Below are 71,657 nucleotides of genomic sequence, written 5' to 3'. Positions count from 1 at the left end.
CCTGATGCCTCCCGTTTTCATTATGTTTGCAGCATTTGCCCTCAGTTGCTCCCTGTTACATGTCACTCATGTCATATGTACAAATTATCCACCATTGTTCCAGAGAAGGTGTGTGGATTTGCAAGATAGGTTCTTCTTCCTGGGCGAAACTGATGTCACAGAGTGTGCAGCAAAATGAAGCAACTTTGTCATTTCTGATGCCGTCTGCGTGTTGCCATAGCAACAATCTTGTATTGCACTCCAGCTCTTTCAGATTCTCTGTGAAACCTGGAAGCCCACACGAGCTTAGGTGATACGCAGGCGACCTAAAAATCCTGCTCTTTAACCAGGACTTGTCTTTAACCCGTCTCGGAGTAGAACATATTAGCAAACAGTTAAGAAAGCTATGACTCTGCATTTTACACAACCAGAGTCCATAAATTATTGCGCACGGAACGGTATCGTTTATGCCAATTCCCCTTTAAATCGTGTTTTTCCAGTGTTGTTTCATCATATGCGTAATGATAACATACTACAGAAAAAGGCTTGTCTCTACAGCAGCGAAAATATCAAGAGACGGCTCTATCATTAGGTGGCTGCCTCTGGTAGCAGATGAAGGCAGGTAGGGGAAAGGACCAAGGTGTTAGATGACAGATCTGTGTGTGCCACTTGCCTCCTAAGTGATTCTTAGATTCCACTATCCATCTATACATGGAATATGGAGTGGGGCTGGGAGATGCCATCTTGTTTACCTCAGGCAACAACCTTTCTTGAGTCAGCCCTGCAAATGTAGCAACCAAGCCACTGGTGCCTTCAGAACAAGACTTTGCATGCAAAATGTATAGAAACTTATTCACGTATGCTACGACAGAGGCAAGAATGTTATTTGTCCCAAAAAGGAAAGAAACAGAAGTCCCAGCAAAGGAAGAATGGATACAAAAACTTATGGAATATGCAGAAATGGTGAAACTTAATGGAAGAATAAGAAATCAAGATAACTATATATATATATGAATGGAAGAATAAGAATTCAAGATAACATTATATATATATATATATATATATATATATATATATATATATGGAAATGGTTTATTGAATAATTATTGATAAATTATAAACAGATAAAAACATTGGCAGGATTATTGCGTTTAAAGAAGATGAATAAATGAGCAAATTAAGTTAATTTGGATATGCAGAAGATATTAAAAAAACAAATTTCAGGAACCGCAGAAAGAGGGGGAAGGAAGTTGAGTTTTGAAATGTCGAAATGATTGTGAAATTAGTGAAATGTATAAACTTAGTGAAACTTGAAAGGTATAAATAAATAAACAAAATATTTTTGAACATAAAAAAGACTTTGCATGCAAAGCCTCTGAGATATGGCACCACCTTCAAAATAAAGCATTGATTAAAGTGGATGAATATATGGCATGCCTAAGGGTGGTTTAGCAATAATGCCTTAGGAAGAACGTGAAACCTTGTCCCATAGCTGTTTCCAGGTGGCTGGCCTCCTTCTAACTCTTATGATTCTGAACATTGTTTGTAGGTCTATCCAGGCTAATGAAATAGGAAGGGAGTGAGGCTGGCCCAAAGGAACATATTATGTCTCTTCAAACTGAGTCAGCTTCAGCCTGCCCTTATTATTTCCACCAGCTTCCTTCTCTGACCTCAGTTGCCCTACAGAGATACAGGCGATGCCCTTTTATTGGGCATGAGTCCTTGCCCTTGTCAGGTTAGAGGAAGATCATTGCCATGTGTGTGCTCTAGGGTAAGGGTAGAAGAAAATCGGTGCCTGACACGCTAGCAGACAGTAAAATTTAAGGGTCACGGAAAGTCGCAAATCTGTCAGGGCTGATTAATTCATAGAAGGAAATCGAGTTCTACCAAAATAATATCCCCCCCCCCCTCAATTCATGGAGCTGGGAAATATAGAATGAAGCAGGTACATACAGTATTGGAATGGGTACCCACAGCAACAATGCAAGCATTCTGGCCCACCACAATGTATCGTATTTGCAATATGTCACATCTCACCAGCAGGGCCAGATTTAGGTTTGATGAGACCCTAAGCTACAGAAGGTAATGGGGCCCTTTATATGTCCAGCTGTCCTTTGTCAACAACAAATTGTCGCTGTTTTTTTGTGTTGAATATATTCTATATGGCAATTTATGGACCTAATAGGTATCTCAAGCCATTTGTGCATGTTGCCATGCAACCAGTCCATGCAGAATGTAGGCACCCTATATATAGAAAGGAGCAAACCAGTGATATTTTAGGAGAGATATCAAAGTCAATGTAGAATTTACATTCATTGTGGAAGCCATTTTAACATGAAGCCAACTGAAGCCTTGTTTGTGAAGAAATTATTGAGAAAGGAAAGAAAGAGAGGCAAAGGGAGGAGGGAACGTAAAGGAATTTAATTTCAAAGAACCACGGAAGGGACCATGAGGGTCACCTAGTCCAACCCTCTGCAATGAAGGAATCTTTTTGCTCAATGTGGGGCTCAACTCAGTGACTGAGCTATCCTGTCTACAGTGGTGCCCCGCAAGACGAATGCCTCGCAAGACGAAAAACTCGCTAGACGAAAGGATTTTGCGTTTTTTGAGTCGTTCGCAAGACGAATTTCCCTATGGGCTTGCTTCGCAAGACGAAACGTCTTGCGAGTTCTTGCAAGTTTGTTTCCTTTTTATTAAAGCCGCTAAGCCGTTAATAGCCGCTAAGCCGTTAATAGCCACTAAGCCGCTAATAGCCGTGCTTCGCAAGACGAAAAAACCGCAAGACGAAGAGACTCGCGGAACGGATTAATTTCGTCTTGCGAGGCACCACTGTAATTCAACTCTGGCTCATAGCTGTCAACTTACAGATTTGAAAACAAGGGACCAGCAGCCTCGAAAATAAGGGATCAGCAGCCAAAATAAGGGATTTTGCTTAGCTTATACAGAAATCCGCCACTGATGAAGCCATGCTGCTTTGGCTGCGACTGACTGTGTTTTGCAGGGGGTTGGACTAGACGATCCTAAGGGTCTACAACTCCCACCAAAGAAGAGTGGCAGACAAAACTGATGAACAACGTCGATATGGCAAAGCTTACAGGCAGAATTAGAAACCAGGAAGAGGACCTCTTTAATAAAGAATGGGGAAAGTTTATAATTTAGTTGAAAAGCTATTGTAAAGAGTTACATACATTGGTAGGATTGACAGAAAACTTGTAGTAAAAGTTTGAACTATGGATGGACAAATGATTTATAAAAACAGAGTTATGAAAGGGATGCAGAGGGGGAAATCACTACGTTAAGATGCTGCACGGGTTGGAGGGTATGCTAAGCAGTATGTCGGGGCTGCCGTCGTCCTGGCGCGAGGAGTCCCATTGGCCCTTCCCCGCCCGAGAGAGACTCTCGCCCACGCCGTCCACGAGCCCGGCATGAGGCGGTTGTGGCACCGCGGCGGCGGCTGAAGCGCCACCCTTCTGCGTCCCTCCCCATCCCCTCCTCTTCCTCCTCCCTCAGGCCGCCTCCTCAGCCGCCGCTGCCACCTCCGGCTTCCCCTGGCAGCACGGCGGAAGTCTCGCAAGAGAGGGGCTGCCTGCCCGCCTGCCGCCACCCGTCTCCTCAAGACGCGCCCCTGAGGAGGAAAAGGGAGAGACGGAGATGTGGCAGGTCGTGCGCGCTCTCTCTCTTGAGGCAGAGGACCCTGAGCCGCTGCTTCTCTCCCGAGCCGGGTGAGCATGAAACCCGGCAAATTTAAGGGACATCATCAATAAGGGACAGCAGCGGGACACGGCGCTGGTGGGAGTTTCCCACCAAATAAGGGACAGTTGACAGCTATGCTCTGGCTTTGCAGGTGTCTGGTCTTGGATTTCCCTGAGTCATGGAAGTGGAATACAAATGCACTTGTATTTCCTGCTAATGGATAACAATCTCCCAGCCCACCCTAGCTTATTTCCCAGGACCAAATGATACGTTAGCTGGGAAACTGAATTTCACTTTAGAAACAGCCACAAGGAAGAACTATGAAATTCCCAGTGGGGCATATAGCAAAACTGAAAATGAATGGGGAAGATGGGTGCAAGAGAAAGGATTAACCACCCCATTGGCAATGCTGGAGCCCTGCTTTGTGGATGCTTTAAACAAATAAAGGGAATGTTAGGAATGACCATCATGAATGTCTCATATCTCATTTAGATGCTGCACTGATTAATCTAGTTGTATTTTAAGCCCTTCACTGCCCCCTGCTGTTATACTCCCAGTATCTCACTCCCAAACTTTTAGCAAAAAATACCGGTATATTCTCCCCGGCTTCTCTCCCTTGCAAACGTGAGAAACTGCAATTTAGAATCTAGGAGCTTGGATTCTCAAGACTGCTTCAAACATTGCAGGATTAATTACCTACTCTCCAAATGGGGGTGTGTGTGTGTGTGATGAACCTTATATGGCAGCTACATCTATTTCTAATTTTGTTCACTTGAGATTATAACACCTTCACACTGCGATAAGCCAAGGTTCTCCATAACACGTTTTCATGGTGAACACGGGGTGAGATGAACACTGCAGGAGTCTTTGCGAAAAACACATATTAAACATGTGGCGACATCACTATCTGTAATGTGGGAAGCGTCTCTGCTCTTAGATCTAAGATAAAACCCTGAGCCCTTTTGTTGGAGTCAGTCATTTTGAAGTAAGTTTCACAGGTGTCATTACATAATGCTTTCAGGTAAATGTGTACCAGATCACAGCAGGAGATTGGACTGGGTGATCCTCAGGATCACTTCCAACTCTACAATTCTATGATATAAAAGGAAAGCTCTTTCTTTTTTAAAGGAAAATAAAAGAAACAGTGATTACTGCAAAAAATATTTTTCTGATACTTAACTATACATGCTTACCTTCTTTCTGTTTTCCAAGGAATCTTAAGATACCACCCAGCTCCTTTTTGCTATGCTTAAACATGCATTTTAAATATATTTTGCAGCATAGAAAATCATGCAGTAGCAGACTTGGCCACAAGAGGGCAGAACCGTTTCTGCTTTCATTATGATATTTAAATCTGCCCGAAAGGTTAAAGATGTACGCTGTCAATATCAAATGATGGATATGTAAGCGGAAGTCTATACAGCACTCAAGCGTCATAAAGCACGAGATCTGAATTGCGCATTTTGCATAGCAGCCCAATGCTACATAATGTATTTGTTAAGGAAACATGTGTTCATGTGTGATTTGCAAACTAAAAAAGAAAGGTCGCACTGCATTATGGCTTTAGTAGTCGATTAACACATGCTGTTAATTATGTGTTGTTGTTCTTAGACTTAAGTCCCTGTCTAATGCTAGTTGCAGGGCGAAAAAAACAAGTTTAGATTTCAAAATGCTCTTCGCTTGCCAAAACACAGGTATCTCTCTCTCCATCAATCTAGGCCAGTGGTTTTCAGACTTTCTGCCTGCAGGGAACACTTTCTGCATTGACTTGTCTTCTGTGCAAGCCTTACACCCTGGCAGAGGACTTGAGACATATTTGAAAGCATGCAAGAGCAGACTTCAGGCTTGCAAGTTTTTGTAGGGTGACCACTTACACATCACAAAAAAATAAGATACAAGTTTGCATACCATTTGCATATGCTATGGTGCAAACACATCAGTGTGGTGCAAACACATCAGCGGAGTCGATCTGGTTCTCCTGCTGCCGCATTCCCACCCACCCCTTTCTCACTACAGTGGTGCCCCGCAAGACGAATGCCTCGCAAGACGGAAAACCCGCTAGACGAAAGGGTTTTCCGTTTTTGAGTTGCTTCGCAGGACGAATTTCCCTATGGGCTTGCTTCGCAAGACGAAAATGTCTTGCGAGTCCTGAGATTTTTTTTCCGCTCCCCCCCCTTTTTCTAAGCCGCTAAGCCGCTAATAGCCTTTTAGCAGCTAAACCGCTAAGCCGATAAGCCTTTAATAGCCGCTAAACCGCTAATAGCGCTAATCCGCTAATTCGCTAATAGGGTTGCTTCGCAAGACGAAAAAACCGCTAGACGAAGACACTCACGGAACGGATTAATTTCGTCTTGCGAGGCACCACTGTACACTTCTTTGTATGCAGTAGAAACACAGCAAGGGAAAGGTCAGGTGACACACATGCACGCATGCCGTCAACGACTGAAATTGTCACACCATTTACATTTTTATTGATTTACCTGTACTTATTTATTTCCCCCGTAAGGTGATCTCATGCATTTGTCTCAAGGCTGTTCAAGATGTCCGCGGCTGAGTCAAGACTTGAACTCAAGACCCTTTGCTCCTAGATCGCTCTGCGTTTCATCAGAGCTTTGGGAAAACAGAAACACTAACAGCTCAGCCATGTGTACCGGGAAGCATTTCCTGCTGTTTCCAGTGAAATTTCTAGGGACGCGGGTGGCGCTGTGGGTTAAACCACAGAGCCTAGGACTTGCCGATCTGAAGGTCGGCTGTTCGAATCCCCACGACGGGGTGAGCTCCCGTTGCTCGGTCCCTGCTCCTGCTAACCTAGCAGTTCAAAAGCACGTCAAAGTGCAAGTAGATAAATAGGAACCACTCCGGCGGGAAGGTAAACGGTGTTTCCGTGCGCTGCTCTGGTTCGCCAGAAGCAGCTTAGTCATGCTGGCCACATGACCCGGAAGCTGTACGCCGGCTCCCTCGGCCAATAAAGCGAGATGAGCGCCGCAACCCCAGAGTCGGCCACAACTGGACTTAATGGTCAGGGGTCCCTTTACCTTTACCTTTACCTTTAAGTATGTTTGGGAGCTAGGTATAAAACAGCAATAGGCTAGAAGTGCTCCAAGAGGATGTTAACCCCCCAGGTGGAAAAATGTGGTTCATCTTTGGCCAGATCTGCACATCCTAAGTGTGCCGCTGGGAGAAACATCTGAAGAACTGTGAGGCACTCACATATTATAGTGCTGAATTTTATTTTATTTTTTGAAAAGGTTACTGTTTCTCGAGGAGGGTTTGGCCTCCATCCACTTGATGCCTCTTGTTCCCTCTTACATCTATTTTTGATCACCTCTTATCCTATCAGCGGTTGCCCATCTCTGTTTGCACACAATTGGTCAGTAGCCTGAGCCGTCCACGTCCACCTGGCTACCCACCCTGGGATTTGACTCTCTTCTTTGTTCCCCTCATATTTCAATCACATCCAATCAACCGTATTGTGGTCTGCAATTATAGTTCTCTCTGTATTCTATTCACACGGTTATACTAACGAGCTATTTTCACTTGCCTGCTCCCATTTCAGATGCTATAATCCTGGAGAGGGCTATCCAATTATACACTTAAATCACACTGAATAGTGTACCATCTCTGAACATGATGACTATATAGTATAGTAATAAGCCGCTTTCTGCTACAGATCTTGGATACTAGAATGGAGGCAGGAGGTTGTACCTCCCTCAAATAATCCATCATTCTTGAAAACGCAGTATACTGTAGCAGAGTAAGTGGCATGGCCGGCTGTGGAGCAGCCTCCATTATGTCTCCCAAGGGAGAGGGACAAAACTCTCTGCCAACCCTGCTTGCTATGGGGCTGGATCAATACTGATCTAAAAAAATGCTAAGGAAAAGAAACGTTCTATAGGTCTCAATGCAAATTTACGTGGACTACTGTAGAGCGCCCCCCTGGTGCCACTTAAAAAAAAATACATTTATAATGTTGTAACTCACCAGTATAGATTAGTCCTTTGTGGAACCTGGACCACCCAGTACCTGAAGAGAGCTTGGGAACACGGTCCTGGGTGACTCATCAAGGTAGGTCTCAGTCTCAAGCCATGCGTTTTCTGGTTCTACCACCACTAACAATAATGATTCCAATGATGATGATGAGGATGAGGATGATGTAATTATGAGTACAGTCATACCTTGGAAGTCAAATGGAATATGTTCTGGAAGTCCGTTCGACTTCCAAAACGTTCAGAAACCAAAGTGTGGCTTCTGATTGGCTGCAAGAAGCTCCTGCAGCCAATCAGAAGCCCTGTCAGATGTTTGGCTTCCAAAAATAGTTCGCAAACCGGAACAGTCACTTCTGGGTTTGCAGTGTTCGGGAGCCAAAACGTTCGAGAACTAAGCTGTTTGAAAACCAAGGTACAACAGTACTAGTTTACTACAGGTATCAGACATTATTCCCCTTACTATTTTGTCTTCACAACACTGCCAGGCTGAAAAGCAGTGACAGGTCCAAGATTGCCCAGCAGGCAACAACTACAGAGCCAAACACCTGCCCATTAACTTCTTTTAAAAGTTTGGGGAGGTTTCAGCCACAAAGGGTTTCATAATAGGCTGCTCTTTCTGACTTATAATTTGGAGCACAAACATTCCTGAGAATGAAATACCTCCAATAAAACAGTGAAATAGTTTTTCTCCCCACACATCTCATTTTCTGCCCTCGCTCTTATCTCTTCCCCACCTGTGTACATCTGCATAGCTAAAGACGTCTTCAAGGCAATCTCTTGATTAAGCTTCTTTCCTGCTGACAACTCTGACACCCACCATCTTTCAAGAAAAAGGACAAGGCACATTGTGTACTCAGCATTACTGGAGTGACTGAGGAAAGTTATGCGGTGCAGACTGCTTGAGAAATCTCAGCACAAAGCAGCCACCTGGAAAAAAAAGGGGGCTAGACTGCAGGAAGACCAACACATGCAAAGACTTGAATTGCACAATATCTCCAAAGCTCTATCACACACGTGGTTGCATTCCCCAGATGGAATATGGCAAACCAGTGTATGGAAATATGAATTACATTTCCTCCCCTCCTTTCATTCCATGATAGTGTATTTGTAGCTGGAATTCAGGATTGGATTCCGTTTCGCTATATCTAAAATGTCTGAAGAATGTTTGAAGGACAGTTTTCCTAATAAGGTATGATGAGAGTTTATTCAGCCCCTTTCTTGAGAACACAAAGTCATTTTAATTGATTGCTATTTCCTTTGAAACAAAGTACTTTCTGGGAAATTTTCTTCTTTCTTTTTGAAAAAACAACAGCACGAAAACGTTTTCCGGGAACATTTTGTTTGCCAGAAAGACAGTCTAAATCCACACTAAAGCCTTCCAATTTGTTCTCTACAGCTTTCTGTGCCGCAAGCAACTGACAGATGTTCCCGCTTTCCCCGGCGAAACAGTTTCCTTTCCTTTCCAACTCCGTCATATCCTCTAGCTCAGTCACGACCTCTGCTCTAAGGGAATAATGGGACAGTCATTCTGAAGCAACCTCTCTCCAGATGCAGGCAACTGCTGATGTCATCCCAGCGGAGGGATGGGGACTCTGTGGCCCTGCAGACATTGGACAATGACTCCCATCATTTCAGAGTCCAGACCTTTGGCCGTGCAGGCTGAGGCCAACAAGGTTTAGACTCCCTCTTCCCTACCCTAGCAAGAGGCACAGAAACAGGAGATCTTTGACAACTTGTGGTGGAGGCTGTTCAGGGGAAATAAACATTCTCCACTGCGGAGAAGTATCTCAGGGCCAAACCAAACAATCCATTAACTATGTATAAAGTGCTGCTGCTGCTGTTTAAATACCTGTTGCCAACGTGGAGGCCCCAATCTCATGGTGAGAGCAGTGAATGGTAACCTTTTGCTGTCAAGAACCCAGAAGTCTGCAATCTGCATTGAACAAACTCCCCCCACAAAGGAGATGGGAATGTTGACATTTTGCATGTATCTGTCTTTGGACTTTGCTGAATCTTGCGTTAAATGAACTTACCTTTGGTGAACTATGTTACCACAGAATTGTAATATTTACTTACTTACTTACTTACTTACTTACACCTCACCCAAAATGTTCGGAAACCAAAGCCAAATGATGGGGGTGGAGACTCTCCTTCAGATATAGGGCCACACCTGTTTAGGGCTTTGAAGGTCAGCATCAAGCCTTTGAATTGTGCTCGGAAACGTACTGGGAGCCCATGTAGGTCTTTCAGGACCAGTATTATATGGTCTCGGCGGCCACTCCCAGTCACCAGTCTAGTTGCCGCATTCATACCTTCAAAGATAGCCCCAAGTAGAGTTCTTTGAAGTAGTCCAGTTGGGTCCCAGTAGTTCAACTCCCTACAATGCAATGTATACCCTGGCCATATGCATGACATATTTGATGCTGCTGATGATAATGCTGATTAGAAATGAAGTTGTGTCCCTGGCATGCATACGTCATCATTAACCCATCCCATCCCCCATCCCCCATTTCTTATGGCTGTCTGTCTGTGTAAAACCAGCAAGCTGAGCAAAGATATGCTCCGGACAAATCATCACATGGGGCCTGTGACATGAGGCATGGCGCATGTTCTGAATAGTAGCCAGGGATTGGTGGCTTCAGTCTCCTGCACACTCGTTTGTCCAATCCTATGACAAGGAGAGCCAGAACCAAATTATACAAAATAAGCAAATGTAAATTTCCTTCAGTCATTCAGGTTGCAGAATTCAGTTTTTTCTTTGCACAGAATTTAGGTTTAATGCAGGACGTGGGTGATGGATGCATTTTCAAAGCCTAGAACTCAGCTTGCAGGCCAGTGCTGAACTATGTGGCATATACTTTAGGCAACGCTGGTGATGGTTTGGAATCTGAGGCAGAGCTCTGCTAGTAACGGGAATACATAAAACGGCATCACCCTCGGACCTTCCACCGCTCTGTTTGGTAGAAAGTTATTTCAGATACCTCACTGTATCTCATGAGCATATCATGAGAACAACTGTTATCCCTCAGGCAGATTTATATTTGGAAACTCTGAAGGGGGTCGTGCGCCTTACACTGTTCTCCAATGTGCTGTTTACTACCTTGAAAACATCAGCAGCAATTCATCACCTCTGGAGATGAATCAGCCAGCCTCTGAGAGCGAGAGGAGCAGATACAGGCCAGAGAAGCAGAGGCAGTTCTCAGAATCTGTTTTCTTGTAAAGGCTGAGGAGGGAGAGAAGGGCCAGGGTGCAAACTGTGAATACACGAAGTGACACCTCAGACGGCAGCAGTAGCAGCCAGGCATCAAAGCCAAGATTAGGCGCATGTCCAAATGCAACCCTGATAAGACACATGGCTGCACGTTGACTTAAAAAGGGCAACAGCTGAGGCACCACAGAGACTTCCTTATGGGTGAATAAAGGAGGGATAATACATTCCTCTCTTCAAAGGGTGTGCTGGGACCTTGGGTGTCCATGGGAGGGGGCAAGAGGGGCAGTTTCTTCCCCCCAGTTAAACTGGACCTCCCAGGTTCCCAACTTTCATTAAAAGAGAGAGAGAGTTTTTAGCATTTTTGGAACCTCAACGTATCAGGCAAAATGTACTGTGACTATTCTTATTTTTGCATGTGAGAAACTACTGGCAGTCTGCTTTCCCTTTCAGTATTCCAATTTGGCCCCCCACACTGGAAAAATCCATGTAGGTGCCCATGGCTGGGCCCCAGCCATGGGGACAGATCCACACCATGCATTCAAAACAAATCTAATGCACATTTAAAGCACATTACTCCCCACTTCCCAAGAATCCAGTGGATCTGTCCTCGGTTGCTCAGCAGGCATTGGCACAATCTCACTGGTGCCATTTTCTCTCTGTTTGTTTTAGCTTTCTGGAGAGAATAGGGACATCACGATGATGATGTGACTTCTACATTCCAGGCTGGGGGTAGTGGGTAGGACCTGAAAGGCTGAAGATTGCTCCTGCTTTTATTAAATCCAGCGCTGGCCTAAGACATTTTCCTGCATGAAGCAGAGTCCAAATTGCCGCACTGTTCAGACACCAAGAAGGAGGGACAGGCCTCCTTCTTGCTGCCCAAAGCGAGTCATTTTGCTTGCTACATGGCAGGACTCAACAATGCAGTTAATCGGCTAAGGCTTTTAATTAAAAATTGACCCCTAATTAATCAGTGGACTTGACAAAGAAAGCTCTGCGCACTATACGAACGAACCACTTTCCAGCCCTAGATTTGATGAGAAAGCAGTCAATGTTTGCCCACTCTGCTCCAGTTTCTGTGTAAAGCTAAGAGCAAAATTTGGCCTTTTCTGTCCTACTTTGTGAAGCACAGGCTACCAAATCAGACAGCGCTCAGTCACGCCAACTTGCGTAGGTCAAAATATCAAATGATGGGCTCAGCCACAGATAAGAGATTTATCGGTTTGCTAATGTTTTGCCCAGCAAAGTGCCTGAAATAGCATTGCTCTCGTCGCCCAGATAACCTCCAGTCAGAAGGCTGAACTCTTCTAATTTCATACATGGAGTACGTGACTCTTGTCAAGGTGTTGGTAGGCAAGTGGACCAGGAGCTCCAAAATGGCGGGGCAAGTGGAGGAGGGAATTCTGCTGAGGTCTCTTTCTCCACTTGTAATGACTGAGTGTGAGCTGATCCCAGAGGCTGCAAGCCTTGGATGGCTTATTCTGATGCAGCAGAATGAAGATTTGCGTTACATTTTCCTAACCATATGTAACTGAGGAAGAAGAGTGAACAGATAGCCCTGTACAGTGCTCTTAGTCTGGCACAGAAGAAGAGTTTGGATTTGATATCCCGCTTTATCACAAGGAGTCTCAAAGCGGCTAACATTCTCTTTTCCCTTCCTCCCCCACAACAAACACTGTGAGGTGAGTGGGGCTGAGAGACTTCAGAGAAGTGTGACTAGCCCAAGGTCACCCAGCAGCTGCATGTGGAGAAGCGGAGACGCAAACCCGGTTCACCAGATTACGAGTCTACCGCTCTTAACCACTACACCACACTGGCTCAGAATAGGAAAGAGCGTGACTGGGAATACGGTCCGTACGAAGACATGTTACACACTGGTAAATTTCATCACTTTGGGCACTGAGTGAGCTCTCAGTACTTTGAAACAAAATAAGGGAATTGGAGCAATAGCTGCCTCATTTAATCTCTCTGTACTCTGCTGCTTTGAGACCTTTCCCACTCAGGCCCAGATGACTTAAATCGTCTTCTTTTTAAACAACCATGAAAAGCTGCTCCAAACTAATGACATCTTATCGCATGAGCACTACTGTGCGCATTGTTCATGGAAAGAAATAGATCTGAAGCAACAGGCAACAATATCAGCAACGTGATATTCCTTAAAAGACAATTTGGTAACAACTTCTTGAAGAAGGTGGACATAAGAAACAATTTGTTAAAAATATTATTCCCTGCGTTTTATCTTCATTTTGGCCGGTGGACTGAAACTACCGCTGGTTTTGATTATATCTCCACCCTCACTAAAGCCTCAAGATACAGTGTTTACAGATCTCTCCACCCACCTCTTTTTCCTCCAGTCACTACTGATGTCCCTAAATTTCCCTTCAGCGAAGTGTGTAAAATCTGCACTGTAGACTCTCCAAATATTTGTCTGGCATTTCAAAATGTTGTTTAGAAGAAGAAGATGTTGACGTATCACATCAAAAAAATTCCAAGTAGAGCCTGGTAGTTATAATATCTAAGTATCTGGGAGTATTTTGTAGCTGAGACGTCTGCTCTGGAAGTGATGCAAGAAATTGCTAGCTAGGATTAGGCATTAAGTCTTGCACAAGAAATCATTTTAGCAAGGTCATTCGAGAGAAAGGCCGATAGCATCTAATAGGAACCAGCTGCTTTTCATTTAAAATTGAGCCCCTGATAACAGCATTCCAAAAACATGTTGCATATGGCAAAGAATGTGGAGCTGGGCTTGTGTCTTCCACCATGGAAGATACACCATGCAGATTCTGGGGGCAGCAGCAGTGACAGACCTCTGGTTGTCCCTCATAAGCCCCCTTTCCCCTGCCATTTCGTACTCTCGGTCTGTCCTGTACTAGCTTGCTGCTTCAGGGCAATCCCCACCAAACCATTGCACAGTTTAAAAACTCTGCTACTCCATTCCACATGGTTGGATATTTTAGGCACATTTGTAAAAGTTCTGATTAACATCTCAGTCCGCAAAGCCTCTCCTCCTCCCAGAGGGGAGGTGTTGTGAGCGGGAGCCGTTCCCGCGTCAGCAAGGGGGCGTATTCAGCCCCCTGCTTCATTTTCCTGGCTGCTGTGCCGCGCCCATCAGGCCTGCCAATAGGGTTGGCTTGGGGGCGGGGTCTAGCCGCATTCAAGCGCCTCATTCTGTTTTGATATATAAATTGTTTGATCCAATGCCTAAGCCAATACCACTCACATGCTGTAACCAATAAAGTTGTGGCCTTCTGTAGCCCATTAACCTAAAATGCATGTGTCCTTGTGTCTTATTTACCCCTACATGGGTTGCGGGTCCTCGACTCACAACTAGGACAAAGGCTGTGCACACGCTACACCTTTAAAACACGTTCAAAGCACATTCTTTCCCTCAGACAATTATGGGCACCGTAGTTTGTTAAGGGTTGCTGGGTATTGTAACTCTGCGAAGGGGAAAACCGCAGGGCCCAGAATTCTCTGAGGGGAAGAATGTACTTTGAATGTGCTTCAAAGGTATAGTGTGTACACTGGAATCGCAGTACCTGCATTTCCAATGGCTCAGAGACCAGCGTGGACATTAGAACAATTGTGTCAGAGATGTAGGTACATGCTTACATTGAGTGATATTTTTTTCTAGAAAAAGAGGTTCACTCACCATGAACACTGCCCTCTTTCTCTCAGAATGGCAATGGCACCCACCTGAGAGGTGCCAGAACTCACCTGAGAGGTTATGCAGCTCACCTGAGAGGTGCCGGAACTGAGTTCTGCCGAGTTTCCACGGGGGAGGGGGAGCTGCTTACATTAGACATAATAATAATAATAATAATAATAATAATAATAATAATAATACAATTTATTTATACCCCATCCTCCCTAGCCAAGACCAGGCTCAGGGCGGCTAACACCAAATATAAAAACAATTGATTGAAATACAGCTTAAAAAAAAGATTAAAATACAACATTAAGATTAGAATACAACATTAAAACATTAATGGCTGGCCTTAGGCAGGGGCACTATAAATCAGTTTGATTGATATTGCAGCAGGGGGACAGTCATGATCAGGAGTGCCATGAGGGGGAAAGGAAGTATTCAACACTTTACCCTCAGGCAGTGATCCCATTGAAAATTGACTCCCATTAACATTTGGAGCCAGGGAAAGGGAGACTGCTCACCTGGTTGCAAGTCAGAGGCCAAATAGAAGCCTGGAAGTTGAACAGTGATTGCGCTTCCACCTTGAAGCAGAAGTGCAATGACTGGGTGCTGCTGAATCGTCCACCTCTGGAAGTAACCTGTGTGAATAGATAGATAAATACCGTACTTTTCTGTGAATAACACGCCCCCCATGTATAAGATGCCCCCTATTTTGGGGAACTACAATTTAAGAAAATGACCCAGAGTTGTGGAGCTTTTTTTTTTTTTTGCCTTTTGGTTGTTGCGGTGGTGTTTTTTTTTGGGGGGGGGGATGCAGTAAATCACTAACCCGACGGTTGCAATTGCTCGCACAGCTCACTGACAATCGCTCGAGTCTGCAACAAGCGTCTGCCCGATCACAAACGGCGGCAGGAAATAGCAAGTACAATTGCCACAGCGGCAACCAATCCACATCAGCCCTTGACACAGCAACCAATCAAAGACCCATTTAACGCAGCATCAGCCAATACAAAGCAACCCTTGCTGCAGCCACCAATCACACACAAAATCGCCAATGACAATCTGCAGCTCGCGGCTGCAATCAATCACACTTCACACCTACCCACTGTCTGTGTATAAGACGCCCCCAGTTTTTAAACTTTATTTTATAGTAAAAAAAACAACCCTCATCTTATACACGGAAAAGTACAGTAGATGATAGATAGATAGATAGATAGATAGATAGATAGATAGATAGATAGATGATAGATAGATAGAGATAGATAGATGATAGATAGATAGATAGATAGATAGATAGATAGATAGATAGATGATAGATAGATAGAGGGGTTGCCGATCAGAAGGTTTGCAGTTCGAATCCCTGCGACGGAGTGAGCTCCTGTTGCTCGGTCCCTGCTCCTGCCAACCTAGCAGTTCGAAAGCACGTCAAAGCGCAAGTAGACCAATAGGTACCGCTCCGGCAGGAAGGTAAACAGCGTTTCCGTGTGCTGCTCTGGTTCGCCAGAAGCAGCTTAGTCAAGCTGGCCACATGACCCGGAAGCTGTACGCTGGCTTCCTCGGCCAATAAAGCGAGAAGAGCACCGCAACCCCAGAGTCATCCGTGACTGGACCTAATGGTTAGGGGTCCCTTTACCTTTACCTTTACCTTTTAGATAGATACTGGGTGGTATCCAACTAAACAGTTTCCATAGTGCAATGAGATTCAGCTGTACAAGGAACTTCTCCACTCTCTCATCCCCCCCAAATGCCCCCTGTGCTATTCCTATATCTGCTCTGGGGTTTCCCCAACTCTCCAGAGCAGGGATGTGCAGGGGGAGGAGAAGGTGGGGATGTTCCATTGCCCGGTTAAAACTCTTTGTGGAGCAGTCTAGTTGGATACCCAAGGTGGCATGCATCAGCTAATCAATAACCCGAAAATGTATGTGTATTGAGCAATCTGGATAGTCTCAGAGCTGCAAGCAGAGCACAGCAAGACCATCAGGGAAGGGGAGGGGCGACGACTGCACAGTGCAGGTAGCACAATGCAAAACTTCTCTCCCACTCAGATCACACACATTTGTGGTAAGACTCATGCAAGAGTCATGTTCTTTCTTTGGTATGCATAGAAGATAAAATCGGGACTTGCAAACCAGTTCTGTAAAGGGGGCTTTTGTAGGAGGAATAGGGAGGAGGACCCCCCCCCCAATCTGTCCTTCGCCTTAGGCATCAAAATATATAGGGCTGGTCCTGCCCGACGGGGACCTTATATACCTTATAAAGGGGACCTTATATATTAGCTTCTACATATTCCTCTTCCTCCCACCAGCCCCAGTCAGAATACTCAATGCTGTTTTGCTGCTTGCCATCCACGCTAGTGGACGGAATGTGACAGAATGGGAGGCATAGTTATACTTACAGTAGGTCTGTTGAAATCAATGGACTGAACTTAAGTCATGTTCATTAATTTCAGCAGATCATCAAATACCATCTAATGTATCTGGGCTGTGTTTTGCTGTCTCTTCACTCATCCACTCCTCCCCTGCACTCCAGGTATCTGTTTCCATCCTGGAAATGGTTGCAGCTATTTCTTTATCTATGTGCATGCATTAAAAATAAATAAATTCCAGGAAGTGCACAAGAACAAGCATCATCAGCCTTGCCCAGACAGTTTCCCAATGGCCAAAATGGAGGGGGGGTTTTGAGGGGAGGGGGGTGATAGTATAATAATAATAATAATAATAATAATAATAATAATAATAATAATTTATTCGCCAGCCACTCTGGGCGACTTCCAACAAAATATTAAAATACACAAAATATTAAAATACACAAAATATTAAAATACACATATCCATTTGGACATTTGGGTTTATTTTTTTTCTTTAAAGAAATAGACAAAAGCAAAAGAAGTGAAATGGTTTGCAAGCAGACTAACCATTATAGCCTGACATTTCTGCAGCATTTCACAACAGGGCAAGAATAGTGTTATAATCCGGGGATTTGAGAGCTTGGAAGACACTGGTCAATCTGCCTTTCTTGTTTTACTCTGCCCTTTTGGCTCATTAGTTAATGTAATTATCTGTCCTCATACTTTCCAGATATTGCAAATGCTACTCTCAGAATTTTTAATAAATGAGGGTTTAATTCAATTAGCCTGCTTGTTCCCATTAAAATTATATTTTTAGAGTCACACTTGCATTCTAGAAACGAGGGGCATTGCCTCCATTTTTAAGATACCCTATTAGAATGGGGTGGTACTTATTTTTTAACAAACTTCTGCTATTACCAGCTTCAAATCTGTTCAAAGTGGCCCACTTCAGCTTGGAATCTGCTGCACACCCCTATTGGGAACACAATTTTATGAGGACATTAAGAACCTTCCATCAGAGACCTGCAACCTCTTCACAGAACTGCAAAATTCAGGGCCTCTATACTGAGAATTATGTGACATGGGTGGAGCTGTGGTCTAAACCACAGAGCCTACGGCTTGCCGATCAGAAGGTCAGCGGTTTGAATCCCCGCAATGGGGTGAGCTCCCGTTGCTCGGTCCCAGCTCCTACCCACCTAGCAGTTTGAAAGCACGTCAAGTGCAAGTAGATAAATAGGTACTGCTCCGGCAGGAAAGTAAATGGCATTTCCATGTGCTGCTCTGGCTCACCAGAAGTGGCTTAGTCATGCTGTCTGCGGGCAAACACCGGCTCCCTCAGCCTATAGAGCGAGATGAGCACACAAACCCCAGAGTCGTTCACGACTGGACCTAATGGTCTGGGGTACCTTTACCTATACTGAGACTTACAACAGGTAAACATACGTGAAGTGCAGATTGGGGGTTGTTGAGTTGAATTGGCTCTCCTGTAGCTTGGAGAAAACTTTGCTTAGAGTTATGGCCGAAGAAGGCCAGGAACCGCTGTCCCAAGGACTCTACGAAATGGCCTATATCTTGCAAGAGAGCCATATTCTTGTGAATGTAACTCATTCTTCACATTAAAAACAACCACCACACATCAGCGATAGCAACCGGTTGGCAACATTTCGCAGAAATTAAGCCTTGCTTAATTAAATAAAAAGAAATTGCCTAAAAGCAGGTAAGCACGAAACTATCTAATGAAATAAATGTTCCCTTGGCCTCTAATTGCATGCAACCTCATCAAAGACTGGTGCATAAATTAATGAAAGCAAGTGGAGGACTGTGAGGAGATCACTTGAATGAAGTTTTCTGACATTTAAACTTTGTTTTGGTTTGCAACCGGTTACTTTTGCTGTCACAACCAACAGATGATTACATCCAAATGAAAACTTGTCGAGATTAATGAGGATTTAGATGGGTGGATTATGAGATGAATATAGATTTGGACCAAAGTTATTTGAGCGTGTTCTCTAAACAGAAGCTACAGAAGAAGGAACAAACAATGGAGCCAGCCTGGGAGAGCTAGAAGCAGCTGCAGAACAGAAGCTTTTATAAATCATACTATTTACAGAGGAGAGGGTGGAGAGAGAGAGAGAGAATGGGAGAGTAGGGATTAATAAAATTAGGACTAGAAAACTCATTTATTCTCCCAAAGTACAGAAGTTTATTCATAGGTACGTAGATGGTTGACGAAAGACAAAAGAATGTGCTTCGGGTGCATTCTTTCATATACTGGACTTCATCCAACAACAGTGTTGCGCAAAGGGAACGACTTCCACTCACACAATGGAACTTTCCCTTCTTCTCTTCCCATGTGCAGTGCTGCACTTCCATGTTTTCTCTGGAGGCTCCCCCAACTCTCTGGAGCAGTTTTTGAGTGGGGTGTGGTGGGGAGGAGAGGGAGGACATGTTGTGTTGTGTGAGCAGAAATTGTTCCACTCTTACGACGCCTTAGTTGGATTCCACCCATTTACCTGGAAGTAAGTTCTACTGAGGGACGCAGGTGGCGCTGTGGGTTCAACCACAGAGCCTAGGGCTTGCCGATCAGAAGGTTGGCGGTTCGAATCCCTGCGATGGGGTGAGCTCCCGTTGCTCGGTCCCTGCTCCTGCCAACCTAGCAGTTCGAAAGCACGTCAAAGTGCAAGTAGATAAATAGGTACCACTCCGGTGGGAAGGTAAACGGTGTTTCCGTGCGCTGCTCTGGTTCACCAGAAGCAGCTTAGTCATGCTGGCCACATGACCTGGAAGCTGTACACTGGCCCCCTGGCCAATAAAGCGAGATGAGCACCGCAACCCCAGAGTCGTCCGCGACTTGACCTAATGGTCAGGGGTCCCTTTACCTTTACCTTTAAGTTCTACTGAACTCAATAGGACAATGAGTGGAGAACTTATTTCACCCTGAAGGTCACATTCCCTTGTGGGCAGCCATCTGGGAGCCACATGCGTGGTGGGTGTGGCTAGAGGCAAAAGTGGCCAAAACTATGGATATGATTCTTACCTTTAGACAGTAGGTTCCATCCCAGCCATGCAAATGGCTGTAGTTTCTACACACCTGACCCCACACCTCTCACCCTGTGAACATATATGCCTATACAAACAAATTCTCCATTGCATTTTGAACATAGGGGAGTTTGTCAGGGGAAACCTGTAGGCGCTGAAAATCACAGTGCTTTGGGGTTGCGGTTGCGAGTTTTCATCTTCTCATAGCCGGACCAATAGACATCCAGAGACATTTGTTGACATTTTGTACACCTGCCTCTTCTGTTTGCATCCATTTTCAGATGCGGTGCACTTCGGAGGCACTTAGAAGCTCATGGGACACAGAGGGAATGGGAAGAGATGAGTACAACTTATTGTGAGAAACCAGAAGACACACAGGGAGGAGGTCTTCTAGCCGGAGATGCAATAACTAGGTATAATCAGTGCAGATACTACTGCAAACCATAACTGCGCAAAGATTAAGAAAGTTCTGTATGGTGCGTGAGTGGAAGCGGGGAATAGGTTCCATGCATAACATTTTGAAGCAAGTCAAGGGAGAAAGCAAGTCCTGCAGATCATGGTAGGAAAACTCTGCATACACCAGTGGAATATTCAGGACTGAATTTCCTGGCTACTTATATAGGGCTCCCATCCAATCAAAACACCAGCCTTTATCTTAACCAATAAACACTGATGAAAAGTTCAATATTTGTCCTAGGCTGATTTGGATCGGGCTGTGAAAACCTCTAGTCCTAATCTCCTTGGGGATAGTACCAGCCATGTACATACGCCGGTGGTTAACAATTCCTGTGAAAACCAACTCAGGTCTCATGCCCCCGTGTGCAGGAGGCTGCTAGGGAGCAGCCCAAGAATTAAAAGCTGAGAAATTGCAAGGTGATGAGGAACAAAGAGCAACACAAATGCACAAGACAACAAGCTCTATTCCAGGCATAGGCAAACTTCAGCCCTCCAAATGTTTGGGACTACAATTCCCATCATCCCTAGCTAACAGGACCAGTGGTCAGGGATGATGGGAATTGTAGTCCCAAACATCTGGAGGGCCGAAGTTTGCCTATGCCTGCTCTATTCTAATGTATTGACTCTCTCCATTCATTTTAGAGGGAGAAAGTTTTTCTTGCAAACAAACACTGGATGAAAAGTTCCCAGAACAATAGGTTGCTGACATTTCTGCATGGCACTTTCTCTTTGCCAGCTCTGCCCCCGGGTCCCTTGGAATATCATGCATTGTCCTTACCTCTTAAATCTACCAAATTAGATTAAAGGCTCAACGGCATTGCAATGCAGCGTTTAATCCATTGTGCTCCTTGTGAGCGGCAAGATAGTGATGTCAGATTCCCACGAATACCTCTCTGGAAAGCTCTTTTCCTAGATGAAGAATGTGGTATTCAGTCGGTGCATTCTGATATAATCTTGTTATTGCTACTTATTTCAGATTGTCACCCCCCCCTCCTCTGTGACCCAGCCTTGGGGGAAATTCACAGGCACCTGCAAGATAAGATCCGTTAACTTTCTGCTGTTAGCATGCCCAAATGCTAACTAACTGTATTGTATTAGGAAGAGAGTTCTTTCCTTCAGCAGCAGGAGGTGCTGGGACTCAAACTTGACTTCAGCCCACACCTATTTGGCATGGCAGCCACTTGGCTTTTCATTCCAGATGTGTTAGAGCTGGTGTTGTTCATTGGTGATGAGATGAAATACACTCTGCACATGTACAGAGGGTCTCTGATATAGAAGAGAAGAAGAAGAAGAGTTTGGATTTGATATCCCGCTTTATCACTACCCGAAGGAGTCTCAAAGCGGCTAACATTCTCCTTTCCCTTCCTCCCCCACAACAAACACTCTGTGGGGTGCGTGGGGCTGAGAGACTTCAAAGAAGTGTGACTAGCCCAAGGTCACCCAGCAGCTGCATGTGGAGGAGCGGAGACGCGAACCCAGTTCACCAGATTACAAGTCTACCGCTCTTAACCACTACACCACACTGGCTAAAGACTCCACCCAGGCCATTGTGTGGCTATGGTGTGCCCTGATTCAAAGTAAACATCCTAGAGATGGGGGCATTGCCAAATGTGCCTTGAAAACCCATTTTCATGGCCACTAGGACACCACCGCTATGAGAGTTCACTCCAGCCATAGTTCAAAAGTTCTCTCCCAACTTGCCAGGTTGTCCTTTCACAAGCAACTGTGTGAGGGATGTTAGGCTGGAACTGGTGACTGAGTCAAGCGCACTCAGTGAACTTTCAAAATGGGTTGGGATTCAAATCTGGATCTCCCCAGACCTACTCCGCCATTCTAGCCAATGCAGCACACACTAATTCTTGCGTCCCATGGACTCCGGAGAGATGTAAGGCTAAGCTAAACTCTCCTTGAAATAAACAAGACAATTTCGCATGAGGCTGAAGGTGGCTCTTGCATCAGCTGAATTTGTAAGTGCAAATGTAAAACCTGCTTTGCTCAGAATGGCTATTTACAACACAAGTGCCTCTCTCCTGTTTTCTCTCCCACTTCAAGAAGTTGTTGACGTAAATAGCAAGAGAAGTTTAAAGGCCACTTGAAGGTCGTACGAGACATAACCTGTACAACGTCCCATTCGCATAAAGCGAGGTATGAGTATCTTTCTCTAAACCATTGTTACTCAAGCTTGGCTCCCCAGCTGTTGTTGGACTACAACTCCCATCATCCCTGGCTAGCAGGACCAGTGGTAACAGATGATAGGAGTTGTAGTCTAACAAGAGCTGGCGACCCAAGTTTGAGAAGCACTGTAAAACATACATTGAATGGGGGGGGGGGACTGAAACCTCTGCCTGCCCTATACTTCACACCACTGAGCCAAGCTGTTACCCCATGTTACTTTCATCCTGTTAAACTTTTGTTTTGTGGTGGTCTGATGACGAAATGCAAATCAACAAATCTGGCCTGATCTGATGCAAGCACTTTTCTCTGTCTGTCTCCTGTAGGAAAGGGTGAATCTGTCAATCCTGTTATTCCTCAGGTTCTTGTTTCCCAGTTCTCCGTGTTTCTGCCTCCACTGGCATTTTAAAACAAGAACACAAGTCCCATTGAAAATTCAGCAGCATTATTGTGGGATTTTATCCTAACACACATGTTTTTGTAAAGCAATCTCCCCTTTAATAATGCATTTTGTGTGCTGTTTTCACTAACACACACACATATTTCTGTGCACACGTCACCCTAGTATATGCATGGTTGTGCATATGCATTATTGTATACATTACCAGGCTGGAGAATTGCAGCGCAAAGGGGTTCTGAGGATCATCTAGACCAACCCTCTGCAATGCAGGAACATGCAGCTGTCCCATATGAGAATCGAACCTGCAACCTTGGCGTTGTCAGCACCACGCTCTAACCGTGTGAGCTATGGTGTTTCAGTTCTGTATTGTTTTGGAAAGGGTGAATTCTGTAGCTGTACATAGCAATGTGAACTGGATCAAATGTATTCCCCATCCCTGATCTCCAGTTCCTTTCCACTATTTGAATTGGGGAAAGGGGAAGAGCTTGGACCACAAAACTGATGGAAGGTAAAACACAGGAGAAGGAGAAGTGATGTCTCTCTCCCCCTGCCACCCCCACCCCCACTTTACATATGGATGGGGTAGATGTGCGAAAAGACAACACATGGAAAGCATCCAGCTGCCATTGTCACGTCTAGTATGGACCTACATCTCATGTGTTAATTGATAACCAAATGTACCCATATTTCGCCCTGTTGGACACTGCCACCTAGTGTTAAGCAGGAAGAACTGTAGTTCCTGTCTACTTCGCTTGCAGTTCCTGTTGGCCTTACCTGTTGGCCCATTACTCATCTGGACTAGATTTTGAGGGCTATTCGTGAATCTTTGGAGTGTCTCGGAAGCAAGCCCCCCAATGATTTTGCTGGGACTTTCCCCCAACAAATTGTGCTTGGGATTGCAGCTTTCAAAGTGCTTAACTTTTCACCTAAGTGGTTAAGGAGATCAGGGCTGTGGGCACACTTCCAGTCGGAAAGGATTGCCTTAAATGAGCCTCGCGACTCCTTATCTGATGTACACCCAATATTATTAGACTCAGAAGAAAGTGGACTGCCAGATATTTGCACAAATGAAAAAGCAACCTTGGCTTATCAATATAAAAGTAGAAACACATTTAGGAGAAAACAGACAGCTGAATATTTTCCCCAGGTTTAAGAGAGAATTGCTATCAGTTAATTGCACAATGCCGTTTAACATGCTAGGCCATCAATAAGAATTGTAATGAACTGTGCTGGGAATGTGGCAGGAGAAAGGTGATTCTTTTAGTTACTTGTGGTCTTGTAAGAGTACACAAAGTTTCTGGAATCAGATCCTTTCCATGATTAATAATATTTTGAAGTTCAGAAATAGATCCAGGGTAGCCACTTATGAATCACTGCCCCCAACCTGAAATAAAGAGTAGATAATTACCTATAGAGCAGAGTTGGACCCAATAGCTCATTCCAAAGGAGGAGCAGAGGAATGTACCATGATAGCTCTTCAGGTAAAGGACAGTCAAATAGGACACATGGCCAGACTGTTGAGACCCTAATTATTTTTGTTGACCAATTAGAAAGTATCAGTACCCATAGAGAAAGAAGCCATTTTGTTCTATCTGATTGAACCCAGTATAGCTTATTTGCGTGTCAAGACCTCGAGCCTCCGCCTTATGTTGAATAACTACACCTGGACACAGTATTTTAGGTTAATGGGCAAATAAAGGCCACAACTTTATTGGTTACAGAATGTGAGTGGTATTGGCTTGGGCACTGGAATTGAACCGACTATACCTGACTCCTGCCCGCCATGCAGGTAGTCCAGTAAGGGTCAACCACCAACAGGGGGAGCCCTATTGATGTACATCAACTAAGAGCTCCCCCAGGGTCCCTGATGGGGTCATGGCATGGCCCTAGCCCCTATCCGGGCTTCGGACAAGATCCACACACCCGGATCCCTTTAATGGAATACCCTTAAATTGGAGGGGCAGGTGGTTGTCAGGAGCTCGTCCTACTCTTGAGTAAGACCCTGGCAGAGACACATGCCCGACTGGCATGTTCTCTCCCTACTGGTCTATCATTTGGGAGCTTCAAAAGCTTTCTTCTGCCAGAACATCACAGCGACCGATGCCAACAGACATCGGCACACTTAGGGATCCGCAGAGTCTTTGCAGCTTGCGTAACAGACCTCAGCAACTCAGCATTTTGGCTAATCTACTTTATTTACATATAAACACACACGGAGCACTGCAACATAGCTCCCTCTCTCTCTAGCATCAGACAGCAAAGAGAAAAAGAACAAAGGACAATAGTCCCACTTACGGAACACAGTAACACAAACATCCTGTCTCCGTCACTTCCCACTCTGTGGAGTCAAAACATACAGTCATGTGATAGACAAAAATCCCATGATTGCAGTCATGGAGCAGGAATTCTAACATCAATGGCCACAACCTCCCCTCCTCTCAACCAGGCTTTACCAATGCCTAACTGCCAAACCTTACAAAAGTTATGACGATTGCTACGAGGTAGGCGAAAACCAAATGGCTGGTGCCAATTTGCCAAGCCAAGTGGGAAAATTCCTACCAGACCCCTTCAACTAGGCGACCAATCAAGGTCCATAGCAAGGCCAAGATGATGAACACTTAAAAGAGGGCGGGAAGGCGGGAGAGCCGCGGAAGCAGGAAACAAGAAGGGAATCTTCCTGGCCGCGCAGCTGCTTAGATTCGCTAAGCCACGCCCGCCGGCCAACCAGATTGGTTGGCTGGGGGCCGTGACGCGGCAGGAAGTCCCCCATGATGCAGGGCTTAGCCACACCACTGCTGTGTGTGGGAGACCACGTGGTCTGTCCGCAACACCGCCCCACAAGGAAGTGTAGCGGCCTTGGTAGAGCACAAGACTCTTCTTTGTCTTTTAATCCATAGCAGCTACAGGGCCCCCCTATCCAAATGGGGTTCAAGGCATGGAGGGAGGTATTTTTTAACCCTTTGCCTGCTGAAAAATCCCTCCTAGAGATGCTATTTGTAGCACATGGCAGCTTAGCAAGTAAACAGCAGCTTGGGAGATTTTTGTTTTTATTTTGCTGGAAACAGCAGGGAGTAAGGATTAATATCTCCTCCTTTTGCACCATTGCCCTGATCTGGATCAGCTTCAGCTAGGTTTAAAAAAGAAGAAAAGAATCCCAAGTACAGGGTGCCCAGACAACCTCACATCTAATTTGACCCTTTGTAGATAAACTATATAGCACATTACAAACTAGATCATGCGCCTGATGAAGCAGTTCATAAAAGCTTATGCGGCAATAAATCGGACAGTCTTTAAACTGCCTCGGGACTCATTGTTTGTATAACTGTCCATATATGCATAGATACAAGCGTGGCTGCCTCTGGGAAAGAAGCTGTAGGGCTGCTCTAACTGGGACCAAGGCCATCCTTTCTGCGGCTGTGCTCCTGTTCACGGCGATTCCTTAAAAGGCAAGCCCTTCGCAGAGATGCTGTTGGCTCTTATCTCCCAGGACGGCTGCTTCTTTGGAGATATTGTATTTATAGCTCATCTGGCAAACGAACTCTTGACAGTCTAATTGCTAAATACATAGTTTGGGTAATCCAATAAAGGAATAAGCCTCAGTACCGGCCTTTTGTCTCCTCATTTGCTGACTGGGACACGCAGGCACCGTTCAGCAAGGTAAGAGCCACAAGAGCATGTCTACGTATCTTTTCCAGCTACCCTTCAATCTTGCTGCTACAAGGAGAACGGGGCTTAAGGGAATCTTGGTATATTTTTCTTTCGAACCCTAAGGAACACCAGCGTGCACAAGATATTTTAGTTGCTTCTCGCAGACAGAAGCCAGATAGCCTGTTGGCCTGTTTCCCCCCTGATGAACTTTGCTTGCTTTCGTGTTGCTGTGGGATGACAAGAGCTATCTCAGTTGCGGTTCATGCCTCATCATGTTTTTGCTGCATGTGTAAAGGAACTGACAAATTCGACTCAGTTCACATTTAAAGCCAAACCTGCCTAAATCCACATTGCATTAAACAATGTGAGAAATCAAACATCCTTTGAAATTCACACTTACCTGATTTTTTTCAGTACGGTTCTCTAGCCATGTCATGCGTCCCAAAACTGTGAATAGAAATGTGCGTATTAGGAGAAACCTGTGCTAAAATGCTAGCGACTTTTCATTGTTATTCTTTTTATAGGAAAAAAATGCAGATTGCTGCAAAAAAAGTGGAGGACTGAATTTAGAATTAGCAAAATGAGAAACAGTGAAACTGAAATCTACATATTCACCCATCTCTGTTGTTGTTGTTTAGTCGTTTAGTCGTGTCCGACTCTTCGTGACCCCATGGACCAGAGCACGCCAGGCACTCCTGTCTTCCACTGCCTCCCGCAGTTTGGTCAAACTCATGCTGGTAGCTTCCAGAACACTGCCCAAGCATCTCATCCTCTGTTGTCCTCTTCTCCTTGTGCCCTCCATCTTTCCCAACATCAGGGTCTTTTCCAGGGAGTCTTCTCTTCTCATGAGGTGGCCAAAGTATTGGAGTCTCAGCTTCAGGATCTGTCCTTCCAGTGAGCACTCAGGGCTGATTTCCTTCAGAATGGATAGGTTTGATCTTTTTGCAGTCCATGGGACTCTCAAGAGTCTCCTCCAGCACCATAATTCAAAAGCATCAATTCTTCGGCGATCCGCCTTCTTTATGGTCCAGCTCTCACTTCCATACATCCCATCTCTGTTACTTTAATTTAATTTACTTCAGTGTGTTGAAAGGCATCAGCTTCATCACCAAACACAGACTAATTTGCCTGGCAAATGGGGTTACCCAGTATAATTACATACTGTCTGGGTGGGTATGCTCATTTGATTGTTTCCATCATTTCTATCCCAATTTTCAAAAAGTTTGTTTTTCAAAGCAGCTTATGAAAAGAAGCCAAAGTTCTATTCTGTTTTCTTTGAGCCAGGATGGGTGGTTTTCGCAAAATAAAAGACATCTGAAAATAAGGGGTGCCCCACTTTTAGCAAACTGTGTACTTTTGTAGAACATTAGAATCCTCACATGTACCATGTAGTATTTTCAGCTACTATTCTTTGAATACTTTTGGGGGGAGTCTATCCCCTTGAACCTATTTGGACTTTCTGCATACTGAGTAAACTTAGAAAGAATCAAGTTCTTCCTCTAAGTGCATAGGAGACAGAATAGTATTCTAGACGAAATGCCCTTTCATTAGTTTCAGTTTTCCCATTGCAGTGGAATGTTTGGACATTGGAAAATGAAAAGGTAGCATACCCTTATTATATGCATAGCCTTCTGAATTTTTTTCCCTTCCTGTTGCTTCCTGATGGCTTTGGAGAACGAATCTGATAATATATTTAAACAGCTTTGCATTAGAGCTAATAGAAGCTGTGCTAAAGGAGACTTTAAAAAAAAACCCAACTAAACTGTGTGTGACTTGTGACAGGAGAATACTTCATCATAATGATTGTGCAAAATAGCATTAACAGCTGCCGAAACATGCACTGTAAAGTGTTCATCACCCTGAATTGCTTTTAAAGTGATCTCAAGGGAGTGCTACATTTTGTCTGCAAATGATGTTTGCATGGGGGAAGTTAGAGTGATTGTACTGGTATTTGCAGGCTGTGTAAATTAATACAGTAATTGTTTTTGTTTGCAGTGTGCATTATAGTTCTGGGACCAAGAACTTCTGAGTGAGGAAACCTGTGTTATGCCAGTTCTAGGCATCAAGGTTAAATCAGATCTCCCTCCCACCCACCAAAAAAAATATGTGTGTGCATTATAATGGATCAAAATATAACCAGCCTAACTTCTACATATAATTTCACCCATAGTTGTTGATGCTATATTGCTTTATTTGATTAGGTTGTGTCCTGATCTACTATTGATTTTAATAAAAAGGAAAATATGCTTCCACTAAACAACATGGGCATAGCCAGGATTTATTGGGGGGGCAGGCATTATGTTGGGGGGCAGAACTGAGTTATCAGCAACGCATTTGGTCAGTTAGTTAAGCATATTTATTTATTTACTTGATTTATGGGGGGGGGCAGCTTCCCTGCCCCTGCCCCTCCCTGGTTAAGCCCATGCTAACCAATGGGAATTAACTAAATAAATAAAATGCACACCTGTGAAAAATAAGACACCTGCATCTGATCCTGGCCTCATATCTAACCCAAGTTCCATTGTCGTGAATTTGGCTTGTGCATAGAAAAGTAGCTTGCCAGGCAGAATGGCTTTGCCCCAACTCTCCTCCCGAGAGTGCTTGTTTTCTATGTGCAAGGCAATTTTTATTTTATTGATTTCTTCGTAAGAATTACCTTGCTAAGCCTGACCAAAAAGTGTGTTGCCAGTATAAAGAGTTGTGGCTGTGTGTGTTTTAAATAACATCCATTCATTTTTTAAATAAGAGGAATGATTATTACACAGAGAGTTCTGTCTGCAGACTTCCTCTAAACTGAGTTACCGTGCAATAAATCTAGCACCCAGTTTGACCGCATCAGTAAGCCAGGCAGTGCTGATTAGCTGAGTGAAACCTAGCTGAGAAGGTTTCATGGTTTATGGATTTTATAAATTGAGTATGAATGGAGATAGCTGCTTTCCCTCAATAATACTATGATTATAATAGTGATTTATGTACGTGCTGCTTTTTCTGCTACTAAACTCCAAGTGGCCCTAGGATCAGATAGCTGCATTTCAGGAAAATCTTACGGCAGTGTGGCACGACATGTTACATTTGTTACACCAATATCACACCGGCAAATACATAACATATGAAAGTTAAATCTGCTTGCTCATGCATGCTTTTGGAAAACCTGGTTTGGGAGACATGTACATAATACATAATATATTTTACATTGACATTTGCTGCAGAAAACAGTGCAGCTACCATAATCTGCAGTGTTCTAGAAGGCATAGACAGTGTTCATCTCCCGTGAGGTTTAAATTACTGCTTTTGCACTATTTATGTGAGTGTGTGACTCTTATGGTAGGGAATAGACTGTGTATAAAGGAAATAAAGACACTTGCCATTGAATGTGCACCTTGCCTAATATAAGTTCACTGTAAACCAGTGTGGTGTAGTGGTTAAGAGCGGTGGACTCGTAATCTGGTGAACCAGGTTCGATTCCCCACTCCTCCACATGCAGCTGCTGGGTGACCTTGGGCTAGTCACGCTTCTCTGAAGTCTCTCAGCCTCACTCACCTCATAGAGTGTTTGTTGTGGGGGAGGAAGGGAAAGGAGAGTGTTAGCCGCTTTGAGACTCCTTAAGGGGAGTGAAAGGCGGGATATCAAGTCCAAACTCCTCCTCTTCCTCCTCCTCCTCTTCATAACTGGGAAAATCCCAAACATCTGAGCCCAGCCATCCTGTGTAAAGTCTTGCATCTTGCATTTAGCCTCTCCTAGGGACGGGGCCATGGGACGCGGGTGGCGCTGTGGGTTAAACCACAGAGCCTAGGACTTGCCGATCAGAAGGTTGGTGGTTCGAATCCCCGCGATGGGGTGAGCTCCCATTGCTTGGTCCCTGCTCCTGCCAACCTAGCAGTTCAAAAGCATGTCAAAGTGCAAGTAGATAAATAGGTACCGCTCTGGTGGGAAGGTAAACGGCATTTCCGTGCGCTGCTCTGGTTCACCAGAAGTGGCTTAGTCATGCTGGCCACATGACCCGGAAGCTGTACGCCGGCTCCCTCGGCCAATAAAGCGAGATGAGCGCCGCAACCCCAGAGTCATCCGTGACTAGACCTAATGGTCAGGGGTCCCTTTACCTTTAAGGACAGGGCCAGCGCCAACATCTGGAACTCTTGGGCAGCTGCTGGGATACCCACAGAGAACAACACTGTCAATAACCTTGGTTTCCTCATACCAGGCAGCTCAAACTGCAAATAGCCTGCTGCTGATTACACCACTGCTATTGCTGCCCATCCCTCAGCAGGTAAGCCTGCCTGGGAGACCCAGAGATGTAGGAGAGAGTAAACCAAAGGACACTTTGCTGGGAAGAGCCCTCACACCCTGCCTGAGGACTTCCATGTGTCCAGGATTTCTTTATTTTTTTACTTTTTCCTTTGAACAGTGGAACGGCCCCTTCCTTGCCTACTCCTATATACCTACCTGGACCTCAAGGCCATCTTCTGTGGACCTTCTCCAGATGCCTCTGCTGAATGAGACCCAGCAGGTGGCTGTCAGAGATACTAGGTCTGGATCCAACCCATGGTGCTGCCTGCTTCATTTTGAGGTCATCATTGCTTTTTTCCAGCCTCCTGAATCAAAACATCATAATTATTCCTCCTCCTCCTTCTTGACCCGAAATGCTCTTAAACACATGCCACAGTGGAAAAAATGCTGCACAGTTGCTATTTTTAAAGAAAGTGGAAGATTTTGAGATGTTTTCCCCACACCACTCATAGTTTGATCAGTGTGGGGGTACAGCACTTATTTTATCCGTGTTTTTTGGTGTTTGTTTCAAGGCTAGAATAAACATTTTTCTTCTTCTTCACAGAGCCAGTATCTCAGAGGAACTATCATTTAGTTGAAATTTTGGAGACATTCGAATAAACAAGTCCCGAGCCTGAGTCCTAAAAGAATGTGTTTCTGAGTGGTTCAGTGTAGAAAGCTATCCACAAGCTGAACCTTAAGAATGGGAGTGAGAAAAGTGAACAGATGAAAAGTGTGTTCCTTCCGCAGCATTACAGAGCCAGTCCTTTAAATCTATGGTAAAAAAAAACGGGACGCGGGTGGCGCTGTGGTCTAAACCACAGAGCCTAGGGCTTGCCAATCAGAAGGTCGCGGTTCAAATCCCTGCGACGGGGTGAGCTCCCATTGCTCAGTCCCAGCTCCTGCCAACCTAGCAGTTCAAAAGCACGCCAGTGCAAGTAGATAAATAGGTACCACTCTGGAAGGAAGGTAAATAGTGTTTCCGTGTGCTGCTCTGGTTTTGCTAGAAGCAGCTTAGTCATGCTGGCCACATGACCTGGAAGCTGTATGCTGGCTCCCTTGGCCAGTAAAGCGAGATGAGCGCCGCAACCCCAGAGTCATCCGCGACTGGACCTAATGGTCAGGGGTCCCTTTACCTTTACCTTTAAAAAGGACTGAGAGACCTGTGGCCCTCCTGATGCCACTGGACCCCAAACACCTAGCATCCCTGAACTTTAACTGGCTGGGCCTGATGTCCACAACCTCTTGAAAGCTACAGGGTCACCAGCCCTGCCTTAAGGTGTCAAGCAATGCAAAATATGCAGCCTTTCCCCAAGATCTTTCTTTCCCTCTCTCAAGTGAGAATCTGGAGATTTGCTGTTTGGGTCTGCCACAGACTGGGAAACTAGATAGATTTTCATGCTGCCCTTGCCACTGATCCAGTTTGTGTCTGACTGCTGTTTCTCCCGAAGCTCTGCGAATTACACTGTGACATTTAGTGATTATTTCAGACTGAAGTGAGGCCCGTGCTGTGAATTCCTAAGTTTAGGATGTATGCTTTAAATTATTTAGCTATGTTGTGGGTACTTTTCTTTTATTATCTTTTTTTTAAAAAAAATGAAATGAATTTCGTACTTTATAACTAATGCCATTATTAGAATCCTAACAAACAAGTTAAACAGGGGCGGTTGCCTGGGCACAAAATTCTTAGGGGTGCAAAATTTCAAAAGGGGGGGAGAAGGAGTAATAATAAATTTAAAAATAGCACACCCTCTCCCTCACACAGAAAATATTCCAATGTTTGTGTGGGCAGGCTAAGGAGCAGATTTGGGCAGCAGCTGGGTGCTAGGGCACACTTTGTGCGGGCTTTAGAAAGATAATCACTCCCAACCAATACCCCATCCTGCTCTCCACTGTGCTTGACACTCATGGGGCATGTTGGCTGCCACTTGGGCAGGTGGCCAAGCTGTTGCCCCTTCAATCCAGCCTATCAGCAGACAGTGCCATGGATACTTGCCCCAGCTGCCGGCAACCCACGCTACACCACTATATTCAATTGCATGGTGGCTTGGCTCTCCCGCTGATTGAGATTTGCCAAAGTACCAGTGCAGGAGACACCCAGACAAGTTAATGAAAGTGAAATGCAACCGACATTGAAACTGACCTCGCTTAGTTAATGGCATTGTAAAGTTAGCTGACTTCTTTATATATCTAAAAAAAAAATGGTATTAGTGAAAGCCATCAGAATCTGTGCGAAAGGCACTGGTCCTCACACAAGGCAGGTGTGCAAACTGTGGCAAAGCCATGCTTAAGTTTGGCTGTGGCAGATTTCTCCCCTATACCTCCTTACCAGTACATATCCCACCTCTCCGATCAAAGGCTATTCAAAATGTTTTCGGGATGGGGGTCCAAGCCCCCCACCCCCACATTCTGCTGTGTCATATTCTATTTGGACCGTGTCAGTGGCAGATCTTGAGTTCTTGAATTTCAGTGGTACTTTGTGTGATGCCAAAATTCAGTACCCCTCTGCCTCCCTCACTCCATTTCGAAGCATAGTTGCAGCGTTGATAGGCCCCCCCCGAGACTCCGCCCCCAGTGTGACCGATCCGGCCGTGCTCCCCTAAATCTGCCTCTGGTCACGTTATGTTTGAGAACAGGGCCCCATTATGAAACAGACTTCGTCTCATTAGTTTTGCATGGTCGATGTCAACATCCTGTATCCTCCAACTTTTCTAGCAATCACTGTCTCTTGGGGTGGGAAACATATATAAAATGTAAGGAGAAATCACAGTAGGTTTTCTCACCTGCAGTGGGAGCCTGATTTCCTCCTGGCTTCCAATCTGTGGGGCAGCCACATAGCCTAGCAAGTCAAATAATTGATTAGCTGTCAATCTTCCCCACACACTCTATTTTAGCTGGGCTGCCTGCTTTATTTTTTTGGCACCCTGTGATGTTGCATTTATATGTTTCTCTCTCTTCCCTTTTTTTTTTAAAGTGGAAACATTTTTGAAATGTTGCAAAACTTCTCGCAGGGGTCAGCAAACTTTTTCAGCAGGGGGCCGGTCCACTGTCCCTCAGACCTTGTGGAGGGCCGGACTATATTTGGGGGGGGGGGATGAACAAATTCCTATGTCCCACAAATAACCCAGAGATGCATTTTGAATAAAAGCACACATTCTACTCATGTAAAAACACCAGGCAGGCCCCACAAATAACCCAGAGATGCATTTTAAATAAAAGGACACATTCTACTCATGTAAAAACATGCTGATTCCCAGACTGTCTGCAGGCTGGATTTAGAAGGCGGGTCTTAGTTTGCCTATCGATGAGCTGAGCTATGTGCACGGTCCACTTTTTTCCTTTTTTGCAAACTTACAGAACTGTTCACACACACCCCGCCACCCTTCCACTTGGAGATTAAACAAAATTACGTATGTCTGGATGTAATATGGTTTTCTCACTCTTAGATTAGCCCCACAGCTCTACATTTGGCACTAAATTTAAACTGCAAGTAATTTTATCATGAGGATTTTCACCTTTGAGCCTCATTCCCATTATTTATGTTAATGGCTGATTCTTTTTCCTGTGAAAGAGGAAATGAGCATGCTGGCCAAGGAAGGTTTTACATGATTACAAACTCAATGAAGGTATTGCCTCCTGAATTCTGTAACAATCAACGCCTGACACACTCCCCATTTAGCTAGCGCCACTCTCTGCCTACTCAAGGAATGGAGTACAAAAAGAATTCAAACAGGACATTAATGTGCCTGCACACCAGTGTTCAGGTGCGCTAACAGTGCTTCAACCCTGTGTGTTTAAAATCATTCAAAACAGTCAAGAGCTGTTTACTAATTGCCTAATGAAACCCAAGAATGTCCGTTTCTTGACGGTGCTGTAAAGTCTCTGTTGGCAATTCTCAGAACTCAGTGCCCAGAATTCTCTTGTTGTGAGGCTTGGTAGTCAAATCCTCATTTGGGGATTGATGGCTAGCGTAAACTGGCCCTCAGTCCCACCAGACACGTTGCTGAGACTTATGACCTTTGGCCACCCTGACTCTCTTGAACAATACAGCATGGCCAATACAAGGGGGCACAAACAGGTAACATTAGGACATTAACCAGGCGAAGAGGCACACAAGATTAATGGGGAAAAGGTGTGCCGGGGTTCCTGCTTGTGCAAGATTCAAACGCTTATGCATTTTTCTTCTTGTGGGTGGCAATTGTTTCAGTTGGCTGGCATTGCTTAGAAGCGATGCTGAATTTAAAACAGAGATTATTTTTAACAAAACCTCCCCCAAAAAGGGGGGGGCAAGTATCAGAGCGGAAAACCCACTTATTTTGTTGTTTTTCATATAAAAAGAACACCTGGGGCAGAGTCAACAAAAGAGGGTGTGGGGATTTAGGGGTGCAAAGGATCTGCTCCCTTGGATAGTGTTGAATGCCAGCTGCACTGAGCCTCAAAGAGTGAGTGTCTCTAGTGCTTTTGTCTCCTTATATGGTAAAATGATACACAGGGGTTTTTCACTAGGCTGTGAAGGCAGACGCCTGTTTCCACACAACACAGACGGCTGAGCAGAAATCAGAAGAGCCGCTTTGCTCAGAACTGGAGGAATCCCCAGCTAGCTGTACATCTCTCCTCTCCTCTGCCAGCAGGTCACTGTGTTGCCCATTTATTAATGGATGTGACTCCCCATCCCAACTCCAGAGGGTACCATTAACTGCCTGCCTGTAAGTAGACGTCCCTTTTTGTCCCTCCCTGCAACAGCCAACAATAAACCTTTGGAGCATCTGCTATAAATAACAAAGGGTGTGATGGGGAGAACAGGGTGTGATGTTGAGGCAGAACAATGGTTTGCCTAAGATGCAGCAACAGCCCTAGCTATCTGTGTTATATACGGTGACAGGGCTGGCCCTTTGTTTTTTAGCAAATATGGGCTACAGAAAGAGGTCAGGTAAGAATAATGGTGTTGTCTTCAGGGGGAATGTTCGGTGTCTGAATGTGACATGTGAGCAGGGAGGTATGGCATTGTGTCAGATCCCATCGCGACAATTTTCACTCCCCAATGACATGCTGGATAAGCCCCGGGGAAGCTCATAAATGAGAGTTCAGATATTGGTTTCTTTTACACCTCTGTGAACACTTCCTGCTTCCCAAAGCAACAAAAGACCTCATTAATTCTTTCCAGTAGCAGAATCAGAGGAAACAAAGGTAGCCTTGCCTCTTTGCTGTCTCTCTCTCTCTCACGCACGAACACAAAATAACTAAAAGACAGGGAGTCCTCTAAAGTGCATTGCTATTGTTTCAAGATATTTAAAGGGAAGGTACATGGGTCTTTTCTTCCTTTCATTCGTTTATTTAGTGTTTAATCCCTGCCATGCTTCTTCTATGTTTGTAACTGAAAAAATGCATGTGAGTTGACAGCAGCAACTTTTGTATCTTGTCATTTTTATTCAATTATAAATATTCATGTCCCTGCTTTCTGACTTAGCAGGCTTCCAAGGTGGTTTTGTGTATATTTCTGTATTAATGGGTCACTTCCTCCCTTCCTATTTCCCACCGTAATACCTTTACCCTTGATTCAAAACATCTTGGGTTACTGCACATGCCAGATGAAACAATTTCTGGAGGTTGTTAAAACAAACTGATGATTTACTCTAGATTGAACAGTTGCCATATGAATAGTGTATTTTAATTACATGCAAGTCATGCATGAAATGCAATTTTTAAAAGATGAATTCAGGAGAACCAAGAAAAAAAAGAGAGAGAGAGAGAGAGTTAAAGTCCCATTTAACTCAATAAGAATAAATTGCCAGGGCACTTTAGTTCCATTGATATCAGTGATGTGGACTCAAAACTAACTGGCTTTGTTGTTGTTGGCATCTGTCAGTCTCAAGAGACAATGACTCCATGGATGAAGTCAAACCGCTGTGTTAGCAGCACCAAAGTGACCTCCGTGGGGTGCAAGCCTGGGCAGTGTGTATAGAGATCCAGGGTTGCACAGTCGACAAGACCTGCCTCTCAGCCTCACTGATGTGGTTCAAAGGAAAGCAGAGCAATACGTTTGGCACCAGCTTGGCTGCAGGAGTTGCCAGAAGGAGGCGTACAAGGCGCCATCCAACAATCTTAGGGACTCCACTCTGGATTTGCGCCAGTGTGGTGTAATGGTTAAGAGCGGTGGACTCGTAATCTGGTGAACTGGGTTTGATTCTCCGCTCCTTCACATGCAGCTAGTCACACCCTTGGGCTAGTCACACTTCTCTGTGAAGTCTCAGCCTCACTCACCTCACAGAGTGTTTGTTGTGGGGGAGGAAGGGAAAGGAGATTGTTAGCTGCTTTGAGACTCCTTAGGGTAGTGGTAAAGCGGGATATCAAATCCAAACTCTTCTTCTTTTTCTTTACTCCTTAGCCTTTTCTTCTCCTGAAGATATCCCACAAGGCAACAGAGGTTTAGGATCAGCTTTCCTTCTCCTAGATGGGCTACCTTCTCAGGTTAATGAGCCCCATCTGCCCCTCACTTCCCTCTACAATATGTGCAGAAACCGCCTTCTTAACTGCTGGACCCACCATTGGTTTCATCCATTCAGTTAGCCAGAGCCTGTTTTTGCTTGCAGAGGTAGTCCCTAAGTAACTGAGGGTATAAGACCCATCAACTACCCTCACCTGGTTTAGCCAGCCATAGCCGTTCCCAGGTTTTGACCACTGTCACATGCTGACAGCTTCTAGGAGCTACAGGTAATTGCTATATGCAGGGTAGAGACCAAAGGTGGACCACCCTTTCCGTAACACCCCATACACTCTGGAACAAACAACATATGATGATTTCCCCCATATTATTTGTTTATATCTCCTGCCAATTACTTGCTACTTACTACATTAAAAAGGAGGTTTCCCCTTAAGCAAAATGTAATGTAATATAATAAATGAACAGAGGATATGCTTTCAAAAATGGTGTGTACAGAGTGTCTGTTTTGTTGTTTAGGGTGTCTTACTTCAAGACTGGGAAGGTTAGAATCTATACATACTAATAAGGACTTCAAGTTCCTATGCTGAAGCAATCCAATGGTGCATTCAGCCTTGGGACTTTTGGTTCATCTGCACTTTTAAGCCACCTATTGTAGAACCCAGGAAAAAGAAAAGTTAGGGCAAAATGGACAACCGCAGCCTTGAAAAAGCACACAAACTATGCAAATGATTGAACTATTGAAAAGGCTGGAGTATACGCACATTCTGAACATGACCATGATTAAATGGCCTAATGCGGTCTGGCACATACTGAAGGCTAAACAAACTCTGGTTGGCTTACAGAACCACCCACAAGCCTCAAAAGTTCATGGAGACAGCAGAATAGGGTGTAGCAATTTTCAAAATGGGCTGCCTGTGTGTTCCTGCCATGCATAGCTGACAGGTCCTTTCCTCCTGAAAGCGTGTGGATAGGCATTTCTCAAATGCCTCTTTAAACAGCTATGGCAGCGATGGGGAACCTGAGGCTATTTTGGGGCTACTGCTCTCATCAGCTGCAAAATCAATGGTCAAGGATTTATGGGAGCTAGAATCCCACATCCGGAGGGCCATAGGTTCCCCATCCCTATTCAATAACCTGGATCCCCACTCCTTTTCTTAGGAAGGTAAGGAAAGAGGAAAGAGGATCCTAGCATTCCTTGATCCTCTCTAAAAGCCTTCCTGACCAACAAGGCTGGGCAGCAGCAACAAAAAGCAAGTGCACCAACCTCTTCTCATTGTTTTCCCAAATGCATAGATAAGAAAACACCATGCTTCAACTAGACCCACACGTAAACCTGGGTAGGCATATTGGGTGGGTTGTTCTTAAATAAGAAAAACAATTTCAGTAAATTATCCAACTTTATCTAATCTCTCTCTGTGTGTCTTTCTGGTAAACCAATTACTGTTATTTTAGCAATTACTTGCCAAATATCGAGCTGATGTTACACACTGTACTCCTTGACCGACATTTTCTAGTTGATCAGGTAGCAAAAGACACTGAACTGTTAGTATTTACATCTTCCGAGCCACTTCTATACCAGTGTAATAATTGGTTGGTGACTGGCCAAATGCAGCAATAGTGGGAGCATTCCTCTCACATCCTTATAACCAAGGTTTATTTTCCTTTTAATCTGGACACAAAATAAATTTTCAATACTATTGACCATAGTATCCCTCAGGATTGGTTATTTAGGTTGGGCCTAGGAGGCCCCATGTAACATTACCTCCAATCCTGCCTAGGGAACCAGTCTTGGAGGTTTGTTCTGGGTGCTTTTATTCCACCCCTTGGTTGATGTCCTGTGGGGTTCTATTGTGTTCTCCATGCTTTTTAACATCTACACGAAATTGGTGGGGGGAAAGTCATCTGGAGGTTTGTGCTGAAGCGTAACCATTATACAGATCTATTCTTTGCCCATCTACTCATTCCAAGGAGAATGCTGGACCTCTGAATTGGGACTGAATGATGTGGAAGTGGTTGAAGCAGATAGGACAGAAGCCCTGTAGGTGGGGAAACCAATTCTTATGGAGGCAGCTTTACCTTCGGTCCTTGGTGGTGCCCAGTTTGGGAGTGCTATTTGAGTTTTTCCAGGACAGTTTTTCCAGGTCATGTGGCCAGCATGACTAAGCTGCTTCTGGTGAAACCAGAGCAGTGCATGAAAACGCCGTTTACCTTCCCGCCGGAACAGTACCTATTTATCTACTTGCACTTTGACGTGCTTTCGAACTGCTAGGTTGGCAGGAGCTAGGACAGAGCAACGGGAGCTCACCCCGTCATGGGGATTTGAACCAGCAACCTTTCGATCGGCAAGCCCTAGAGGCTCAGTGGTTTAACCCACAGCGCCACCCACGTCCCCTTAGTCTGGATTAATGCAATATAATTCATGTGGGGCTGCTTTTGAAGGTAGTTCAGAAACTTCAACAAGGACAAAATGAAGACACCCAGCTGTTGTTTGGGGCTAGATGGCATCTGGTTAAGTGCTTTTAAATCCCCGAACACTTTGCAAAGTAGCCCCTGAAAGCCACAGAACACACTGTGGATCCCTGTACCTGTCCGTTCCCTCAGTTTCATGAAAGGTCAAGTTCCTACTCATCACAAGGATTCTCTTGTTGGCTCATGAAACAAAAATCAAGTTAATCCCCCACATCCCACAGCATTTTCTGCCTGGTCCTTCTCCCCTTTGCATAACACTATTCCCTTTTTCTCCATCTGGGTTTTTCTCTTTAAGCCTCACCTGAATGAGATTCCCTCCCACCTGTTTAAAGACTTGTATTCCTTTCATCCATCCTTAGATTCTCAGTCCTGTCTCACTCCTGGCCAACAATCATATCTGTTCCTCCCAATGACTGCCTTTCGTGACGCCACAGTACATGCTAGAACATCTCCTTTGACTCACCTTCCCACTGGCGTTCCTTTTCTGACCCACCCATTTTTTTACAATCAGGTCAACTGCAAGGGGGAACGCCAAAGCAAGCATGAGCAATTGGCCTTGCTTGTCCTTCTCCCTCACACAAGGTTACCTCAAAGAATACCCATACCTGAATCAACCTGCCTGTGTCTTAAGATCCACTCCAGAGGCCCTGTTTAAGTGCCTAGGCAACTAGGATGACAGGCAAATGAAACAGGGCCTATTTGGTGGCCCAACAGTTATTGAACTCTATTCCACTTGAACTTAGGCAGGCATCATTCCTTGATTCCGTCAAAGGAACATTAAAGACCCATGAATCTACTTCTGCTTGTAGTGCCTAGCCTGTGGCTGTGCCTTGGTTTTTTGCATGGCTGGTTCGTGCTGGTTTCAGCAGTATTTCATACTGCTGAGCATGCTGTGAAATGTATGCTTGCATCTGTTTTTAAAACTGTATTATGGTTTGCTTGCGTGCATTTTTGAACTGGTTTGGGAAGAATTTTCTTTGAAGAGCAGCCTGTATCTTTTTTGTGTGTAAGTAAACAGAACCACACTGTTTTCTTGATGCACTCTAGATCAGCAAGAAGAACCATCAAGTTGGAGAGAGAAAATACCGTATTTTTCCATGTATAAGACGATGCTTTTTGCTAAAAAAAAAAATTAGGCAAAAATTGGGTGTCGTCTTACACACGGATAGTGAATGCAGAAGGGGGACGTGCGGTTAATGGCAGCAGCAAGCAGGAGATTGGCAGCAGCGATTGGGTAGGTGACTGTGGCAAGGCCTGTTGGTGATTGGCTGTGGCTGCAGCAATTGGGCAGGTGACTAGTGGCTGTGGCGAGGTGGGCGGGCGATTGGCGGCTGCAGCAAGGTGTGTGATCGGCAGTGGCTACAGCAAGCGATCAGAAGTGGCGGGCAGGTGGGTGAGCGATTGGCGGAAGTGACCTCCCCCCCCCGCAATTAAACAACTTAATTTCTTAATTTTGGGTTTAAAGGGGCCGTCTTATACATGAGGGCGTCTTATACACAGAAAAATATGGCAGCTGTTTTAAGACAGGGATGTGGAACGTCAGGCCTGGGTACCAAATGAGACCTTCTTGGTTTCCCCAGTCAGCCTTCAGGATTCTCCCAGGCCCAAATCTCAGCCCAGGTCACAATCTTCACTGGAACAGCTCTGCACCTTCCTCCAGAGCTTTTGCATCCTTGATAAGACCTCTTGCTTGCCTGGGTAGAGGATGAAGAGTTGTGCATGCAGATACCTCTGGCTTTTACATGTTTGGCACGTAGCTCACAATGCAAAGGAAACAGCCACATCCATTGCTTTGTCCACCTTTTAGCTCTGGTGCCACCCATTTTTGACCTCTCGTCCTACACAACCTTGGCATGTGGCCCCCACATGGTTGCACCCAAGAAAATGTGGCCCTTGAGCTGAAAAGGGTTTTCCTATCGCTGCTTTAATACAAGCAGCTGTTTCCGGGTCCAGTTGTAAATGCTTTTTAAATCCCTGGATGCTTTGGAACCAGGTGTAAAGTTTCCCTTTATAATGAGAACCACCTGAGCCCCAAAGCACCCTCTAACTTCCCAGGGCGCGTCTTGCAAGAGGGGGGAAGCCAATTCCTTGCATGCAGAAAATTCCAGGTTCAATCCTCAACATCTCTAGCAGAAAGGATGAAAGAGCAAATGATGGGAAAGGCCTCTCTTGAACCCAGGACCTTTGAGAGTCACGGCTAGCTAGAAATGACACTATGCGGCAAGATAGGCAAACCACCTGAACTTTGGCTGAAGCAACCTAGTTTCATTACTTCAAATTAGAGATGGAAATATGATGGATTATGCAGAGTTGGGGTTCTGGGATACTGACTCTGCTGAGGAGTGAAGAGATATAAAAATTCTATACTCCCTCCCTCCCCCCCACAAAAGTGTGACATGGAAAATTGTGAATAACATTTGCATGTTTGCATCTGCACCCTGCTAACTACTCTACAGATAGACAGATCGATAGCAATCAGCTATCTATCTATCTGTCTGTCTATCTATCTATCTATCTATCTATCTATCTATCTATCATCTATCATCTATCTATCTATCTATCTATCTATCTATCTATCATCTATCTATCTATCATCTGTCTGTCTGTCTATCTATCATCTATCTATCTATCATCTATCTATCTATCTATCTATCTATCTATCTATCTATCTATCTATCATCTATCTATCTATCTATCTAAACACACACATACCATCTTTTCTTATTTTCCAGTCTCTTCATTCCATTCTTGTTTGCAGGGATTTGTAGCTTTGATCGGAAAATGGATTAGAGTTCTTGGAAGGAGGACATAAAGTTCTCGCGAAGCAATGAGAGGCAATGTTTGTGCCAACAAACTGGTAGGGGACTGAAAAATGAGCTACTCCCGGTAGTTCAGTTTTGCTAGGCTGTAACAAAAAGAGGACCTTGTAAATCTTTACAGCTTTTGAAACAATAACAAAAATCCTTTCCAAACACCTCTTCCTGCGTGGATTTATGTCTGCAAAATGTTCCAGATACAAATCTTCCTTTCTTTCATGAAGGAAAACAAAGAGGAGTGCCGGGGTGGGGGGTGGGGGTTGTACATTGGGCACAAATCATGAATGCCTTACAATAGACTCACACCAGTAAAACAAAACAAAACCCCAAAATAACTGTGAAGAAAAACTACATTCCTGCATAGAATTGTATACTAGTCTGTCAGTCTCATGAACTATGAGGCCACAACTGCAACATATCTGATCTTTTTTTTTAAAAAAAACCACCAAATCCTAAATAGAGGGACCTGGGAGATCATTACTGGGACTGTGGTTTAACTCCTAGGACTAATGGCAACATGGGGAAAATTTTCCTCAGTAATGCAGTCTCAGTAGTATGAGTTAAGCCCCCTCCCCAGTTTCCAATTCTAATCCTGCTTTCTATTTAAGTTAAAAACACACTGATGCAGTGGTACCTCTGGTTACAGACGCTTCAGGTTACAGACTCTGCTAACCCAGAAATAGTAAGAACTTTGCTTCAGGATGAGAACAGAAATTGTGTGGTGGCGGTGCAGCAGCAGCGGGAAGCCCCATTAGCTAAAGTGGTACCTCAGGTTAAGAACTGTTTTAGGTTAAGAACGGACTTCCAGAATGAATTAAGTTCTTAAACAGAGGTACCACTGTACATCTGAAATTCACACATCTCCCTTTTTGACCTGATACTTCCCTGAGAGTATAGCAACAAGAAAGGTGTTTGGACAATGTCTGGCACCAGTGCTATTTTTCTAGAAAAAGAGATGACGGAACTCACCATGAACACCTCCCTTGTTCTCTTAGAATGGCAATGGTGCCCACCTGAGATTTGCCAGAACTGAGTTGTGGTGAGTTCCGGCTGGAAAAAAGCCCTGTCTGGCACTGAGGTCCAAAGGCAGGCAACTGCTTAGAGAAAGCAGGTGCAGGCAGAGATGACAAACGTAATGAAGAGCAAACCTGACCAAATTCAGGGAATGCCACAGGGCTGGGAGCTTTCTGGTGGTTTCTTGGGGCAAGAGTTCATCCCATACTGGCAAATTTGAGGGTTTGCCCCTCAAAAATTTCCCCTCAGAATTGGACTTCTTGCAACAAGGGAAGCAGTGAGACGATGCGCTGGAAACTGGGATATAACGCTTGCCTGATGCAATGTCATCAATCAAGCGGTATATAAATTGTATGAATATTTTATTTTTTTATTTAAAAACCTCCCCACAAGCAGGTCAGTATGAGTACTACGTAAATAACCAACATCATCTAACCTCCCTGCAAGCTTTGTGCAAAAAAAAAATCAGGTTGAATGAGCACCTGGAAATTACCTGACATTACCTGATTCCTTGACTCAAATTACATGCAGCAAGTTGTCTTTTCAAATCAATGCCTCGGCAAGGAGGAGGGAATTGGTGACTGACCCCCATAGCTCCTGTCCTGCTTCAAGTTCTGTGGTCGCTTATTGTCGGCATCTAAACTCCATGTCATCATTTTTACTGAAGCTTTTTGCCTCTGCTTTCAACAGCTTTTTCTTTTATTAAATCTGCTTTTCGGTGCAGAAGTTCGCATAAGTGTACCATACTTGCCTCAGGGGAATTATGAAGGGTCAAACTCAAGAGTGCCCTGTTATTACAGTGTAATCCTACACATGTTTACTTGGAGGTAAGTCTAATTATGTTCAGTGGGGGTAGTCTTCAGTAAATGTGCTTGGTTAGGGCCCAGCCTTCTTCTCTGGGGACTGTAAACAATATCTCTCTTACTTAATACAGCAGAAAACAGAGAAAATTGTGTGTCTTTGTGTGTGGTGTGCTTAAGATCTGCTTTTTCTCCAAGGCAAATTAAAAGAGTACGGCTGCCATGGAATTTCTATATTTCCCTTGTGTGTTATAATGTTTCTGGGATTGTTATAGGAATACAGAGTGGGCATATTTTCATATTTTACTATAATGCTAACGAGAGCATGATTTACGTTTTTGAAAAAAATTCCCACACAATAGTTAAAATAGTTGGGGTTTAGTTAGGAAAGATTCCAGAATCAAAACCTATCCAACCCTGCAGAAATTATAGTACGGACCTTCCTGTACTGGCTTCTACTACAGCCTGCAGGTGGGAGGGAAGAGTTATATATTTCAATTTTTTTCCACGTGACGAAACCTTCCTGTGTATATAGAGCAAGCATAAGTTTAGCCTAGCTGCCTCCCTTTGCTCTTTGAGTGCAAGGATTTTCTCCAGCACTCTCTCATGTGATCTGCAACTGGTGACACTGTCCAAGGAATGCTATGTGTTATATTTGCATGCAGGAATAAGTCTTCTTGGACGCACTTGAAATGTGTGGGCTGCTGCTATCAGAGAGACAGACAGACCTCACCTGCATTTCCTGTTGCACATTTAAAAACCAGTTCTTTGACCATTCAGCACTGCAAGGAACCTCTCAAAACCAACCACATGGAGGCAGCTCCACTGACATAACGCCTCTACTGGTGTGAACCAGCCTCCCACCAATTTTAACAACATCAGCAATGCAAATACAAACCACAAACGCATACAACTCCTAGGGGCTGAGGTCCTTTCGGCACTCCCCATAAAATATTTGAGGGGACCGAGTGTGCAGTATGTCATGTGTGTGCAGTATGTCATGTGATCATTTGTGCAGGGTGGGGCTTACCTGGGATCCCCCAATATTTTATTCAAGTTGGCACCCTTGCATGGCGGCATGGAAATAACTTATTGTCACATCCACACTATTCGTTTGAAGCTCATTTGAAGCATATTATTTCACTCAAAGAATCCTGGGAACTGTAGTTTGTTTGGGGTTCTGGTACCTGTAGCTCTGTGAGGGTTGTCCTGAGAGGTTCCCTGGAAGAGGAATTGGCTGTTAAACCACACTGAGAATTGTAGCTCTGTGAGGGGATTGGGGGTCTCCTAACAACTGTCAACACCCTGATGTCCCCTAACAACTCTTAGCACCTCTCAAGGCTCCTGACACTTCACAGCATCATGCTTTGAACCCATGGAGCAGATGGGGCCTATGTCTGCCCGCATGATAAATAGTATGAGGGAGACTAAGTTCTGGGAAGAAGATGCATCAGGCATTTTCTTATTTGTTTATGCACCATTACAGTGGATTCAATAATTTGCCTAAAATAAAGGAAACCAACAATTTCACATGAAAGACCAAACTGAGGGCTAGGATAGGGGTACATACAATGTGATCTGTTTGAACCAGAGTTTTTATACTTGCTTAGCTCATGGCATGGCTTTGGGTGATCTGTCCCCCTAATATACCTCTTTTGAGGGCTTAGGTAGAATAACCCACACACTGCCAACCCCAGAAGTCCTTCGCAGGATGGTGGGGTACAAAAATGATAAGCAAATGACACCTCACAACAAAACAAACAAACAAACAAAACAGACCTTTCTCTCTCTGACACTCAAGGAGACACCATGTTTATCCGTGCTATTTTTCTAGAAAAAGAGGTGCCGGAACTCACCAAGAACGCCTCCCTCGTTCTCTTAGGATGGCAATGGTGCCCACCTGAGAGGTGCTGGGACTGAGTTCCGGTGAGTTCCTGCTGGAAAAAAAAGCCCTGGTTTTTAATCCAAAGCTGCTTGTTTTCTTGTTGACAGGCAGGCAGAATCCTAGATGTCAAAATGACAGAGCGCTTTGACTGCCACTACTGCAAGGAGACACTGTTTGGCAAGAAGTACATTTTGAGGGAGGACAGCCCCTACTGCATCAAGTGCTACGACAGCCTGTACTCCAACACGTGCGAGGAATGCAAAAAGCCGATTGGCTGCGACTGCAAGGTACTTCGGATGCGCTTTTCAACCGGCCTTGTTCTTGGATTGCAATTAATGTGCATTTTATTTATTTGTTTGTTTTATACAGCGCTCCCTAGTTCAGCAGAAACATGTCAGCCGTTTGCAGGTCCCAACAAAAAGGAATGTGCAAATAGAAGATAAAGTCCAGATTCAAAAAAAAACCAAACAATACTACCACAACCACAACTGCTGCTGCTACTAAATTTCAAATAGAAGTTTCCTTGTGGCAGCTGGACTTTACATCACATCTCTCCTACTCTAAGGAGATGCACTGACGGAGGAAGAGAAGTGCGGGGGGAGCGTACCACCCCCGGCAACGTGATCCCAGTGGGGTGCCATTGCGGCTGCCCCCCACCCATGCTGGGTGCCACGCCCCTGCGGGCAGTGCACCACGCCCCCAGGACACATGCCACGCCCCTAGGACACACACCATGCCCCCAGGACATGCACCACGACCCTGCAGGTGGCATGCCCCGCCCCCAGGATGAATGCCAGCCCCGCCCCACCTGCTCTCTGCCCCCCGGTGCCAGAGCATGAAGCTCCGGCACTGATGAGATGGGTCATGTTTACTGTAGGATTTCTGTTGCTCATGTACACAAACGTTTCATAGCATCCCTACAATGCCTTTGGCATCACAGCACCAACCCATGTTTCTTTCCAGTCCAATCTACATATAGATTAGGGAAATCTGATAATTCAAAAATAGCAGTTGCCAGTGACCCATTCACAATATCAAGCCTGTGTCTGGAAGCACCCTAAGATAATATTTTTGGGGAAAGTCGGTAGTGCTGAGTTTTATAATTTTTTCTCTTCTGCCACTGTCCGTGTTCAAAATCATCCCTAAAGCTATTAGCCTTAGGTCAGGCATAGGCAAACTCGGTCCTCCAGATGTTTTGGGACTACAACTCCCATCATCCTTAGCTAACAAGACCAGTGGTCAGGGATGATGGGAATTGTAGTCCCAAAACATCTGGAGGACCGAGTTTGCCTATGCCTGCCTTAGGTGCTGGGGGAGTACAGAGACTCTGTTCCCTACTGCACATCTAAGAGCAGCTTTGGAGTGATGAAATAGATCAGGATAACAGTTTTGGGGGAAAGGTTGAAACCCTCCCACTTCCAGCACTTACTGAGCCAATCAAAACTGGAACACCCATTGACTGCTTTAAGGTAAACATGAACATATCAGATGACTAATCACAGATCTCCCACATCTCCTTTGGTTGGCCTCAAGTCTTCTTCTTTTTTCAATAACAGAGTTTTGGTTTTTCTCAATTTCTCATTTTTCCAGGCTTAAATTCAGTTCTCTGTAGCAATAAATGATTAATAATAATAATCAGCACTTTATTGTGAATTTATACACACATTTTTATACAGCTTTGGCTAATATGCACAATTTTGCAAACAAATTTCCAGAATCCTATGCATTTTTGCACACATTTTCTGGTTGGAGAAATTGTACTTCAAAATTCAAAGAAGTGCAAATTTTGGAGGATAGTTGTGTTTTGATTTGTGTATTGGTTTAAAAATGTGTGAGTTGGGAAGTTTCTCATGGAAATGCCAGCCTAGTCTAATTTCTTCCCATCCCTACTAAACATACATGTGCAAAGATTCTCTGAGTTGCCAAGCAGAAAGAAGGCAGCAGTTTCTTTGGTGAGTCTACTTCTAAGATCTTTTCCTTGGGGACTTTGAATGTGTTGACATTCAAGAATCCCTAAACTTGACTAAGCTCCAACAAATTTCAGAGCATGGAATTAATCAGCTGAACTTTTCAACCCAGACTGATGGATTTGGGGAGTGTAGGTGTTATCAGATCTCTATGGTGTTTTTTTTAACAAAACAAAAAACAAGACTTTCTGCAAGGACAGATAAAGTCCTTGATAGCCAGAAGATTGGTGGTGGTTGTTTTTCCCCCGGTGAAGGAATATATTGCTATAGATAAGAAAAAATATGCACACACATATTCCCACTTGAACACTCACATGCACACACAGAAGCTGACAAGAGTGACTTAACAGGAGAGAATAACAAAGATGTGTTTGTGATTAATATCTCTTTCTGCCAATTAAACTTCAGTGATCCTCACTTAGCAACTGCTGCAATAAACTTTGCCCATCATGTGGCAACAGCATTCCATATCAACTATGGATCAGTTTTGATCTGTATACTCCTCATGGAATATGGCCTGAGTACATGCCACAAACTATTCTGCCGGACAGAAAACTTGCTTTACAAGTTTCTTCATCAGCAGACCCTCCTGCAAACTGTATTTTGAAATCCCTTGAAAGTTCATAGTCCATTATGCAGTTATGCATACCTAAGTCCCAAGGAAGTCTATGCCAGCCCTACCATTAGGCAAAATGAGGCAACCGCCTCAGGTGGCAGAAGCTGAGAGGCAGTAGCCATAGCCCTCCTGTCTGTCCTTCCTAAGCTGCTCTGCCATCCCCCTCCATCGGAGGACATGCCTGTGTGTGCTATGTGCAACATGTCTTGCGCCCCCTTCCGACTAGCCTGCCACCTTGGTTTCAAAGGAGGACATTATCCCATCACCATTACTGAAGTAAGATTCAAGGACCAGTTCAGCCAGCTTCTGTATGTGGAAGTATGGCTTTATTTGCCCACACAGCTCAGCAGGAAATTAGAAGGCTAAAGCCCTAAAAAGAACACATTCCTATCAAGGGAACAGTAATCAGATGGGGCTTTCTTTTCTTGAATTTTGTATTTTAAAAAAAGATGCTACTACTTTGGTAGGCAAACAGAGGGAGGCAAAAATAAAATGAGAAGGAAGAAAAATGCAGAAGAGAGCAAATGCAAAGAAAGGAACTTGATCGCTTTTATACACCTAAGTTTTCACAAACTGCCATTGTTTCATAGCAGGAGAAATATATATATATATAAAATGTCCAGTAGCACCTTAGAGACCAATTAAGTTTGTTCTTGGTATGAGCTTTTGTGTGCATGCACACTTCTTCAGATAACTGAAGGGACATTGGACATTGCACATATTCCATTTGGCTCCAAGTTGTTGTTTTCCATAAAAATTCCTTTCCAGAGATACTATCAGGATTATGTGAGGTAATTTCCTGCAAAGGAAAGTTGTTGAATTTTCAGTGCTAAACGAACAATTAGTATTACGCTTTTGCTTGAGAATCACTGGGCAGTTCTGATAATGACAGATTCTGTGTTTCAGGGCTTGCATTTGGTTTATTTTTTGCAGGGGGGAGTGTGCCATTAAAATACTCTTTAATGAATATCCCCTTTGGTGGGTTGGTTGGTTTGTTTGTTTGTTATAATTTTCTTAACTTTTCTTAAAAACTGGAGGGCAGCTCATTAAGGGTATGCAAGTATGTGTGGTGGGAGCAGTATACAAAATTCTGCAACTAGCTGAACTTAACTGCAATTGTTTTAAGTTGTTTGGAGTTGAAGTTCTGTAAGTGAAGCTTTTGAACCCTATATTTGGACTGGATCATATTTATTTCAAAGAAGACTCAGTTTCTATTCACCCAACTGCAATATTAATAACCTCAGTAGCCCTGACCTAGTTCTTCCCTTGCATAGTCTGAGTAAATTCTCCTCCATTTCTCTTAGTAAGCTCTTTACTAAGCCTCCTTTGTGGTTTGGGATTTCTACAGGATCTGTCCTACAAGGACCGGCACTGGCACGAAACCTGCTTCCACTGCTTCCAGTGCAAGAACTCGCTGGTGGACAAACCTTTCGCAGCGAAAGAAGAACATCTTCTCTGCACGGAATGCTACTCCAATGAATACTCCTCCAAGTGTAGCGAGTGCAAGAAGACCATCATGCCAGGTTAGGACTTGGTCCGCTTTCAGGACGGGGATGGGAGTGTCTTTCGGGAACTGAATTCAAGGCCAATGGGAGGCTTTTCCACAATCTTATTTCTGTAAGCCAGGGTGATGGGGCAGGAGGAGATGCTCAATCACTTCTGCTTCTAACATTTTAAAAATGCAGGAGATAGATCCTGATAATGAAATCCCTGAATCTTGGCCGGTTGTGCCTCATTATATCAGTTTGTTGCTATTGCTTAAGTCTGTAAACTACATTGATTGCAGAGGAATATTGGAAGCGACCCAAAGACCTAAAGGTTTCATAAATTTTAATATAAATGAAAAAGCTTACCTGGAGGCAAGATGTATTCTCCATACTTTGAAAATTAAGTACATAATTATTATTTTTAAGCAGCGGGGTTTTTTCCCTGACTTTCTGACTTTTAACTGGGGCTATCAAAAGGCTCACAGTTTACCTGCTTTTATAAGAAAATCAGAAAAGGCACTCTCTGAAACCCTGGAAGCTGAGCATGCTTCATGCTCAGGTTTCACTGCCCCCAAACTAGCAGCCTCCCAACATCCTGAATCGTGGATTCAAAGCCCAATTAAACGTGGTTTGATTTTACTTGCTGAATAGAATGCAATAGCTTGGCTGATACAAGTGTTTTTGCTGGCAGAGTCTGATGGCTGTGCTGAAAATAGAAGGCAGGGGAAAACCAGTTTTTTTATGAGTCAGGAAGTCGATGTGTAATCAGCAGATGATCACTAGTAAAAAAAAACAAACTTTTTGAATTGCCTCTTGTGTCGCTTATCCTCAAATTAATTTTTATGCTTGATTAGCCATGACATTAAAATTAGAGAGGTTTGGGTTACAAGCTAGGAAAGCAGAAACCACAACTATGCAGCTACATTCAAAGCAGATGACCAAAATCCATTGCAATTTTGCATTAGCTACAGATCTCTCCTCACCACCACCACCGCCAACCCTGCTATGTATAATGGCAAATGTCCTAGGTGGTGTGTTAAAGCATTTGCAGAGATTACAGAGGCTTGATTCAAGGCTTAAATGAAACCGCACATTTAGGAGATGCAAGGGGGGTGGGGACAAGTGTTTGGCCAAAAGCATACCCCAGAGTCCACAAAAGGTGCCCTTTATCATCTGGGAATTATCTGCAAGGACTCTGGTTTTCATGTTTTAAATGGCCGCTAGCGTTCGCTTTTGAAACGGAACCTGCATGACATGATTTGGGACGAGGAAAAGGAAACACCTTTGGCAGGCGGGTATCAGGCTTCGGGGAATCAGATTCCTCCCCTGGTGGCAGCAAAGAAGCAGATAAAAGAAAATAAAAGAGTTCTTCTTTTAAGAGTTCTTCGCTCCCGGTGGCAGCGAAGAAGCAGATAAAAGAGTTCTTCCCAATTAGTTTATTCAACAATCAAAGGGAGAGACAAAAGAATGCGTCTCTCTCTAGAAATGGTGTTGCTCCAAGAAAAGTCCCACCCCTTCCAGTGTGCCAGTGTGGTGTAGTGGTTAAGAGCTGTGGACTCGTAATCTGGTGAACCGGGTTTGCGTCTCCGCTCCTCCACCTGCAGCTGCTGGGTGACCTTGGGCTAGTCACACTTCTCTGAAGTCTCTCAGCCCCACTCACCTCACAGAGTGTTTGTTGTGGGGGAGGAAGGGAAAGGAGAATGCTAGCCGCTTTGAGACTCCTTCGGGTAGTGATAAAGCGGGATATCAAACCCAAACTCTTCTTCTTCTCTCCGTCTCTACTATTCTGTGTCACCGCTACATTGGCTAATCTGAGCTTTCTGCCGCTGAGCTTTCTGTTCTACTACCCTCAATGCCTGCCTTGTCTTAGTATGGGGAGGGGGGTCAGGATTGCTTTCAAAGGACCCTGCGTCTGTCAGCTGTCTCTCCCCTGGTGTTTCCTCTTCCTGCTGTTCCTCTTCCAGTATTTCCCAGCTTCTATCCTCTGCAGCCTCTGAACTATGACCTTCTGCAAACCACTGTTCTAAATCTATGCTCCTGTCCTCAGAAAGATTTAGGAGAAAGGGTGGCGGCCCCCACCATTCCTCCTCAGTGCAGTCCCTGGCAGCAGGGCTGGCCCTACCATTGGGCAAAGTGAGGTGGCCACATCAGGCAGCAGATGTTGAGGGGTGGGGATTGGCAGGCCCTCTCAAAGGTCTGGAGAGACCCAGGCCACTTCCAGCTTTTGAGACCCCAGCCAAAAATAAAAAAGATGACACACACACACAAAAAGCATTGAAAAATGTGAGGGTTTTTTTTAAAAAAAATATAATCAGCTGAGGACACATGTATCACAGACTAATCTTGTACCATCAGAACTATTCTGCACAGAGTCTGGCAACTATAAAAGGACCATGGTGGCCAGTGCTATTTTTATACTTCTCCCTTGTTCTCCTATGATGGTGCCCACCTGAGAGGTACCAGAACTAAGTTCTGGCAAGTTCTGTCTAGGGAAAAAAGCCGTGGTGGTAGCCCTGCTGAACTGATGTCCTCCTCCAATCCTACCATCAGAAATCACTGAAATCAATATTTTTAAGCCCATATATTTAAACAGGTCTACTCTGAGCATGAGTAACTCTAGATATCGCCTCATATAATTAAACAGAACAGATATTACGAAAATAATTATACACACAAATCCATCCAGATGCAACTTCATAGTGCATGTCTGCACAGTGTGCTTACACCATGCAATGCAATATAATAAATATAATAGTAGAAATGAATGAAACACAACCCCTTTCTGCATAGGAAAGGCAGATGCTACAGGCTCTGGATTTTCCAGTGTGGTGTATTAAATGTGATAGTATAATAGCTCATGCTGGCTTGTGCAATGTGGGCTGACAAGTACATCGTAGGTGGGCAGATGTTGTTGCTATCTCTGATTTAAGCAGGTTGCAGTGGTCCAAACAGAATGCAATAAAATTATACCATCGTATAATGGAATATAATGGAATTATAATCATATAATGGAATAAGAACTGAAAACATCTCAGCAGTACTTCAAAGATGGGAACTTGTGAAGCCACCCAGCTCTGTTAGTTATCAGATTTGCTTTGTTTAATAGGGCATCCTTTCATTCCTTCAGGGATCGACACTTTAGCTCTCAACTCTACCTAATTCTTTTTTTTCTTTAATAAAAAAAATCACGTAAGCACTAAACGTAGCATAATTATAGCTTTATTAATATAGCACATTAATAAACTGATAAGATGTGAAAAGCCATTTAAAATGTCATAGAGCAAGATAATAATCTGTTAACACATTTGCTACATTGCTTTTATGCCAATTAGAGCTCACTTAATAATTTTTTAAGTCTCTTTCAATGTAGCGCTTACTCTAAGAGGGACAAATTCTCTCATCTGATAAATGATGTTAATATCACTGAAAGCTGCTTGCAAATCATACAGAGGTAATAGCACTTTGCCTTTAAACTGCCGCCCAACAATAATGTGGTTGATTTAACTAGGATGCCCTTCAACATTGGCTTTTCAAAGTCCCCACAAGGTGTGCTTGAAATATTTAAATGCAAAAATTCCTCTTTCATTTTGGCTGGGCTTCTTCTGCTCTGGTTTCTTTCCAGAGAGGGAATGAATCAGAGGTGGTTTTAGGGTAGCTCAACCAAGTGCTGTCATGGTGGGCGCCATGATGCAGGGGACACACACAAAAATGCTGTGTTGGATTTTAGCACTGCATAGGACACCACTGAAGTTTGAGAGCCCAAAGTCGACCACTGAATGAATGAGCATGTGCTCACATTAGGGGAATCCATATGTGAAAATGAGATGTCTCCTGTATTTGTGAGAAAAATTCAGAACATGGTCTCTTTCAGACAGCCCATTCATTGAACATGCTAGTTCCATTGCACTCAGAAACCCGGGGTGTGTGTGGCTTGAGCGAGGACATTCTCTGTGGCAATTTCTAAGCTGTGGATTTCCCACCCAAGGAGCATTCGACACCTTTATTGTGTCTTTCATCATCTGCTGAAGATTCCCCACTGACCTCTTTTTGACACCCAAGATATATTTTAGAACACATTCTGTGCTCTTGGTTGTCATCTGCTTTTACTGTTTTTTAATATTGCATTTTTTTATCGTTGTAACCCTTTCCACAAAGCTTGCGAACAAATATTCCAGGTTACACATGCCCAACTGGTTTGACTTACTCTAGCAAGTCTCTTTTTACAGGCAGGCAGGGTCAAAATGGGTGGTGTTTTTGTTGTTTGTTTGGTTGGTTGGTTGGGTTTTTTTGTTTTTGTTTTTTTGGAAGGGCTGGTGTGCTGGTCCTGAGGGTTAACCGTGTGGCGAGGTCCGACTCCAGTCCGAGGTCGAGGGTATGGTATGGAGGCTGTCCGTCAAAGCTGAAGCGGGATCCAAGGCAGGGAGTCGGGTGAGGTCAGGAACTCTGGCAAGAGAGCAGGACAGGGTGCAGGCAGGAACAGGCTACCAACAATATTGCTCCCGCAACCTGGGACTGGCTTTATCTGCCCCGAGGCATAGGGTGGCCCCGGTCCACAGGTAACTCGCCTCTCCTGGCCTGGAGGTGAGCACTCCTCCTGTGGGAACTTAGTTCCCTCCGCCTCTCTGCCCTGAGCCTCCACAGGTCAGGAGAGGCTGAAGGGTTACCGGACCCAGAGGCAACCTCAGCTGAGAGTGGAGCACCTGCAGGCAATGGGTCCTCCATCACCTCAGGAGCCAGAGCAGACTCAGCTGGTGCCTGCACCTGAGGATCCAGCACAGCTGAGGACCCATCAGGCTCATGCCCCAGCCCCGGCTCAGCTGGTTCTGGAGGCGGGGACTCCTGTGCAGGCTGGGATTCCTCAGGTTTAGCCTCCGAGTCCGAATCCCAGGCCATCACAGCTGGATTAATTCAGTCCTACACCCAAACTGTCTAAGGCATAAAATGGGCTGGAAAAATGCTGAAGACAGTAGGAAAACAGAAGTAGAGGAAAAATTGGTTTTAAGCATTTGTAATGGAACCTAGAAAGTCAGAGAGGCAAAAGAGGGTTAGGTAATCATTAGCCAATAATCAGAAAAGAGAAGATACAAATATAAGATGCAATAAGTGCATGTTGTATTTGGATCAGAATGGAACCAGGAAGGACCTTGTTCAGACCCTGTTTTGGGGGAATGGTCATCTCCACTTGCCCTGTGCTAGAGCTGCATGATGAGGTTTTCCACTTAGGTGAGGGAAGTCTCTTCAGTACTTGGAAATTTTCTCAGCAGCTTTAAGAGATTGACTTCTCCTCAGTTCTCGAGAGAAGCACCAAAGGACCAGTCTCATTGGCGTCTTGGTATTTTGCATCAACATGGTCATGAAGGTGCCAAATTCCACTTTGCACAACCCCAAAAAGCTAGAATCTATTTCCAGTGCTGAGAGGTGGGACTGATGCCAGCCCCCAGAAAGGGAACAACGGGAAAGGATGGAAGGAAATCAAAACTAGGAGAAAGGAGCAGCGGCGTAGCGTGGGTTGTCAGCACCCGGGGCAAGGCAAATAATTTGCGCCCCCTAACCCGGGGCAAGGCAAGTAATTTGCGCCCCCTAACCCCTAACCTGCCGCCGCTGCCAGCTTCTTCTTGCTGCTGCCTGGTCTGGTCTGGTGTGGTTCTCTCCCGCGCTCAGCGCTGCGCTGGGCGGCCGCTGCACTGTCCCTCCCCCAGATGGTCCCTCGCTCTCTCTCCGCACCGCACGCCTGGCACCCACCCCCTCCACAGTGGGCGGCGACCCAGCCAGTGGCGTAGCGTGGGTTGTCAGCACCCAGGGCAAGGCAAGTAATTTGCACCCCCTAACCCGTGGATTTGCGCCCCCTAACCCTAACCCCCAGATGTTGCGCCCGGTGCGGCCGGCCCCCCTGCACCCCCCACGCTACGCCACTGGAAAGGAGTGTTTCACCCCGAGCAAAGGCCACTAGTAAATGTTGGTGAAAGGCCACAAAACCCCACGACCTGAATTGTTTTCGTAATCTATTGAGAGAGTCACTCGAAAAGGGGCTCTTCATGCAGCTCACCTGCACATCTTAAACATCAGAATGGATCTCAGGAGTGTAATAGCTGCAGGAATTTATACTTTTGCTGCTCCCACAAAAACCCAAGTTTCTGCTAAAAGTGTGTCCGGCTTCTCCTCATATGCTAACTGGAAAATGGAACACAGTTTCTACTTACCTTTTCCCTACACAGCAGCTTGAAAGCCAAGGTAGAAATCTCATGCTGTGGTCTCCTCCTAGGTACCCGCAAGATGGAATATAAAGGAAACAGCTGGCATGAGACCTGCTTTATCTGCCATCGGTGCCAACAGCCAATCGGAACGAAGAGTTTCATTCCCAAAGACAGTCAAAATTTCTGCGTGCCCTGCTACGAAAAGCAGTTTGCTATGCAGTGTGTCCAGTGCAAGAAGGTATTGTTTATTGCTTCGTGCAAATGACTATTAAACCGAAAGCGACACACACACACACACACACACACACACACACACACACACTTGTCTGCTTTAGTTCGAAGCAAAACTGCAATCCAGTTATGCGTATACTTTTGCTCCAACACGTTCCAGAGCATTGAACTATATCAGGCTGTGCAATGCTTTGAAGTCATGCGTATTTTGGCTTACCTAAAAGACAGAAAGACACGGGAACAAAGAAGGTTGTCAGGGGCTTCGCAGAAAAGGTGTGAGGGGTTAAGCATGAGACTAGTTCTGCTACCTATTGCTTAAAAGATTTGCAAGGTGAACGGAAATGGGGCACAAAATCAATAGGAATTCTTTTTTAATTTTCTTTTTCATTCCCATTTTTCTTTTCATTTCACAGCCAATTACTACAGGAGGAATTACTTACCGGGAGCAGCCATGGCACAAGGAGTGTTTTGTGTGCACTGGGTGCAAAAAACAGCTCTCTGGGCAACGCTTTACTTCCCGGGATGAGTTTGCCTATTGTTTGAACTGCTACTGCAGCCTCTATGCCAAGAAGTGTGCAGGATGCACCAATCCAATCAGTGGTAAGTATCATGTTACCGTTTTCCTTTGCAGACAGAAAAAAAGCACCTCAAAAACAGCATCAATCAGTTCGGAATAAAGTTCATTCGTTCATTTTATTTATTTGCTGCTTTTCCTGGAGGGCCACAGGTTCCTCATCTCTGATCTAGGGACTGACAGGAATCTAGAATTCTGCACGCAGGCTCAGCTGTGACAAAGTTATGTCAATGATGTGTTTAAATGCAACTTTCCCACATGTTTAAGTCCAAGGAAGTTTATTCACAACTGGAAACGATGTGGGAATCTGACCCAAATGACCTTACAGAAGGTGTTCCTGTGTTTTCTTCTTAAATACTTGTTTTGCCTTTTCAGGACTTGGAGGAACCAAGTACATCTCCTTTGAGGAACGCCAGTGGCACAACGATTGCTTCAACTGCAAGAAGTGCTCCCTGTCGTTAGTGGGCCGCGGTTTCCTCACAGAAAGGGATGACATCCTGTGTCCTGAGTGTGGGAAGGACATTTAAAATGTGAAAAGAATAAAACCACCACCATCAGCTCTCACAAGTGCATATATTTTCTCAAATAAGCAATGACAGCTGTGGGTTTTGACCAGAAGTGAAAAAAGTGTTTGGGTTTTCCCCCCTGCAATACAGGGTATATAGTCATCAGGATATTTTTTTCTTTTTCTTTTTCTAGGTTGTAGAAATGCTTTAGAGAAGGGAAAGACAAAAGGGTGGGGAGATGGTTTTGACATTGACTGCTAGGCAATACATTTATGAATCGAGTCCAGTTCAAATACGGAGTTGTGAGTTGCTCAGATATTTAGAGGATAAAAGCTACCAGTGAAGATGGCTGATTATTATCTCCAGGTTTAGAGACAGTGTGAACTCTGACTGCCAGGTGCTGGAGAACACAACAGGAAGTGTGGTATTGAGATAGCGTTGCCATGTGCCTGGAATTTTCCAGACATAGCCAGCATTCATTCCCCTTAAGCAGCGTCCAGGCGGAAATTGCTTAAATGTCCAGGAAAATATGGACATATGGCAGCCCATGTTGGTAGTGTAGATTTAGGCAATTTTAATTTAAAAAATAGCTCAAAAACACATTTTTTGTTGTTGTTGAGATTTCGTGGGGGGAAAGCTCAACAACTCAACAACTTTGCCAAAAAGAGCAGAGCTCAACAGCTTCTGTGTCTGGATTTTCACTTTTTGAAATATGGCAACCCTAATTTAGCTCATACCCTGCTTGTGGACTTCCCATAATAATCTGCTTGGCTACCACACAACACAGGGTGCTGACGTAGCTGGGCCTTTGGTTTGATTCAACAGGGCTGTTACATTCTTAGCAATACAAATTTCTCTTCAAAAGATGTATGTAGTTTAAAACTGATAACATATTCGACTTGGGGATTCTGGAAAGATTACAGGAGCTACTGTTTGGTATTGATAGATCAAGTATCAGTGTTCATCATGTCCAAGTAGATGATAATTTGAAAGTAGGGTATGTTGGTTCAATCAGTGATAGAAAGTTAGATAGAAAGTTTTGGGTTATGCCTTAAAATAAGGGTTTTGAGGCTACAATTCTATGCATACTTTCACTGGAATTACTCCCATTAAACTGATTGGGACGTTCTTCGACATAAATGTACACAGGAACAGACTGCATGAGGTTTAAATTGATGTGAATCCGCAACACATTATTGCATGATACTGCAAGGCCATTTTGCAAAGTACATTTTTCATTTTTAGTAGTCGTTTTGAAATTCCATTGCACCTTGTATTTTATGAAGTAATAAACGTATTTCTAATGAAGTCTGCTGTATTTTGGTGAAGTTGACATCTTAAAGACTTAACTTTCAATAAATGTTAGCATTTGAGGTAAGGCGTGGATAAACTCCTTTTATTTAAAAAGGATGGATCCATATGAACAACAAAACAAAACCCCAAATATCGGTGGGGCCATTAAAAAACAGAAGCATTACATGTTCAGAAAGTAACAGCCCAATCACTGGCTGCTACTGGTACAAACAGAAAATTGCCCTTATTTTCTGAAATATTAGGCAATCATGGAAATTAAGAGCAGCTACATTCCTGTTCCAGGTATTTCCAGTAGTGTAGCTGCAGTGCTTGTACAATATTGCTCCAGCGTCTGCTGTTCATCATACTTTCGCAATCAGTAACTTCAGGCGCTGATCAAAACAGATTCTGAAATCATAAATAAGCAAGAGGCAGATGAGATCGCAGCTTCCTCAGATTTATACTGTTATGCATAACTACCTATTAGTAGGGCTTGAGAAGGCTTTATCTTCCTAGCTTAAGGATAAGGTAGCTAGGAGTCAGCTCCTGCTACTGCAGTACATTCATTTTCACTTTGTGTCCAATTATATTAGGTAGGTAGTTTGTCTGCTTTACGAAAACATGGGGTTCGTTTTATCTCAGCTCTGGAAAACAGGTCTGAAGAAAATGTATACAGTGGATGCTTGGGTTGCGAACGTGATCTGTGCGGGAAGCACGTTTGCAACCCGCAGCGCTGCGTCTGCGCATGCATGGGTCGCAATTCGGCGTTTCTGCGCATGCGCAAAGCGCAATTTAGTATTTATGTGCATGCGCGAGCACCGAAACCCGGAAGTAACCCATTCCAGTACTTCCAGGTTCGGCATGTTGCGCAACCCAAAAATGTGCAACCTGAAGCGTCTGTAACCCAAGGTATGACTGTATATGGACCAGTGGCAGAATATTTTCTGCTTTTCACACAGTCAGGATATTAATTCAGATTTAAGATCTCTCAAACAATATAGGGGAAACATCTCAAAAAGTGTGCATGGCATAATTATTTATAATTTTAGTCTTTTCAGGCAAATTATAATTTTGGGGAAGAATTATGTAAATCCATTTCTGGCATATGCTGTTTCTTTTCTACAATAAAAACATAAGCTCTCCAGCGATTAATGCAGAAGATTTAAAATCCATATATACTCTTAAGAGAAGACCATAAAAGCTTGATCTCTCTCCCCAAGCCAAATATTAAACTTTGACCCAGCAGTTCTGTCTGTATTTCTACCAGTCATGAGAGCTGCTCATCACATATACCGGTAGTTGCTGCTGAGGAATTCAAGGCAGGCTCTAGAACAAAACAAATAATGAAAAGGAAACCCCAAATCAATCTTGATCTTCTTTTTTTTCTATTTCCCAGATGGAAGCATACATAACATTATTTAACAACTTTCTTTTCCCCAGAGGGAATCTTTTTCTACCAGGAATACATACCATTAATCCCGATCTCTCTTAACCTCACCCACCCAAGAGATTATTCCAGTTGTTATCTTTATACGGAGCCTGACAACCAAAGTTCCCTTACTATGACCAATCTATAGCTCTTTTTAAAAATGTCAAGGCAAGAGCACCAAGCAAACGTGTGTAGGATTGCACTGTTACCTTTAAGTAGTTATATAGCCATTTATACATTAATGAGGTTGAGAATTTAGAAGCAAATCTTCAGGCCACTGACAACCTGATAATCTGATATGCTAATGTTTAGATCACTGTCATAATCCACTTACAATCGATTCCCCTATTGGCCAAACTACTTTGTGTCAAAGACCATATTCACATTAGCCTTCGTTGGCATTTGTTGCCCTCTCTCACATGCTCCTGTGCAGAACCCGGGTCAATTCTGGGAAGCAGCACGATCGTTGCCATTCATGAAGTTGCTGGAATGTATATACTTAACCTCTTGCATAGGTTCTAAGACAGAGGTCAGCAAACTTTTTCAGCAGGGGGCTGGTCCACTGTCCCTCAGAACTTGTGGTGGGCCGGACTATATTTTTGGGGGGGAAATGAACAAATTCCTATGCCCCACAAATAACCCAGAGATGCATTTTAAATAATAGCACACATTCTACTCATCTAAAAACACCAGGCAGGCCCCACAAATAACCCAGAGATGCATTTTAAATAAAAGGACACATTCTACTCAAGTAAAAACACGCTGATTCCTGGACTGTCCGCGGGCCGGATTTAGAAGGCAATTGGGCTGGATCTGGCTCCTGCGCCTTAGTTTGTCTACCCATGTTCTAAGATAACATAGTAAAATTCTGTACCAATGGCTCAGAGAGAAGAAGAGTTGATATCCCGCCTTTCACTTCCCTTCAGGAGTCTCAAAGCGGCTAACATTCTCCTTTCCCTTCCTCCCCCACAACAAACACTCTGTGAGGTGAGTGAGGCTGAGAGACTTCAGAGAAGTGTGAGTAGCCCAAGGTCACCCAGCAGCTGCATGTGGAGGAGTGGGGAATCGAACCTGGTTCACCAGATTACGAGTCTACAGCTCCTACTGCAGAGGAATGTAATGTGATGCTTGCTATGCAGTGTGCCACAATATATGTCATGGCCTCTGCATGAAAGGTACCATGAGATGAAACCTTTTTATATTTGTCCAAAAATATAAAGTTCATCTTACTGACTCCAAGAGCGCTGCTCCTGCAGCTTTCTTTGATGGTATGAATCAGTAGCAGCTGCTTTTTGCATTTCATCAAACATGGTAATGAATGGATGTTGTTGGTGTCTTGGGTATTGACAAGGTTTACGATGTGCTGCCCACTAACTCAGTCTCTGTTTAGAATGGTATCAAGCAAATCATCTTAAAATGCTTGAAAATCTCTCATTGCTGTATCAGAAAAGGCAACACAGGGGCAAAGAAATGATCTTCTGAACAAGTACTTGGGGTTGCGAATACTGCTTTCTCCTCACCATCTTCATGACAGGGATATGAAAACCCACATCGTTTGTGCTTCATTTGGCTGGCTGCAGGACAGATACGCTCTGGGATCTGTGGGAATGATCCCATTGACTTAAAAGTGAAAAGCAATTTTTTTTACTACAGTGGTACCTCAGGTTAAGTACTTAATTCGTTCCGGAGGTCCGTTCTTAACCTGAAACTGCTCTTAACCTGAAGCATCACTTTAGCCCGATTTCTGTTCTTATCCTGAAGCAAAGTTCTTAACCTGAAGCACTATTTCTGGGTTAGCAGAGTGTGTAACCTGAAGCGTATGTAACCCAAGGTACCACTGTACTTCCATGTTCACTACCCATTTCGTCTTCGGTGCAGCCGACTTTTGAAAAAGATCTCTTCAAACAGGGTGTTGGAGCATGGGGAAGACAGAGAGGACCTGCTTATTTTGAACGCATCCTGCAAGGATTGAGGACGATGCGCCACACCAAAACCAGTTTTGCAGTACTGAGAATGTGCGGCTCTGCAGATCAAATATGCTGTTAAAGAATAACGTAGCCAAGCCAAAAATCAAGTATGGGCACGCACCCACACCCCTGATCGAGTCACCTGTGACCACATATATGTAAGGCACTGAGAAATAATTTAATAATTCAATCAAACCCGGAAATGGCGGGAGAATGCTGGAGAATCCTCGTGGCTCATGAGGAGACCCTCCCCGGAGCCTGAAGAGGATGTTGGTGAGGGCAGAGGAAGCCCCAAAGGGACCTGAGGCACAGTGGGGCTTTGTTTAGGCTGCTCAGCCTCCCTGCCTAACACATCATGTGCAGGGTAGGGCAAAGACAGAAGCCACTTTCCTGTGTATCCTCCAGGCGGCCCAGAGCTTTGATTCTAGTTGTGGTTTATTTTGGGATCCAGTATTTTTAATATGAATTGAGAGAGAGCAGAAAATACTGCACTTAAAGAGTGTTTAGAGAGGTCTCCCCACTGTACATGATTTCACTAACACACGAGGGCCCAGAACGAAACCCCCGCGCGAGGGGATGCTTATATATAAAACAAATGGTGAAATCAAAGTTTTAAGATTTCTTTCCAACAACAAAATTGGGTTATATCTTTAGGACCCCAGGCTGTTAACTGCCTGATGTCCAAACAAGTGACTTATCGCAGCTCTGTCACTCGTTGGCTGAAACACTGATAGGCGGGAGCAGCCAGTCTGGCTCATTTCACAAAAATTGCTTAGAATGGTTTCTTCTACACATTTCTTTTTTAAAGTGCTAGTGGGTTTTTTTAATGAAAGCTCAGAATCTGGGATCCCTGCCTGAGGGTGCCAATGAAGGCCTCTGCACACACCACGGCACCCACGGGTGCTGGACTGGTGACCCCTGGACCAGTGTATGGTTTCCTCAAACCCTTTTGAAGACTGGGATAACAGGTGTTTGTCTCCAGTCCTGTAGAACAGAGATGGTCCACACAACTTAATACATTGTCAGTTTAAATCAATTTATTTAAATCAGGTGAGGCTACTAAAAAGACAGCTCAGATACAAAACACACAAAATTAAACTGTGCTGTGCTAAAGTACAAAACTTGCACACGTGTTCAGGAAGAGGGAAACTCAAAATACACCTCAAACACATCATTCTTTCCAAATCTTTGATCATGATCTAGTGGAAGTCGTGCACCAACAATGCAGTTCTAACCATGTCTACTCAGAAGTAAATACCACTAAGTCCATATTCTGTGGTAGGCATGTACAGGATGGCAGCCTGAATTTGACAGAACACTACTTTGTGTATGGTACGCAATTCTAACTATTATACCCAGCTAGGTTGGGTTTTGCATCATATGAAAGAGGATCCATGTGGTTTCAAAGAAATCCACATTTATTCACAGATAGGAAAGAGGCAAGACTTCTTCTTTTGCAAACCACAATAGATTACTCTCCGTATAATTTATCCCTCTATTAAAACTGCCCCAATGAAAGGAGTGTTAGCTTTTCTCCAGAATTTTAGCAGGCATTTTGTAGGCAGGCAAGTTAAATCGACCACAAAGGTTCATGTATTTTATGAAAAAATACTTATGCATGTACTGTACAAAAGCATGGCACTAGTTCATGCACTACTTTTCTTTCAAATACTCTCCGTAAACAGTCTATCATGTGCTTCCATCTGCTCAAAAGACAACAGAAATTCATCTTCAATTGTAACAAAAACTTCAATTTGAAGCAAAAAATTACACAGTTCAGTATTTTTCCTATGTCTGTAAGAGGTAACTATCTCATAACAAGGCTGGAAAAGACATCTAGACACTTGGTATCAGCACCTAAGAATTCAAAATATTTTTCTTGCCCTGCCAACAGAACTTTGTGCAAAAGCCACTATTACCATGGGAAGTCCAGTTGAACGGGGAAACATAGTCTTCCACACTGTCTAAATACACTTGTGTAGAGAACTGCATTGAAAAAAAGAAAAGAAAAGAAAAGAAAAGCAATACTGCTGTACAGTTGAACATGAATAGTTATAAATGCACACTGCTTTTCTCTTGCCAGGCCATGCAAAGGCTGAACTGCAGTACATGTGAGAATTCCAAAGGAGGGCTGGTAGAATAATTTTGTTCCACCAAAACCAACCATTAAAATGGGAAGTAAATGACTCAAAGTGCAATACAGAAAATATCCTTAAGGTGATGGGTGAGAATATGGTGCCTGCTTTGTACTGTAGAATTGTTAACGTTATGAAAAATCCACCGCAATCTTCAACCCTGTTCAATATGACTCATCTGTTCTGAAATGGAGGCTAAATGTTATTTACATTTCCAGCGCCTCATTGGTTCATGGCCATTTCACATGCTGGATCTTCTTTTTTGATTCCGGAGACTTCAGACCATTCTGAGGGAGAAAGATTTAAACGATGTTAAGATTGCCTGCCCTAGATCATTTAAACAAACCTTGTATATTATACTATAGAGTTTGGCATCTGATGCCATCTTGTGGCTAAAATAAAAATATGGTTGTAACTAAACATAGAAGAGAAAAGCAAGAACCAAAAGACCACCCAATTCCATTTCTAAAATGAGCATGAAAATGTTTAGATCAGGCTTGTGTTTAAGCACTTGCCCAATGACCTTTGGGAACAAGAAATGGCATGCAGACGAGGGAGTGAGTTGGCAGAGCATAGAAATCAAGCAGGATCTTAATTTCAAAATCTATTCCTAACAGAACTCATATTCCTGAAAAATAGGCATTGTTGAAAGCCAAAGCCAAATGAAGCTTGCCACATTCCCAAACAATGACCCTCACATTGAGTCAGAGAATTATGTTACTGGTTGGCCATAATTTACACAGTAATAATGATGAAGTGATTTAGAAAGGAACTTTTTTATGTCCATCTTACAGTTCTTTAAAAATAGTAAAGTTGTGTTAAGGTATAATATATGGCAATATTCAATGAATTAGTGCACAGCATCCTAGTGGCCTGCAGAAACTCAGAGATAACAAAATACTGCCAAAGCTTTCACATTTATGCTACGAGACATGGCAACAACTACATCTGGTTAAAGGAAACAGATGTGGAAAGACTTACAGATGCATCAGATTCTTCTTTCGGAGCAGCTCTCTTTAATTTCACCACAGTAGTTCCTGTTAAAGGCACCAATGGGGGTGACCTTTGACCAGGTGCCATATTGTTATCGACGATAATATTATTCTGCTTAGCTTCGTGAATCCTGGATCCCACTTTAATGTCCGGTGAAAAAGTGGAGACAGACACACATGCTGAAGAATTTGAAGGAACCGTCAGTCCCTTACAAGTAGTGCTGGCGCTTCTTGCTGTAAGGAGTTTTAGACTATCAATAGCCCCATTCTCAGTCTTCCTCACTTTTATGCTTGTACTCGTTGAGCTACCATCGAACACAATGAGAGGTCGTTTCCGTAGACTTTCCGCTGGAGCAGTGCTGAACAAAGAAATGGTAACATAGAAACAATATTAATTACTGCAGCACAGATGGAAATGAAACCACAGTCATTACAGATTTACACTATCCCAAACACAACTACTTGGAAGCGGGTCTTATTTATTTCAGTGGAACTTTTATCTGGGTTGTGTTCAGATCAGCAGGTCAGGCGCTGAAATAGATGGGGAATTCATCTAGTGCAGTATGGCACTGCTGCTTCTTTTTTCTGATATTCACTTATTTCACATTTAATTCACCTGAGCAATCAGGAAAACATTAACACTTAAAAAAAATAAATGAACACTGTCAGAAAAATTAAGTCATACTCAGAGTAAACCTATTTAAATCTGTGGACTTAAATGTTGGGTATCAGATAAATTAACAAAAAACATTTTTATTTCTGCTTCTTTAGCTTCAAACAATTTAGGACTTGTACAGTTCATCCCAAGTTTCTTTGCATCTTACAATTGTCTTCAACAAGGATGAGGAATCTGTGGTCCTCAGGATGTGACTGAACTATTGCTCATATTATCCCTGGCCATTGACCATGCTGGCTGGGACTGATGGGAGTTGGGAGTCCAACGCCATCAGGAGAGCCACAGGTTTCACATCCCTGGTCTACATAAATGCTCCTTAACGGTCCCATCACAAGTATGTCCACCCAGAAGGAAGACCACCGATTTTAGTGGGTTTTACTGCCAGTTAAGTGGGCATGTGATTGCAGCCTAAATAAACTGAATCTGCTAATAGGAACCAGTCAATTATGAATAGACCAACCCAAATTTTTAGATGCATTATTTCCCATTTTTATTAAGAGTTATGATAGAAGCAATCGTTGAGACACTTCAGAAGAAACACTCTATTTCTAGAAGCAAAAACAGGACATGTTTAAATAGTGGTTATTTATGGATATAGGTTACTGATGATTAGAATTTTTTTAAAAAAAACAGTGAAAATAACAAAAGGCCCCAGCACACAGCTAAGCATAATTAAGTTCGATTGATTTAAACTAGAGTTCAATAGAGGAAGCCTTCAGGTTCTATTTTCCTGCCAGAAGAGCAATTAAGATATGATATACCTTATCTCCAAGGCATGGTTCAGAGTTGGGCAGCATACAATTTTGTGCTCAAGTCCCAGAATCCAGAGAAATTGATCCCTTGCTTTAGCACTAGTGTTGCTATCATTCACTACATTTGAGCACTGGGATTTTTTTACTGCAAAAAAACTGTGCAAGGCCCATCCTCAATGGGACCAGACCCATTTCCCCAATCTTCTGATTGGCAGGCAGGGCAAAGTTAACTCATATCAGCTTCTGTCTGAAACAAGAAGCCACAGCTGGGGAGATAGGACAGGTTTGCACAATATAAATAAATGTGGTATCTCACACACATTTAACGAATTTATGCGGCAGATTTATTTAATAGCTAGATACTCTGTTCTGAATGAACTCCACTGAAAAGTACTTTCCAGTTCTTAATCTAATTTGCTCTCGCTCTGGATTTATCAGACTGCTGACTACGCTACTGCTTTCAATAATAATTCTCTACATCCCGCTGGCAGCCCCAATACCTATAAAAAACAAAAAACCATTGTTGTACTTACTGAGCGAGGAGGAACAGGTCAAAAGAAACACGGAACTCCCTTCTGAATGGAAAATTTGCCAAAACCCAGTGGCAGAGCACATGCGTTGCATGATAAAAGGTTAAATCCCTTGCCAGGTAGGGCTGGCAAAAGCTATTGCCAGAAATCTAGCAGAGCCACTGCCAATACAGTACTGAGCTAGATGGATCAATGGTTTTACTTGGTATAAGGAAACACGGATTTGCGTTTGAATCCACAAACTAAGCAAAACAATTACCTTTTGACCTCATGCTTGAATACCTGCTGACCTCTTTTCTTTTCCATCAACTTTCCCCATCTAGTTTTTGGTAACTCACGTTGAGGCAATGGTATGACATGTTGAACATATAGATCAGTAAGGCCATCTTTACTGATCTTCACTTCATCTTCAACTGGGATGTTCTTCTGTTGCAGAGTAATAAAAAAACATATTCATTATGACTGCAAATGTTCTCTGGATAACAAGTGTACATAATACACTTAAAAATCACATCACTTGTAATAAACTTGGTAATCTTCATTAAAAGTTAGAAATGCATAGAAATTTGCTGCACCCTGCAAAAGATGCACAGTTCACCTCACTTCAGGAAGCAAAATAGAGTTGGGGGTGGAAACAACAGCTTCCCTCAGCCTGAAGACTCTTGAGTGCCCCACAAATTCAAGGTGGGGAGTCTGTGGCCCTCAAGATGTTGCTGGACTCCAGCTTCCATCAAATCCAACTAGCATGGTCAGGGATGAAGCAAGCTGGAGTTCAGTAATAGCTGAAGGGCCAGTTTCCCTAGTACACCCATACACTTTTGTAATATTATAGCTGCCAGATTGAAACTGCTGACCTAAACTACTTATCTGGAAATAGGCTTGTTCCTTCTTTTACTGGCCCTGCTTCTGCGCCTTTAATGAGAGTCCAACATGCAGAAATTTAGCAGATGGGTCTTTTTTCCTCTCAGTCTGACTATAGCGTAAAGAGTTTTACCTGCTTAATGTCCTTATATTATGCTGCTGTTAAAGCCATAAAAAAGGAGCACCCCTAATAGACCTATCACTGTGTGGGCATGTAACACCAGTCTTCCAAGTGTCTTCAAGTGTAAAGTGTGAGTACAACAATGGTCGTAGACAGGAATATCTGTCAGGGAGATATTGCAAAGTACTTTTTTTGAGGGGGGGGGTAATATTCAGCCGTTGCTGCATTGGCTGTGTGTGTGCATGTTTTGCAGTGGTATTTTCGTATGTTTTGGAGAAACTTTGTGACGGCACTGTTCCCTAAAAAGTGAGTTTAAAAATCTTCAAAATGAATCCACAAGCTTCTGTAAAGAGGAGACTAAGAGGAGATATGATGGTTCCCTTCAAATATCGGGAGGATGGGGCAAGCCTGTTTTCCCCTGCTCAACTTACAAGAAAGAAGATTCTGACTAAGCACCAGGAAGAACTTTCTGACGGTAAGTGCTGTTTGACAATGGAACGGACTCTCACAAGAGGTGGTGGACTCTCCTTCCTTGGAGGTTTCAAAGCAGCAGTTAGATGGCCATCCGTCACCTATGATCTAGCTGAGATTCCTGCATTGCAGGGGGTTGGACTAGATGACCCTTGGGTCCCTTCCAACACTATGACCCTGTATAGTCTGAAACACACATAGGAATAATTGCAGGGCAGGTGCTGCTACGAGGGCTTCCGAGGCACCAAACTTTGCTGATTTTTCTCCCCCCTCCATGGGCTCTCCAAGTCAGGAATAAAGCTTCCTTGGAAGATTCCTCCAGATCTAGCAGGTACTAAAAGGCAGGGGGGTTTCCTTGGGTTAAACTGGCAGACCCTCAAAATGTCCCTATTTTCCAGGGACAGTCCTGGATTTACAAAAGCCGTCCTGGTTTCTGATTTGATTCCGGAACGTCCTGCTTTTCCTTAGGACGTCCCTATTTTCATCGGAGAAGCATTGGAGGATATGGAGTTATGCAACCCCTGAGCCAAGGAGGTAAGTAACTATACAACCTTTAGAAGACATCTGAAGGCAGCCCTGTACGGGGACGTTATTTAATGTTTAATGTCTTTATATTAGTGTTTTTATAGTGTGTTTATAGTGTGTTTTTATATACGTTGGACTCTGCCCAGAGTAGCTGGGGCAACCCAGGATGAAGGAATATGAATAGATTATTATTATTATTATTATTATTATTTGAATCGTTATTATTATTTGCAATGTTGTTGTTGCTATTGTTACTATTGTTTTTAGTTGAATTATTATATTTGCTATTATTAGAATTACCTTCATTATTATTTTTTGAATCATCATCAATATTACAGTATTATTATTGAACAGGACGTCCCTATTTTCATCGGAAAAAGGTTGGAGTGTATGAACGGACAACCCGAGATCCGGCCCGGCTTTAAGAGCCCGCCGCTCCGCAGTCTCTTGAGCAGCGGACTCCGCTCGGTCTCAGGTGAGGCGGTTTAACGGTTCCTTCCTTCCCTCCCTGCCTCGCCCCGCCCCCTTTCAACCGACGCGCCCCCCGCCCCCGCCCCCTTACCTGCTCCAGCGTCAGCAGGAGGAATTCCTGCGAGAGCAGCTCCGGGTGCAGCAAGAGGTCCGAGTCCGCCCGCGCGCCGCTGCCTCCCTCCCCCGCAGAGCGCTCTCGGGACCCGAGCGCCGCCATCTTTCCGAACGCGAACCTGATTGGCCGCCTGAGCGTTCCTCCTGCTCAGAGGAACCTTCTTTCCGGTTACCCAGAATTCCTGCGCGTGCAACGACGCCGAAGAGATAAGAGAGGGAGGAAAGTGAAGAGAGGGCAACCTACGCTGAGTTTCCGGGCACCGCTTGGGAAAGCGGTTTAAAAGAAGGGCTCCACAAAACTCCCATTGCGGCCACAGCAAGCGCTGCAAACCTTACACCAGTTTGACTTCAGTTTGCAGGCAGACTCCTCCCTTGTCTCCCGAGATAAAGGGATACCAACCCAGGAGGGGAAGGCTGCATCGATCGGAAGTGGAGGATGTGTATCACTCTATATTTCCTTTATCTTATTTTGGGGGGGGCAAGGTAGATGACGTAACACCCTGGAGCTGCACGCATAGAAATGACGCAAAGGAGGCGGAGCCAGGGCCACGAAGGCAGCATCCGTGTTTGGAGAACTCTGTTTACGTGTGCCGAGAGAGTGCAGTTGGGGAGGCTACTGTATTCTTGATCACAATGCTGCATTATGATTATTAAAATTTGTTCCCTATTGAATATTCGCTTGAAGCTCGCCACGCACCTTTTAGAAGGATTGGTTTCTGTGCGTGTTTTTGTTTTATGGCAATTGGGATGTGCTAAAGGGTGGCTAATTCACACTCATAATCTTGATGCAAACCAGAATGTATTTATTTTTAACTATTTGATTTGTAAACTGTTCTTAAACGTCCTGACTGCAGTTCTGCTGCGTGGCTGGCAGAAATCAGCTAGAAAAATCTTTTGCCTTTATTATTAACTTGCTTCCCACAGCGGGGGAAAAACTCCACATATTTCTTTTATCATGCAAACTTGTGCATACAGTGGTACCTCGGGTTACAGACGCTTCAGGTTACAGACTCTGCTAACCCAGAAAAAGTACCTTGGGTTAAGAATTTTTTTATTTTAATTGGATTATGATTTGATATGTTAATTGGATGTTTTTTATTGGAAAATTAATAAAAACAATTTAACAAAAAAAAACTTTGCTTCAGGATGAGAACAGAAATCGCGTGGTGGTGGCGGCACAGCGGGAGGCCCCATTAGCTAAAGTGTTACCTCCAGAACGAACCTCCAGAACAAATTAAGTTCCTAACCCGAGGTACCACTGTACTGTATATACTTAAAATGTAAGGCCTACTGTGTGGGTCTTCTTTCCAGGTAAGTCTGCACCAGATTGCAGAATTGGGCTGGAAAGCTACACACCCCTTTGTGCCAGGAAGGTGGGTGGAGGTGTCCCTCTACCCAACCCTGCTGGCATAGAGAGAGGCGTGTTTCCCACCTGCCAAATGTGTGGGTACAAGTGCTGCCAGGAGCCCTCAGCCC

General features: G+C 44.1%; 2 protein-coding genes across 5 annotated transcripts; one reads left to right on the top strand and one right to left on the bottom strand.

The window, feature by feature from the left end:
* The first annotated feature begins 26,429 nt into the window (after positions 1-26,429).
* FHL2 (four and a half LIM domains 2) lies at positions 26,430-59,152 on the top strand. Of its 3 annotated transcripts, none has more exons than XM_081003255.1 (6): positions 26,430-26,586; positions 46,377-46,556; positions 50,201-50,375; positions 56,602-56,771; positions 57,178-57,364; positions 57,714-59,152. In XM_081003255.1, the coding sequence occupies exons 2-6, from the start codon at positions 46,401-46,403 to the stop codon at positions 57,863-57,865; spliced, it is 840 nt and encodes a 279-aa protein (XP_080859381.1). In that variant the 5' UTR covers positions 26,430-26,586; positions 46,377-46,400; the 3' UTR covers positions 57,866-59,152. The 3 variants fall into 3 exon arrangements, with proteins under 3 accessions (XP_080859381.1, XP_080859382.1, XP_080859383.1); XM_081003256.1 differs by lacking the exon at positions 26,430-26,586 and adding an exon at positions 35,373-35,549; XM_081003257.1 differs by lacking the exon at positions 26,430-26,586 and adding an exon at positions 44,311-44,411.
* Positions 59,153-63,552: 4,400 nt separating this feature from the next.
* On the bottom strand, positions 63,553-70,345 carry LOC308475840 (ashwin). 2 transcript variants are annotated; one of them, XM_081003300.1, is made up of 4 exons: positions 70,159-70,345; positions 67,878-68,044; positions 65,650-66,019; positions 63,553-64,955 (listed from the first exon to the last, which is right to left on the bottom strand). In XM_081003300.1, exons 1-4 carry the CDS (start codon positions 70,282-70,284, stop codon positions 64,899-64,901), a joined length of 720 nt encoding a protein of 239 aa, XP_080859426.1. In that variant the 5' UTR covers positions 70,285-70,345; the 3' UTR covers positions 63,553-64,898. The 2 variants fall into 2 exon arrangements, with proteins under 2 accessions (XP_080859426.1, XP_080859427.1); XM_081003301.1 differs by lacking the exon at positions 70,159-70,345 and adding an exon at positions 69,897-70,054.
* Positions 70,346-71,657: the final 1,312 nt, after the last annotated feature.

Source organism: Podarcis pityusensis, assembly GCF_964106645.2.
Source record: "Podarcis pityusensis genome assembly, chromosome: 4".
Taxonomy (NCBI): domain Eukaryota; kingdom Metazoa; phylum Chordata; class Lepidosauria; order Squamata; family Lacertidae; genus Podarcis; species Podarcis pityusensis.
Note: the sequence above shows the minus strand (reverse complement) of the source record. Positions and strands in the feature narration are given on the sequence as shown.

Excerpts from the sequence above, each read along its gene's own strand:
- FHL2 (XM_081003255.1), top strand. The coding sequence starts at position 46,401 with ATGACAGAGCGCTTTGACTGCCACTACTGCAAGGAGACACTGTTTGGC. Across the intron at positions 46,557-50,200 it reads CGATTGGCTGCGACTGCAAG|GATCTGTCCTACAAGGACCG; the intron begins GTACTTCGGATG and ends GGATTTCTACAG. Across the intron at positions 50,376-56,601 it reads CAAGAAGACCATCATGCCAG|GTACCCGCAAGATGGAATAT; the intron begins GTTAGGACTTGG and ends GTCTCCTCCTAG.
- LOC308475840 (XM_081003300.1), bottom strand. The coding sequence starts at position 70,284 with ATGGCGGCGCTCGGGTCCCGAGAGCGCTCTGCGGGGGAGGGAGGCAGC. Across the intron at positions 66,020-67,877 it reads TTCAAGCATGAGGTCAAAAG|CACTGCTCCAGCGGAAAGTC; the intron begins GTAATTGTTTTG and ends TTCTTTGTTCAG. Across the intron at positions 64,956-65,649 it reads AAGAAGAATCTGATGCATCT|AATGGTCTGAAGTCTCCGGA; the intron begins GTAAGTCTTTCC and ends TTTCTCCCTCAG.